Below are 72089 nucleotides of genomic sequence, written 5' to 3'. Positions count from 1 at the left end.
CTTTCCCACTCAAAGAGTCCCCTTTAACATTTTTTGCTGGGCTAGTTTAGTGGTCACAAGCTCCTTTAGTTTTTGTCTTGGAAACTCTTTCTTTCTTTTTCTATTCTGAATGACAGCCTTGCTGGATAGTTTCCTTGGCAGCATATTTTTCCCATTCACATTAAATATATCCTACCAGTTTCTTCTGGCCTGTCAAGTTTCTGTGGAGAGATCTGCTGCTAACCTTATTTTTCTTCCCTTATGGGTTAGGGATTTCCCTTATTACCTTCAATGTTCTTTCCTTATCTCTGTCTTTTGCAAATCTTACCATGATATATTTTGTTGTTGGCCTGCTTTTGATGATTCTTATGTGACTTGGATGTCTGTGTCCTTCCCCAGATTAGGGAAGTTTTTAGCTATAATTTGTTCAAATAAACCTTCTGCTCCTTTTTCCCTCTCTTCTTCTGGGACTCATATGACATTAATGTTATTATGCTTTACGGAGTTGTCAAGTTCCCTAAGTCAAAATTTGTGATCCAATATTTTTCTTTCCCTCTTCTTTTTTGCTTCATTATTTTCCATAATTCTGTCATCTGTATCACTTATTTATTCCTCTATTTCTTTCATCCTTGTTACCAATACATCCAGTTCATTTTGCATCTCGGTTATAGAATTTTTTATTTTGGACTGACTAGTTTTCTGCTCTCTTTCCTCTATGATAAGGGACTCACTGGGTCTTCTGTACTTTTTTCCGGCCCAGCTTGTAGCCTTAGGGTTGTTGTTTTAAATTCTGGTTTAGACACATTTTTCATATCTGTTTTGATTAAGTCCCTGGCAGTGACTGCTTCTTTTTCTTTCTTTTCATATGAATTCCTCTATCTTGCCATTTTGTCTAGGTGTCTGTTTTCTTCTCTGTGTTAGGAAAGTCTGTTATGTTTTCTGCTCCTGAGAGTAATGACTTTATGAAGATGAGGTCATATCCTGTCCAGAACCTGGTGCTTCAGGAAGTGTTTCTGGTGTATGCTGTGTGCACTCTGCTGCTGTGTTTTGGCTGCTCTTTTCCTCAGGTCGGTCCTCTGCAGTTTCTCCTTTCTTAGAGTGGGGAGTGTTTAAACCTTGGCCACTGTATGGCCTGTCTTAACTATGTGTGTTTGGTCTGCTTGTTAAAAGAGGCTACATCCTGTTTCCCCAGAGCTGAAGCTTTCCAGCAGTCTATGGTCAATGTGTATGGTGTGTGTCAGGGGTTTGTCATGGTCTTCTGGGAGAGCAGTCTGCTGCTGTTCTGAGTTTCAGGCACTCTTCTCCTAGTTAAAAAACGACACAGAATGAAACAAAACCTGTGGAGTGTAGGGGAGTTTGTCTTGGTGTAAGTGGCCCAAGCCTCCAGTGTGGGTGCTGTGTTGCTCACCAAAGTCTGTGCATCAGCTGGCTCTCTTGTTCCTTTAGGGGATTTTGTGCCTGCCATTGTTTAGGAAGCCCTCACAGAAGAGCTAACAATCTCCCCTTCTTTGTTCCAGGCATCCCTCAGACCCTGCCTTCACCCTGTCTGTGTCTGAACTGTCTGCCCACCCAGCAGTGCAGTGTTCTTGTGTTTTATCTCAGACATACTGGCTGGGTTACAAAACTCCAAATTATAGGGACCCAGTGCAGCATGGATCTGCATGAATCCTCTTTGGGAGAGTATCATCATGCTCTGGGTAGTGCCAGTTTGTCCCAGAAGGGCAGTTACATGAATGTGCAAGGACTTGGATTTTATGGTAAAACACAACAAATACTGGTGTGCAGGTTAGGTGCCTTCAGTAGGTGCCTCTGTTCCTATGCTAATGAATGGGGCAGCTCAATGGTGCTCTTCAGCTCTTATATCCCCAGAGGAACAGTGCTGCCTCTCCCAAATGCACTTCAGGAAGGGGAACTGTCTCTCCTAGTGCAACTCAAGGGATCCTCAGACCACACTGTTTGCTTCTGGGTCTCTGCCCTCCTTCACCACAGAAACAACTCTATGCCTACCAGGCTCCACTCTGGCAAAGGCGCGGACATTTATAACTTCAGAATTTGAGCTCCACTGCTTGTAAAATCTTGTGATTATCAGTCCCGTCATTTTCTTGTCAATGATTTTGGGGAAATATTTTTTTTTGTAAAATGCCCTGTGTCCTGCTTTCTCTCTCTCTCTTCTCTCCCAGATCAGGGATCCTTCTTGTCCCCAATACCAGTGATTCTTTTCCACCCAAATCACATCTTCACACCTCCTACTTTCTGTGATGTGGCCTCTCTTCTCCCTGTAGTTGTACAGTTTGTTCTCTCAGTCCTCAGATCGATTTCCTGGGTGTTCAGAATGATTTTATATTTATTTAGCTGTGTGAGAGTGATGAGGCAAGCATAGGTTCCACCTACTATTCTGCCATCTTAATTCTTCTTCCTAAAGAATTAGTTTTTATCGATAAATAAGAACATGAAATAAGAACATTAACTTACATGAATTTTTAATTTTTACTTAGTAAATGTTTTAATTACAATGGTGAATAATGGAAAGCAGGTTGGAAGTTTGGATTACACATAGATATATCAGGGTTTGAACCCAGTTTCTTCTATTTTCTAGCTCTGATGGATTTGAGCTACTCACAAAATCTGAGTTTCAGTTTCATTCCTATAAAATGGGGATAATCATTCTTATCTTCTCTCACTGGCTTGTTGTGAGGGCCATATGTGCAAAATATTCTTTCAATTTTAAAGTTTTATAGAGGGCAAAGATTTATATTTGCTAGAGATGAGATCTTTTTCTTCTCATTTCTAAAACACTGTCCTGGCACTACACAAAATGTAGAAATTTGACACACAGCAAATACAAAACAAACAGATAAAAAGAAAAAAAAAGCTCAAACAAAAAATATCATACATATTGAGCAAACTTTGTGGTGAAATGAATTCACACAGCAACAAACCATGGGAAATTCCCAGTCCTATACTGTTGGGTTTCCAAAGCCCAGCTAGCATCTTATTGTAAAACCTTTATTCAGAAATCTTCAATACATAGCTTTTTCATAACTTCCCATTGTTACTTATAATTGCTGATATTTGTGTGGTGTTGGTTGTTATTTCTCCTCTCTCATTTGTGATTTTATTGATTTGGGTCCTTTCTCTCTTCTTTTTGATAATCCGGCTAGAGGTTTATCAGTTTTATTCATTTTTGTCAAAGAACCAACTCCTGGTTTCTTTGATCTGTTCCACTGTCTTTTTAGTTTCCATATCACTTAGTTTCTGTATCACTTATTTCTGCCCTAATCTTGATTATTTCCTTCCTTTGGCTGTCTTTAGACTTCATTTGCTGTCCTTTTGTAGCTCCTTAAGGTATAAGGTTAGGTTGTTTATTTGAGATTTTTCTTGCTTCTTGAGGTAGGCCTCTATTGCTATATACTTCCCTTTGGGGACTGCTTTTGCTGCATCCCAAAGTTTTGGATCATTGTGTTTTCATTTTCATTTGTTTCCATGTACGTTTTTATATCTTCTTTTATTCCCTGTTTGACCCATTCATTGTTTAGTAGCATGTTGTTTAACATCCATGTATTTCTGGCCTGTCCCAATTTTTTTCTTGTGGTTGACTTCCAGTTCCATATTGTTGTGGTCAGAAAAGGTGAATGGTATGACTTCAATCCTGTTGTATTTATCAAGGCCTGCTTAACAGTGACCTAATATGTGATCTATTCTGGAGAATATTCCAGGTGTGCTTGAAAAGAATGTGTATTCTGCTGTTTTAGGATGAATGTCCTGAATATATCTGCTAAGTCCATCTGGTTGAGTGTGTCATTCAAAGCCGTTGTTTCCTTGTCGATATTCTGTTAAGATGATCTGTCCATTGATGTAAGTGGGGTGTTAAAGTCCCCTAGTATCATTGTGTTGTTATCATTTAGTTCCTTTATGTTTGTTTTTAACTTATATAATATTGGGGGTGCTGGGTGGCTCAGTGGGTTAAAGCCTCTGCCTTTGGCTCGGGTCATGATCCCCAGGGTCCTGGGATTGAGCCCCGCATCGGGCTCTCTGCTCAGTGGGGAGCCTGCTTTCTCCTCTCTCTCTGCCTGCCTTTCCACCTACTTGTGATCTCTGTCTGTCAAATAAATAAAATCTTTAAAAAAATATTAATTTATATAATATGGTATTGTGATCTCCCCTTTAAATATTTAACATTTACTTAATACTTAACTTACATATGTAGGAGATTCTCTAACATATAAGTGTGCTAAATAGTATTTTGAAGGACTTGTATGTGAAAACAGATTTAAAAATTTTCTCTGAAATTGCTGATAATGACTTCACATCCCAATTTTCTCACTTCTTGTATGTAAAAACATTTTGTTATGGACAAAAAATAATTTTTTAAAATTTGTTCTCTTTTTGTGTGAAGACACTTACCAAACTAAAAGTTAAAGAAAAATAAATTGATGCATATTCATCACTGTAGTAACAAGTAATATAGATTATAAAGATAATGGCAGTTTTTGAAAGTATCAAAAATTAGATCTGATAATCATTCCAAAGGTATGAAAAATATATCTACTGGCAAGGATGTGGAGCAACAGCATTCTAATACACTGCTGGTAGGAATCCCAAGTGGCACAGCCACTTCAGAAGATTAATTGAGAGATTTCTTACAAAACTAAACATATTCTGCCATATCATCCAGGAATACACTTTTTTTAAAATTTTTTTATTTCTTTTCAGCATAACAGTATTCATTGTTTTTGCACCACACCCAGTGCTCCATGCAATCCGTGCCCTCCCTAATACCCACCACCTGGTTCCCCCAACCTCCCAACCCCCCGCCCCTTCAAAACCCTCAGGTTGTTTTTCAGAGTCCATAGTCTCTCATGGTTCACCTCCCCTTCCAATTTCCCTCAACTCCCTTCTCCTCTCCATCTCCCCTTGTCCTCCATGTTATTTGTTATGCTCCACAAATAAGTGAAACCATATGATAATTGACTCTCTGCTTGACTTATTTCACTCAGCATAATCTCTTCCAGTCCTGTCCATGTTGCTACAAAAGTTGGGTATTCATCCTTTCTGATGGAGGCATAATACTCCATAGTGTATATGGACCACATCTTCCTTATCTTCGGTATTTACTCAAAATTTTTAAAAAGTTATATTGAGGGCACCTGGGTGACTCAGTGGGTTAAGCCTCTGCCTTCGGCTCTTGTCATGATCCCAGGGCCCTGGGATCGAGTCCTGCATCAGGCTCTCTGCCTCACGGGGAGCCTGCTTCTCCCCCCATCTCTCTCTGCCTGCCTCTCTGCCTGCTTGTGATCTCTGTCTGTCGGATGAATAAATAAAATCTTAAAAAAAAGAGTTATATTGGGGAGGAGTCAAGATGGTGGAGAAGTAGCAGGCTGAGAAGACATCGGGTAGCAGGAGATCAGCTAGATAACTTATCTAACCATTGTGAACACCTACAAATCCAAAGGGAAATCGAAGAGAAGAAGAGCAACAATTCTAGAAACAGAAAGTCGATCACTTTCTGAAAGGTAGGACCTGCGGAGAAGTGAATCCAAAGCGACGTGAAGATAGACCCCAGGGGGAGGGGCCGGGTCCCGGCAAGCAGCGGAGCAACAGAGCACTAAATCAGGACTTTTAAATGTCTGCTCCACTGGGAGACATCGCTCCAGAGGCTAAACTGGGGGGAAACCCAGGCGGGGTCAGCATAACATCAGGTCCTGCAAGGTCACAGAAGGACTGGGGGTGTCTGAGTGCCGCAGAGCTCGCAGGTATTAGAGTGGGGAAGCAGGCTACAGCGACAAAGCCGAGGAGTGAGCTCTCAGTCCCGGGTTACCTTGTGCTGGTCGCAGGCTGGGTGGGCTCGGAGCGTGGCCAGAGGCCACGGAGACGGAAGCGACCGGGCGCTTTTCTCCAGGTTCCAGCAATTGACTGCTTTCCTCAAGGCACGACCACAGGCCAGGGAGGCGGGGCGGTTGGGCGCTTTGCTCTGAGGGCGCACTGAGGAACAGAATCCCAAGCTCTCGGCTCCTCCGGGCCGAGAGATTGGGAGGCCGCCATCTTCATTCCCGTCCTCTGGAACTCTACGGAAAGTGCTCAGGGAACAAAAGCTCCCGAAAGCAAACCCGAGCGGATTAAATAGCCCGGCCCCTGGCAAGGGTGGTACAGTTCCACCTGCGGCAAAGACACTTGAGAGTCACTACAACAGGCCCCTCCCCCAGAAGATCAACAGAAACCCAGCCAAGACCAACTTCACTCACCAAGAACAGCAGAATTCCACAGCAGGAGAAAGCAAATCTTATCTGGACAAAATGACAAGGCAGAAATACTCACCTCAAAAAATAGAACAAGAGGCCGGGCCAAAGGCTAGAGACCTAATCAATACGGACATTGGTAACATGACAAATCTAGAGTTCAGAATGACAATTCTCAAGGTTCTAGCCGGGCTCGAAAAAGGCATAGAAGATATAAGAGAAACCCTCTCCGGAGAAATAAAAGCCCTTTCTGGAGAAATAAAAGAACTAAAATCTAACCAAGTTGAAATAAAAAAAGCTATTAATGAGGTGCAATCAAAAATGGAAGCTCTCACTGCTAGGATAAATGAGGCAGACGAAAGAATTAGTGACATAGAAGACCAACTGACAGAGAATAAAGAAGCTGAGCAAAAGAGAGACAAACAAATACTGGACCACGAGGAGAGAATTCGAGAGATAAGCGACACCATAAGATGACACAACATTAGAATAATTGGGATTCCAGAAGAAGAAGAAAGAAAGAGGGAAGCAGAAGGTATATTGGAGACAATTATTGGAGAGAATTTCCCTAATATGGCAAAGGGAACAAACATCAAAATCCAGGAGATGCTAAGAACGCCACTCAAAATCAATAAAAATAGGTCCACAACTCGTCACCTGATAGTAAAATTTACAAGTCTTAGTGACAAAGAGAAAATCCTGAAAGCAGCCCGGGAAGAGAAGTCTGTAACATACAAGGGTAAAAACATTAGATTGGCAGCAGACCTATCCACAGAGACCTGGCAGGCCAGAAAGAACTGGCATGATATATTCAGAGCACTAAACAAGAAAAACATGCAGCCAAGAATACTATATCCGGCTAGGCTATCATTGAAAATAGAAGGAGAGATAAAGAGCTTCCAGGACAAACAAAAGCTGAAAGAATTTTCAAACACCAAACCAGCTCTACAGGAAATATTGAAAGGGGTCCTCTAAGCAAAGAGAGACCCTAAAAGTAGTACATCAGAAAGAAACAGAGACAATATACAGTAACAGTCACCTTATAGGCAATACAATGGCAATAAATTCATATCTCTCAAGAGTTACCCTGAATGTTAATGGGCTAAATGCCCCAATCAAAAGACACAGGGTATCAGAATGGATAAAAAAACAAAACCCATCAATATGCTGCCTACAAGAAACTCATTTTAGACCCGAAGACACCTCCAGATTTAAAGTGAGGGGGTGGGAAACAATGTACCATGCTAATGGACATCAGAAGAAAGCTGGGGTGGCAATCCTTATATCAGATCAATTAGGTTTTAAGCCAAAGACTATAATAAGAGATGAGGAAGGACACTATATCATACTCAAAGGGTCTGTCCAACAAGAAGACCTAACAATCTGAAATATCTATGCCCCTAACATGGGAGCAGCCAACTATATAAACCAATTAATAACAAAATCAAAGAAATACATCGACAGTAATACAATAATAGCAGGGGACTTTAACACTCGCCTCACTGAAATGGACAGATCACCTAAGCAAAAGATCAACAAGGAAATAAAGGCCTTAAATGACACACTGGACCAGATGGACATCACAGATATATTCAGAACATTCCATCCCAAAGCAACAGAATACACATTCTTCTCTAGTGCACATGGAACATTCTCCAGAATAGACCACATCCTGGGTCATAAATCAGGTCTCAATCGGTACCAAAAGATTGAGATCATTCCCTGCATATTTTCAGACCACAATGCTCTGAAGCTAGAACTCAATCACAAGAGGAAATTTGGAAAGAACGCAAATGCATGGAGACTAAACAGCATCCTTCTAAAAAATGAATGGGTCAACCAGGAAATTAAAGAAGAATTGAAAAAATTCATGGAAACAAATGATAATGAAAACACAACGGTTCAAAATCTGTGGGACACAACAAAGGTAGTCCTGAGAGGAAAATATATAGCGGTGCAAGCCTTTCTCAAGAAACAAGAAAGGTCTCAAATACACAACCTAACCCTACACCTAAGGAAGCTGGAGAGAGAACAACAAAGAAAGCCTAAACCCAGCAGTAGAAGAGAAATCATAAAGATCAGAGCAGAAATCAATGAAATAGAAACTAAAAAAACAATAGAACAAATCAACAAAACTAGGAGCTGGTTCTTTGAAAGAATTAATAAGATTGACAAGCCCCTGGCCAGACTTATCACTACAGGGTATTTACCCCAAAGATACAGATGTAGTGAAAAGAAGGGCCATCTGTACCCCAATGTTTATAGCAGCAATGTCCACAATAGCCAAACTGTAGAAAGAGCCTAGATGTCCATCAACAGATGAATGGATAAAGAAGATGTGGTATATATACACAATGGAATACTATGCAGCCATCAAAAGACATGAAATCTTGCCATTTGAGACAACGCGGATCGAACTAGAGGGTATCATGCTTAGCGAAATAAGTCAATCAGAGAAAGACAACTACCATATGATCTCTTTGATATGAGGAAGTGGAGATGCAAGGCGGGGGTTTGGGGAGAGGTAGGAAAAGAAAAAATGAAAAGATGGGATTGGGAGGGAGACAAACCATAAAAGCCTCAATCTCAAGAAACAGACTGAGGGTTGCGGGGGGGAGGGGGGACGGGAGAGGGTGGTGGGGGGAAATGGACATTGGGGAGGGTATGTGCTATGATGAGTGCTGTGAAATGTGTAAACCTAGTGATTCACAGACCTGTACCCCTGGGGATAAAAATACATTATATGTTTATTAAAATAAAAAAAGTAAAAAAAAAAGAACCTCCAAACAAACAAAAGTCCAGGACCAGACGGCTTCCCAGGGAAATTCTACCAAACATTTAAAGAAGAATTAATTCCTATTCTCCTGAAACTGTTCCAAAAAATAGAAATTGAAGGATAACTTCCAAACTCATTTTATGAGGCCAGCATCGCCTTGATCCCAAAACCAGACAAGGATCCCACCAAAAAAGAGAATTACAGACCAATATCCTTGATGAACACAAATACAAAAATTCTCACCAAAATACTGGCCAATAGGATCCAACAGTACATTAAAATGATTATTCACCACGACCAAGTGGGATTTATTCCAGGGCTGCAAGGTTGGTTCAACATCCGCAAATCCATCAATGTGATACAATACATTAATAAAAGAAAGAGTAAGAACCATATGATACTCTCAATAGATGCTAAAAATGCATTTGACAAAGTGCAGCATCCCTTCGTGATCCAAACTCTTCAAAGTGTAGGGATAGAAGGCACATACCTCAATATTATCAAAGCCATCTATGAAAAACCCACCGCAAATATCATTCTCAATGGAGAAAAACTGAAAGCTTTTCCACTAAGGTCAGGAACACGGCAAGGATGTCCGTTATCAACACTGCTGTTCAACATTGTACTAGAAGTCCTAGCCTCAGCAATCAGACAACAAAAAGAAATTAAAGGCATTCAAATTGGCAAAGAAGAAGTCAAACTCTCACTCTTTGCAGATGATATGATAGTATATGTGGAAAACCCACAAGGCTCCACTCCAAAACTGCTAGAACTTGTACAGGAATTCAGTAAAGTGTCAGGATATAAAGTCAATGCACAGAAATCAGTCGCATTTCTTTACATTAACAACAAGACAGAAGAAAGAGAAATTGAGGAGTCCGCCCCATTTACAATTTCACCTATAACCATAAGATACCTAGGAATAAATCTAACCAAAGAGGCAAAGAATCTATATTCAGAAAACTATAAAGTACTCATGAAAGAAATTGAGGAAGACACAAAGAAATGGAAAAATATTCCATGCTCATGGATTGGAAGAACAAATATTGTGAAGATGTCTATTCTACCTAAAGCAATCTACACATTTAATGCAATCCCTATCAAAATCCCATCCACTTTTTTTAAAGAAATAGAACACATAATCCTAAAATTTATATGGAACCAGAAAAGACCTCGAATAGTGAAAGGAATATTGAAAAAGAAAGCCAAAGTCGGTGGCATCACAATTCCTGACTTCAAGCTCTATTACAAAGCTGTCATCATCAAGACAGTATGGTACTGGCACAAAAACAGACATATAGATCAATGGAACAGAATAGAGAGCCCAGAAATAGACCCTCAACTCTATGGTCAACTAATCTTCAACAAAGTAGGAAAGAATGTCCAGTGGAAAAAAGACAGCCTCTTCAACAAGTGGTGCTGGGAAAATTGGACAGCCACATGCAGAAAAATGAAATTGGACTATTTCCTTACACCACACACGAAAATAGACTCAAAATGGATGAAGGACCTCAATGTGAGAAAGGAATCTATCAAAGTCCTTGAGGAGAATGCAGGCAACAACCTCTTTGACCTCAACCGCAGCAACTTCTTCCTAGGAACATCACCAAAGACAACAGAAGCAAAGGCAAAAATGAACTATTGGGATTTCATCAAGATCATAAGCTTTTGCACAGCAAAGGAAACAGTTAACAAAACCAAAAGACAACTGACAGAATGGGAGAAGATATTTGCAAATGACATATCAGATAAAGGGCTAGTATCCAAAATCTATAAAGAGCTTAGCAAACTCAACACCCAAAGAACAAATAATCCAGTCAAGAAATGGGCAGAGGACATGAACAGACATTTCTGCAAAGAAGACATCCAGATGGCCAACAGACACATGAAAAAATGCTCCACATCACTCGGCATCAGGGAAATACAAATCAAAACCACAATGAGATACCACCTCACACCAGTCAGAATGGCTAAAATTAACAAGTCAAGAAATGACAGATGCTGGCGAGGATGCGGAGAGAGGGGAACCCTCCTACACTGCTGGTGGGAATGCAAGCTGGTGCAACCATTCTGGAAAACAGTGTGGAGGTTCCTCAAAAAACTGAAAATAGAGCTACCCTATGACCCAGCAATTGCACTACTGGGTATATATCCTAAAGATACAAACGTGGTGCTCCGAAGGGGCACGTGCACCCGAATGTTTATAGCAGCAATGTCCATAATAGCCAAACTGTGGAAAGCCTAGATGTCCATCAACAGATGAATGGATAAAGAAGAAGTGGTATATATACACAATGGAATACTATGCAGCCATCAAAAGACATGAAATCTTGCCATTTGCGATGACATGGATGGAACTAGAGGGTATCATGCTTAGCGAAATAAGTCAATCGGAGAAAGACAACTATCATATGATCTCTTTGATATGAGAAAGTGGAGATGCAATGTGGGGGGGTTGGGGGAGGTAGGAAAAGAAAAACTGAAAAGATGGGATTGGGAGGGAGACAAACCATAAAAGACTCAATCTCAAGAAACAGACTGAGGGTTGCTGGGGCGAGGGGGGACAGGAGAAGGTTGTGGGGATATGGACATTGGGGAGGGTATGTGCTATGATGAGTGCTGTGAAATGTGTAAACCTGGCGATTCACAGACCTGTACCCCTGGGGATAAAGATACATTATACATTTATTAAAATTTAAAAATAAAGGTATATTGACACAAAATACTGCACAAGGATGTTATAGTAGCTTTGCACATAACTGTCCAAACATGGAAGAAACCAACATGTATTTGGTAGGTGAATGGATAAACTAAGGTACAATGAGGCAATGGAATATTATTGTGTGCTATCAAGAGCTATCAAGAGATGAAAGCTATCAAGAGATGGAAAGACATGGAAGAGATAAATACACATTACTATGATTCCAACAAAATGATGTTCTGGAAGAGGCAAAACTTTGGAAACTATCAAAAGATCAGTGGTTGCCAGTGCTTGGGGTGGGGTGCAGGTGAACAGGAAGAGCACAGAACATTCTAAGAGTAGTGAGAATACTCTGTATGATATTATATGCATAGGTGGCCCACCTCGATTCGTGCCACAGGTTGTTCATTTCCCTATAAAATTTTGGTATTCAATTTCCACTCTGGGAATGACTGGAGCTGATAAGAAAATTATCACCCTATGTGTTCTCAATTTTTAATTTCTAGTAACATAATATATGTTTTAAAAACTTTGTGATGGGGCGCCTGGGTGGCTCAGTGGGTTAAAGCCTCTGCCTTCAGCTCAGGTCATGATCCCAGGGTCCTGGGGTGGAGCCCCACATCGGGCTCTCTGCTCAGCAGGGAGCCTGTTGCCTCCTATCTCTCTGCCTGCTTCTCTGCCTACTTGTGATCTCTGTCTGTCAAAGAAATAAATAAAATCTTTAAAAAAAACTTTGTGACAATTTTACATTTGTATCATATTTAGCTAAACAAAATCTTGGTGAAAAAGACATTTGTTTATTTTTAAAGGTTTTTGAGCAATGAATTAAAGTAAAATACATTTCAAGATTACTTTGTCTTAATTTAATTGTAAAGTCACAGGAAGCTGCAAATGGTCCCATGTACCTTCCACCCAGTTTCCTCTAATGGTTACATCCTACATAACTCTTATACAAAATTAAAACCAGGAAATTGACATTAGTACAATGTGTGTGTTCTGTCCCATTTTGTTATATGTGTAGATTTGTCCAACTATCGCCACAATTAAGGTACAAAACTGTTGAATCACCACAGTGATCTCCCTCTTTTTGTCCCTTTATAGACACACCCACCACTCTTCCCTCCACTATTCCTAACCCCTGACAACCATTGATCTGTTTTCCATCTCTGTAATTTTATCATTTCTAGAATGTTATATGTGAATCTTGTGGTATGTGTCCTTTTGAGGTTGTCCTTTTCATGTAGCATAACACCTTTGAGATCCATCCAACTTATTATGTATCCATATTTCATTTTTTAAATAAATTTTATTTTATTTTATTTTATTCAGTGTTCCAAAATTCATTGTTTATGCACCACACCCAGTGCTCCATGCAATATGTGCCCTCCGTAATACCTACCACCAGGCTCGCCCAATCCCCCACTCCCCTCCAAAACGTCTCTCAGAATCCACAGTCTCTTATGGTTTGTCCACTCCTCCAGTTTCCCCCAACTCACTTCTCCTTTCCTTCTCCCAGTGTCTTCCGTGTTATTTCTTATGCTCCACAAGTGAAACCATATGATGATTGATTCTCTCTGCTTGACTTATTTTACTCAGCATAATCTCTTCCTGTCTTATCCATGTTGATACAAAAGTTGGATATTCATCCTTTCTGATGGAGGCATAATACTCCATTGTATATATGGACCATATCTTCTTTATCCATTCGTCCATTGAAGGGCATCTTGGTTCTTTCCACAGTTTGGTGACTGTGGCCATTGCTGCTATGAATATAGTTCATTTATTTTTACAGCTGAGTAGTATTCCATGGTAAGGATAGATTGCAGTTTGTTAACCATTCACCTTTTGTAGACATTTTCATTGTTTCTAGTTTTGGGTCATTACAAATAAGCTGATATAAACAATCATATACAGGTTTTTGTGTGGATATAAATTTTCATTCCAGTGGGATAAATGCTCAAGAGTGAAATTGCTGGGTTATATGATATAGGTATATTCTAAACTTTAATATTTATTTTCTTTAGGTTTATCCAGTTATTTCTTTATGTGATACTCTTATGTATTTCTTCATCTTATCACCCAAGGATGAGCTGTGCATGGCAAATAATTTTAACATGTGCCCATGAAAAATAATAAAATACAAAGCAAAAAGAGGTTGGCCACAAGGATTTACAAACAGAAGTCCACATTGTTTTTCTCAGATTTAAGATCATTCATAATTATTTCTTCTAATTCAGAAAAGCTGGACTCCAGTCTTATCTCTACCCCTAGTTCTGTGGTTGATATCTTTCATCTAGCTGATATACCATAATGCTATATATTTATTTTACCATATCCATGAGCTTGGAAAACACCCCTGAAATTGTAATGTCACCCTCCTCTCTGGATTATACCCTATTTCTACTCCAGTCTAGTTTCTAAATCTTAGTTCAGTCTTTCATAAATGATTCTCTCCTTTCCTTCCAGATTAGGCATTACATCATTACTTTGGCTTCTAGAGTTAAGCTCACCCTCAAAACTTTGTCTTGACCCACTCTTAAAGTTCTATTCCTGATTCAGGCTAACTCAGAAAGGTAACCTAAGTTAGTCTCTCAAAGATAGTTCCAGGGCTATGAGTCAGGACCCATAAAGTTAAGACAGGGTGAGATCCTGCATCACCTCAAGCGATTTAGTTAGTACCTGTGGACTTCAATTTCCTCATCTATACATGATCTCCTCAGTTAATATTAACCTATTATTTTGCATTATAAATTACCAGAAGACTCAGACTTTTGTGATTATTTCTACTTACACTTCTCATTCCATTCTTAGGTCAGTACTAGTTCTTTTATTTTCTGAACAACAACAAAAAAAGTAACTCTGTCTTTGTACCAAGAAGAATTGATTTAACAGATTTTCTGGATTTTTCCCATGCATTTTCCTTATCCATTCTCTCCTATAGTAATCCTGGTCAGTCCCCCAATGTCTAACCTTTCTCAAAAATCATCTCATCAAGCTTCTTCATGCAATGCCATACAAGCATTAATCATTATGCTTGTTTAAGCTTAGTGCAGCGAGAGTAACTTTCTGAGGTTTAAATTTTTAATCAATTCTGTTTTTTCTGCACCAGCATTACATGTCCATCTCATGACATGCAGCTACATATGCATTCCAGACTTGCATTGTCTTCTTTAGGAAACCAATACAGGAAAAATCCTATCTGAGTGAAAAAACAGGATTTGTGAAAGGGGCTATTCCTGTTGCATAATGCTCAATAAAAAATTGTTTTAGAGCAATAATTATCTAGAATTCAAGAGAAGCTAAACTTGGTGTTCTTGTTTTTTTTTTTTTTTTCAGTGTCTCTCAGAGAGTCATAGTCAGACAGTGGCTGTGCCTAGAGTCATCTTGAAAGCTTCTTCATTCTCATGTTTAGTGTCTGGTTTGGCATGACTGGAACAGTCAGGATTCTTCAGCTATCTTTATTGCTCTGTGATTTCTCCTAATCTGTGTAGCATGGAGATTTCAGGGTAGCTGAAATTCTTACATATTGGTATATTGGTTCAGTGTTTCCAAGACATAGAGGGAAGAAGGGATGGAGAGAGAGAGACAGAGAGAGAGAGACAGAGAAGAGATCCTTTATGAGTCATGTATTACCATTTTTCCCAAATTCTATTGATCAATGAAGTTATAATAGTCAGCCTATGTTCATGGGGAGAAAAACACATTCCACCTCCTGATGGAAGAGTATCAACTTCAAATTTTAAGAAGAATATGTAGGATAAGATATTTATCATTACAGCCATCTTTGAAAACAAATTTGCCAATATGGTAGCATTTGAATTAGGTATTATAGGATAATGGAGAAGTAATTTCCTAAAGTTATTTCTGGACTTATGTCATCTTTCATCCCGAGAAAAGGAGGGCAATATCTGGGAGAATCTCTCATATGATATTAATGATGGGTAAAATGACAGAGCAAGTTTGTTTTTGTTAACATGTTGAATATACAATGTTTAACTAGATTTTCTTTTAAATAAATCCCATACTTGAAATTCTCAGGTTGTGAGGACAGTGTACTTGGTAAAAATCTCAGTTGCAAGTAAAGAATTTACTGTACACATTATAAAAATTCTTTATACCAATTTGTTCATGAGCATACAGAACTACTTTGAAGATCAAATAAGATTCCATAGCAGAATGTTTAGTGCTATAATTTAGCCCATCGACGTAAATCAATAAATTTTAGCTAATTATCACCATTATCCCTCTATTGAAATTTGTCTTACATAAGTGAAATGACCTTTCTCAGACTCTAGGAGCTTTCTGTTTATAAATTTATAACATTAGAGTTATGAACTAAACTAAGAATTCCACAAACATGACAAGAAGTTAAGCAAAGAATTCACATACTGGTGTAAACTCTTTAAAAAAATAGTAGTCTGTAATGACAAAATACCTTTGTATCATCCTTACCTAGCTTTTTCAAGAAGTAGAAATTTCCATTTTTATTTCCTGGCTTTATATTACCTGTTTATCTGATTTTGTTTTCTCTGGAAAATAAGTTCATGGAATATAGAGAGTTAGATCAGAATAAAGTTGTCAGATTTTGTTCAGAGGTGGATTAATATGTTTGAGGCTATAAGCACTAAAATGATATCATTTGCCAACTCCTCTCAACTCCTTTCTGCCAACATGCCACTATGAGGTTTTAAGAAATTAAACCATAAAATAAATTTGCAAATATCCAAAAATGTCTAACCTTTCAATTTATGACTAAACCGGAACTTTAAAGTATGTCAAATACCTGATAATATCCTATTGTTTTATTATTTTGAGGGTACCTCTGCTTTGCCAGTGCCCTCATTCCTTGCTTAGTCAGCCCATTGATTATCCAGGAAAAATCTACTTCATTTGTGCACAATACATATTCAATTTCACTTATAAGTCATTTATACTATTAGTGTTTCAAGCATAGTTTGTTAAATTTGCGCCATAAGCAAAGTTGTCCAATTTCATAAAGACCATAGTAAATAGAATTTACTTCTTGTGTTAGAGATTTAAAATAAGTAAATACATGCACGCACACACACACACACACACATACATGCATACATGCATGCATATATTTATTACTTATTACTTTTATTACTTCTTTCTTTTATTTTTTTTGTAATAGTAACAATGTATGCAGAGGATAGTAAAGAGGTATGTGAGGTTTTTAAAAATTTTATTTTTATTTCACAAAAGAGTAAAGTAAATAAATGGCCGGAAGGCAGGAATGCTGAACTCTGAAGTCAAGTAGGCTAAAGGGAAAGCAATCTGTAATAAATAGTGAACAGACTTCTCTATTTGATTTCCCCTTTTCTACTTTAAGAATCAAGAAAAATGAAATGCCTAAAAGAACAAGTCTTATGTCTACCCTATAGCTAAAATTTAACTGGAGTACCCATAGCATTAATGCAGCACTCAGATCCAAAACAAACTGAGCTACATAAGTCACTCTGGGGCCAGAATAGCAGAAACAGATGTCAAAAATAAGGCTTATATGGAGGTTCCTCAAAAAATTAAAAGTAGATCTACCATACAATCTAGAGATTCCATTTCTGTAGATATACCCAAAGGAAATGAAAACAGGATTTTGATGAGGTATCTGCCCTCCCATGTTGATTACAACATTATTCACAATAACGAAAATATGGAAACTCAAAATGCTCATCAAGGGATGAATGGATAAAAAAAATGTAGTACATATACATAATGGAATATTATTCAGCCACGAGAAAGGAGGATATCCATCCATTTGCAATAACATGGATGGACCTTGAGCACATTATGCTAGGTGAGATAAGTCAGAGAAAGGCAAATACTGTATGGTATCACTTATAGGTGGAATCTAAAAAAGTTATTAAGCCTATAAAAAACAAAGGCCAAATGGTGGTTACTAGGGGATGAGGGTGTATAAGAATGAGGATTTTTAAGGATGTAAACTTGTAACAAGAAGTAAATAAGCCATAGGAATCTATTGCACAGTATAATGAATATAGAAAACAGTGTTCTGCTATGTCAACAATCATAATATATGTGTATCAAAATAACACACAGTGCACATTTAGCTTCACAATGTTACACATCAAATTTATTCAATTTAAAAAAAATCAGGCTGATGAACAAAAGTACCTTAGATTTAATAATGAAAAAGAAGCATATTCAGAGATCAGGATAAAGTGATTACCAGAAACCAAAAATCAGCTTCCAGGTAATTCTGAAGTATCTTCTCCATGCAGGACTTTATGCTTTGTAATAAGTAACCAATAATTTCTAGAATGCCTTTCATGAGGATTAAAAAAAAAAGTAAGAATGAATCATATTTTTTGCACTTACATGCAAATGAAAATTCCACACTGATTTTTCTCACTCTGATTTTAGTTGTGTATGATCTACTCTTTGTGTGTTATCCTTTTGTCCCAGTCACACTTGCAGTTAGCTGCTAGATTCACTTAGAATGATGTTCAAAAATGATTTTTGTGGTTTTGTTTAAAGATTGAAAGAAGTATATGGACACTTCCAGGAAAAAAATGGATGCAAAGAGATTATCACTTTCAAACAAGCTTAAAAAATAATTATAAGCCTCTATACTTGGCTAAATTTGATAGAATGATACATAGCACACAGAAAATACATATATTATAAATACATATTGTACACAGAATTGGAATAAATATGTTGCATTATCAATTAAAGATATGGTACAAAAAGAGTAGTTAATGTACTTTTAAATAAAAAGTACTCAGACTATTTTGTGTGCTTGTTTTCTGTAGTACTTAATGACAAGTACTGAGTTAACTCCGTTCATAAATCAAGTTAAATATACAAAGAAAAAAACAACAACAACATGGAAGATAAAAATGAATGGGTCCCCTATCATGGCCATCATTTGGATCTTTTTGTCTTAGCTGGCTTTTCACACGTGACAACTAGATGTTTGATCCTTCAGGAATGACTCCAAGTTCTAATCATATGGAGATTAATTATTTAAATCTGTGCCTTAAATGGTATGAAATCTAAACAACCTTGGTCAATATATAGTAAAGAACTGTTTGAAAGTAGTTACGGTGATGGCAAACTGCAAAGTTAACTCAGTTCTCTCATACACTATGGAGGCTCACTCTTTTTTCCTTAGCTTTATTAAAACATAATTGCCATATAACACTGTGTAAGTTTGAGGTGTACAACATAGTGATTTGATATATATATATGTATTGCAATATGATTACCACAATAAGTAAACACATTCATCACCTTACATAGTTACAATTTTGCATGTGTGATGAGACCTTTCAACATCTACTCTCTTAGCAACCTTTAATATACAATACAGTATTGCTAACATTATGCTAAGTCAGACAGAAAAGAAAATATTGTATGATCTCTCTTATATGCAGAATCTAAAAAATAAACTTAACTCAGAGACGGAGAACAAATCAGTGGTTGCCAGAATCAGGGAGTGAGTGAGTGAGGGGAAATGAATGAACATGGCTAAAAGGAGGTTCACTGTTTTGGAATGAGGTTTAAGCATTAATTTCATTATTGCTTCTTATATAGTATGTAGATTCTGGGGCAATATGGAGATTATCATGGAAAAACCAGCTGAGACGTTAAGTATAGAAATTTTCAGTTTGATTTTACTTATTGTGCCTCAGCTACGTGGAAGGCTGAACTCCTATGAAGCATTGTCTGGTCATCTTCATAGTGATTCTCAAACTTGGCTATGCATCAGAATCACCTGGAGAGCTTCTTAAAACACAGATTCCTGGGCCTCACCCTAAGACATTCTTATTCAGCAGATGTGTCACTAAATTGTTGAAAAGAGTAACCATCAAAATTATCAGCCCTCCATTTTCTCCATTTTAACCTTTTGTATTTTTTTATTATAAGGAAAAAAAAGTATGAGCTCTACATTCTCATACCAATTCCTCCAATCCTGTAGTACCTTACTGCCTATTCTCCTTAAAACACTGCATGAGCAACAAACCAATGATAGATGAGATAAGACCATGCATTTCTCACCAGGCCCATTGGCTGATTTTTATTCAATGTCTCTCATTAACTGTAAGACTTGGTTGCAGTAGCTGATGATAAAGATTCACTATACATATTTTTCTTTTTCTTTTCTTCACGGAGTGTATTTTGGATCCATGATTCATTTTTATACTTTTATATTAATTACAGACTTGTGCCATGTAAATCAAAGTGGAAAAAAAGAATAATATTCAATTGACATGCAGGGAAAGGCTAAATTGACACTCAAATAAAGCTGTATACAAAATAAAGTATCTATTATAAAAGGTAATGAGTAAATTACTCATTGTTCTTTCTTTCTTGTTTATCAGTTTGTGTTTGAATTCCAACAACTTCTGGCCATGGTTGATTTTGCCTTTAGGTGGTTGACACTTCCATCTGCTCAAATATAGTGGCCACAGTTAGTTAACTCAAACAATATTTTAACATGTCACTGCCTCAAGTAACTCTTTTGTTTATCTTCTCAAATCCAAACTCATCTAACATAATATTTCCCCAGACACTGGTCAAACTAACCAGCAAAATACTGCTGAGTAAAGATATGACCTAGTCTAAGGATCAATGCTCATCTTAATCCAAACTCTTTCAAAAAGAATGTGGATCATGGGGTGAAAATAGGATAGGAAACATGGGTTGTAGTTCATGTTGGCAAGAGAGAAACTTGCAAGAAATAGGAATGAATATTTTTTTCAAGTAAATTTTTAATTCTTTTTTGAAAGATGAGAACAAACCACAGTCCCAAAAGCAATAGAGAAAACTTCCTTCCCAAAGTAAGGACAGTAATAATGATTATAGTGTGTCTCCTTAGCACTATAATAAACATTATCACCTATTTTGAAGCTCAGGATTTTTCTTTAATCAAGAAAAGTTAGTTCTGTTTAAAATCTGTCTTACTATATAATTATAGAATCATGTAATTGGAAATAATACTATTTAATATTCAGTCTGTGGATCCTTGATAGAAGACCATCCAAGTTCTGCTTTAATACAAGTAACCAGGTGATTACTGCTTTATTATCTCCAAAAAACCTATTTCATTTTTGAACAGCTTTAACTGTTTGATTGTCATTATGGAAAATTTATTTTATATGTTTCTGACAACTGACCAATTTAATTATCTATAATATTTTAAAGAGTCTACAGAGGTTGTTCTGCAGATTTAAAATGATATATTGCTTAACTGGCTTTTCCCAATGGTCAAATATATTTTTATAAAAGTATATAAAATTTATGTAAGTATGTTTGATAATGACATCATGTTCAGAGGCATCAGTGATTGGGAGGTCTTTGGGAGAAGGGTTTTTGATTTCTCAAAGTAAAGTCCTTTGGGTACCTTTAAAATGTGATTCTGGAAAGCAAAGCAAAATTATTTTGCAATCTGTTGGATAAAGTAATTAGTTTAGCATCTTAACCCATGCAACAGCATTTACCTATTCCTGAGAGTGCTACGTAAAACAAATTTGTTCAAAGAGGTGGTCATTTCACAAATGAAATTCCAACTGTTCTGTGCAGCTATATTGCCCTGGCAGAGTCACAAAATAAATACAAAATTATTTTGATGAAATTATTGCTAATTTTATGTGTAGTTATAGTTTTAACACAGTTGAACTCATTAAGGCATTTATTTATTTCATGAACAAGACTATACACACACACACATTCAGAATATTTTTTTTTTAAACCCTGGTTTGGAGATTTTGTCTATTTGGGTAGTGTAAATACTCCCACACCCCCACAGAATATTATATATATATATATATATATATATATATATATATACACACACACGCACACACACACACACACATATATGCATGTATATATATTATATACTCATAGACATAATAGGTAAATACATACATTCAGAATCATTTAAAATATAGTATTATAGTCAACTCTTTATTTTCCATGTTTATCTTTGAAGGATTTCTTGTATTGTTCAAACAGCATATAGATTTATAAGTAAATTCATGTAAATGAACATTTTTTATTGGTACAAATAAATAAAAATAATATTAGAGAACAACTATGAAGAAATATTAATAAAATATATTAATTTCACTTAATTACATTGTTTTAAAAATTGATTTTCCATCCTTTATGGATAAGTCATAATGCCTTCTCAGACACTCTACAATCAATAAATTTAAATAAAAAGGAAAAAGAACAAACAAAATAGATTTTTAAACAAATATTTTTATATAATAATTTGTAAGTCACCACAAATATCTACTTTTCCCTTCTATACTATTTATATGCATAACAAGTAAATTGTACTTTAGATCAGTTGAGATTTTCCCAGGTATATCCATTCAAGAGTCATTTATTTCTAAAGTTTCTCTTAATATGTAAATCAATAGAGGTGAAATATGGGTTTATTGACACTTTTCATAAAAAAGAGGCTTATTTACATTTTTAGATGTGATTGCTTACATAAATGTAAATTTGCTTTCAATATCAGTTATTAGCTGTTTTAAGTAATACACACACACACATATATATATATATATATATATATATATATATATATATATATTCTTACTAATTACCATCATCTTAAAACACTAAGGGAATAAGTAAAATGTTTAGACCTGGCTTACAGAGGTTAAGTTTATCCATCACATTGTTAATGCATCATAGATTCAATATAGTTTGTAGGTATGTAAAAAATTTACTTAAGCAAAATATTTAAAAATATTTTCCCCTCACCAAAAGAATAAAATTTTATTACAATATGGGCTTTGATTAGCTTGATGGATTGCTTAGTATAAGACTTGCTTGTTTCCCAACAGAAAAGCACAATGAGTTTATCTCAGCTTACCAAGAAAAATGAATCTCTGGAGAATTGGCATTAAATCCTGTGGTTTGGCTTGTCTTAGCTTTGATGGATGTCCTATTGCCTATGTTCCCGTAAGTAGAGGAATTAAAATTAAATGGCTATACTGGATGTTTTAAGGTTATCGTGACATTAAATGCTCACTACTGGCATTAAAAAAGGATTAAATTACATTTTAAAATAGAATGATGCATATTGACAAAGAATGAAATAATTAAACTAAGGAAATCTGTTGTAACACATCACTTCTGATATTCCTTAAGATAACTTAAGGTATATTTAAAGTAAAGCAAAGAGGAAAGTATCTGTAAAACTTGACTATTGAATGATTAATGTATTATTTCCTATGTTTAATGAAGGTATCTTAAATAACTGCTTTAAAAAAAACACTTCTTGAATACTTAGGAAATAAAAAGTTTTCTGGGGAAATTACAATTCTAATGTGGACTAATTTCTGTACATTCTTACTTCCAACATTTTTAAAAATATCTGTAAAGGAGACACAGGCCCACCTATTTTAGAAGAATTTTGGTAAATAAATTAGTCTGTAATGATAATTAGTGTTGTCATTTGGATGAATATATTGAAATGAAAAAACAATTTTTTGTTAAAAAATTTGCTTTCTTGTTATTTGTTATGCTTCACAAAAAAGTGAAACCATATGATAATTGACTCTGTCTGCTTGATTTATTTCACTCAGCATAATCTCTTCCAGTCCTGGCCATGTTGATACAAAAGTTGGGTATTCATCCTTTCTGATGGAGGCATAATACTCCATAGTGCATACGGACCACATCTTCTATATCCATTCGTCCATTGAAGGGCATCTTGTTTCTTTCCATAGTTTGGCGACCGTGGCCATTGCTGCTGTAAACATTGGGGTACAGATGGCCCTTCTTTTCACTACATCTGTATATTTGGGTTAAATGCCCAGTAGTGCAATTACAGGGCCATAGGGAAGCTCTATTTTTAATTTCTTGAGGAATCTCCACGCTGTTCTCCAAAGTGGCTGCACCAACTTGCATTCCCACCAACAGTGTAAGAGGGTTCCCCTTTCTCCACATCCTCTCCAACACATGTTGTTTCCTGTCTTGCTAATTTTGGCCATTCTAACTGGTGTAAGGTGGTATCTCAATGTGGCTTTAATTTGAATCTCCCTGATGGCTAGTGATGATGAACATTTTTTCATGTGTCTGATAGTCATTCGTATGTCTTCACTGGAGAAGTGTCTGTTCATATCTTCTGCCCGTTTTTTGATATGATTATCTGTTTTGTGTTTGTTGAGTTTGAGAAGTTCTTTATAGATCCTGGATATCGACTTTTTTTCTGTACTGGAGAACTTAGGGAGATGGAGAGGAGAAGGGAGTTGAGGGAAATTGGAAGGGGAGGTGAACCATGAGAGACTATGGACTCTGAAAAACAATCTGAGGGTTTTGAAGGGGCAAGGGGTGGGAGGTTGGGGGAGCCAGATGGTGGGTATTAAGGAGGGCACATATTGCATGGAGCACTGGGTGTGGTGCAAAAACAATGAATTCTGTTAAATTAAAAAAATTTTTTTGCTTTCTTTAGAATCATAATGTGTGTGTGTGTGTGTGTGTGTGTGTGTGACAGGCTTATGAACTTCAAAGGCTTGAAGGAATACAGAATAAGTTTATTTTATTGTTTTAGTGATTTGTACTAGAATAAAGCATGCTTTATATTTTTTCAATAATTATCACTACTCTGATTATTTGCAATATTCTTAAATATCTGTTTTTTCTTGTTAGAATTAGTTATTAGTTCAGATTTACTTAAAAATAAAATGAATAGAGACAATTCAGCTTGGAGCAAACTATCAAACATAATATTTTTTTGTATATCTAAAATAATCTGAGTTAATATAAAATGAAATATTTCCCATATAGAAAATAAAATATTTCATGGAAATAAAATACTTCTCCTATAAAAAGAAATGATCCTATATGCTCCAGTACTTTGTATTTAGTAATTACTAAGCAGATAATTTTTTTAAAAAATAAGAAATGCATTATAATTCTATTTTAGTAAATTTAATAGGAGCCAATGAGTTTATTTTTAAGCTGTAGGATAAGTGTAAGAAACTATACTAATCATTCATACCCAAACAATAGACTTTACTAACTAAAACTGCAGCATCTGTCTCTAAAAAAATTGAGCAGAATCATGTGAGAGAAAATGAATTATCCAAGAAATGGGTTGGTCCTAATTGAAGAGTGGGGGAAAATCACAAGAAACACACATCACCATTATATTTTGCACTGGTAGTGATAAGATCTACTTAAAGTGATAAGATCTCATTTTAAACTGGTCTATATAGTACTCTAAGAATGTAGACTTCACTCAAGAGCTAAGATTATTAACAAGTCTCAGTTAGATGCTCTCATTTTCTTTATTTTCAACAAGAGAAGCTTTCAGTTTATTGCCTTTAAAAGTTGATGAGACCAAAGGAAAAATCACTAAAATAAACTTGAAAAACAAGGAACTAGGGTGCCTAGCTGGCTCAGTTGGTAGAACATGCAATCTTTATCTTGTGTGTAGAGATTACTTAAAAATAAAATCTTTTTTTAAAAAAAAGCAAGGAATAGGGCGCCTGGGTGGCTCAGTGGGTTAAGCCGCTGCCTTCGGCTCAGGTCATGATCTCAGAGTCCTGGGATCAAGTCCCGCATCAGGCTCTCTGCTCGGCAGGGAGCCTGCTTCCCCCTCTCTCTCTCTGCCTCTGCCTGCCTCTGTCTACTGGGATCTCTCTCTGTCAAATAAATAATAAATAAAATCTTTAAAAAAAAAAAAAAAAGCAAGGAATAGGGCACTTGGGTGGCTCAGTGGGTTAAGCCTCTGCCTTCAACTCAGGTCATGATCCCAGGGTCCTGGGATTGAGCCCCACATTGGGCTCTCTGCTCAGCAGGGAGCCTGCTTCCCCCTCTCTCTCTACCTGCCTCTGCCTACTTGTGATCTCTCTATCAAATTAATAAAATCTTTAAAAAAATAGCAAGGAATAAATGGCAAATGGAAACACAAGTACACACGAGTATAATTTTGCTCTACAATTTTCTATGGCAATATGTGTTGTATATTTTTATTTTTAAGACCAAGTTAGTCTAGAACCCACTGTTGCCATATACAAGTCCTGGAGGGCTTGAACAGTATGTAAATAATAAAAGAAAAGTTAAAAACATGTTGGAAGAACTGTCTCTCATGTTCAAGCTACTGTGGTCCCCCCTCTGGATGATTTGTCCCAGCCTTTATTAGCTATCTACTTAATGGCAAGAAGGCCATTAATGATAGGTAGCTCCACTATTCCCTTGTCATAGTTGACCATGCGAATCACTTTTTTGAATCCACCTATATTTAGTATCCAAATTGAAGTTATCTACCCATTGTTGTAGAGACCCGGCCTCATCCTAGGTTGTTGTGTGTAAGCTGGGCATAGACTCCTTTCTCCACAGTCCTCTTTCTGTGTATATCATGGAAGCTGCATACAAGCTTGAGTCCTTCAGCTTCTTAAAATTAAAACCTTAGTGTCCTCCTCCATCACTGGGCTGAACAGATTAATATTCTCATAATAATTCTAAAATCTAAACCCTATTCACTGGCATCATAAAGAGTGGCAGTAGGTACCTTTAAGTAAAGTTCAAATTTCTAAAGATTTTCTTTCCCCTTTTCAGTGTGTAGGTAAAAAGTAGATTTACTTTGTTTTCCCCTGGTGAATCCATAGTAACTGATAATGAACTGAGACAGAAGTACTTGTCTCATTCTCCCTGCATATAGAGTCGTTTCTCATTATTCATGGTAGTTTTGTTCTATACGTTCTCTACAAATGCTGAATTAGTGAATACTGAACAATTGTCTCCATTCAAGATACAGAGTTTGGTTCCTGCAAGCCTCTGCTCACAGCATTTTCATCACCCAATCAATAATTATGTTTTATGTGTGTTTATATAAGATATCTTTTCTACAATCTATTCATGATTCATTAGCATTGAACTCACAATAAACATAACTCATGTTTGAACAAACCTTATGTAACATACTTATTTTATACATAAGGCACACCACAGCTTTCTTGTACTTAGGAACACTAGACAATACTTTAGCATTATGCTTGGAGGCCATTTTAAACAACAACAACAACCAAAAAAAAAAGCACAAAATAAGGAAAGGTGGCACTGAATAGACTGTAGTAAGGACATTGTTTATAGTATGAGAGCTAAAATGAGGCAGAGTATTGCCTTGTTCAGTTATAGCTAGGAAGATGCAGAGAGACTGATTAAAATTTTTCACTGCTCTGCACATGTCCACAAATGCCCATGAGATCTGTAAGTATTGATTTTGAGGCTACACTTCAATTTTAGTGAATGGACAAATTTGCAAATGTGAATCCATGAATAATAAGGATTGACTGAAAATATGTATGTATTAATACACTTTACATATAATATGCAAGAATTATATATGTGTACTTTATCAGAACTATGTGAATTGTTTTGACCTTATAACCGGACTAAGTGAGAATTATTAAGCCAAGTGCAATAACTGATTATATACATTAAAATAATATTTGGCAACTACACTTATTTGCTTTTGATCACCAAAGAGTATTACTGAGTCTCTAAGAAGATGTATACAGCTGAATAACATAGAGAAATTGAAGAGGACTTGAGTATAGATGGGGAATATAATTTTATAGATCATAGTAGAAAAGTAACTTAAACTCAAAATTGACTGAAATATTATTTAGTAAAAGGAATGATACCTGTGGGAAAGTCAAGGCACATGAGCACAGACAAAAGTATAGAAAAGTATGAGAATATTGCTATTATTGATGACAAAGGTGCTAGCTGAACTTCGGCTCACATGGAAGGTAAAAAAAATTAACCTGAAGATCTATCAAATATAAATTCAAAATTAGTAAGTAGCTCATGTTACATTATGACATAATCCAAAATTATTTATTCATTCACTTACACATTTATTTATTTCAGTGATATAAAATGCCACAACTTCTAAGAGCTGTTGATTATATTTGAGAATCAATGCTGTGGAAAGAAGTTTTCCAAATTTAATGTGAAAACACAGATAAAGGAGAAAATCTTTTCTAGAATATTTTTTAAAAAGTTTTAAGGTAGGTAATGAGTTATACATTTGTTTCATAATTTAGTATCACTGTGCTTGTACTCTGCCAGAATTCAGGATTCTGTTCCATAGCAGAATTAGATAAGCAGATTCACAATTAGACATTTTTCTATGGAATAAGACAGGTAGCCCAGTGCAAATCTCGGCAGTCAAAATTCATTCTTTCTGAAAAGGATGGGGACTTCATAAGAGGAACAGTGGAATCTTTCCTGACAGATGCATGGAGTAGAGTGATACTGTACTCTGACTCTGATGTGTCAACCTTCAGAACTTTGGTAGAAAGGCCATAGACTTTGCATGGTCTACTGAAACCCCCAAAAGAGTATGGCATGCTTTCTGTATGCTAAGGCAACCAAGATAATAGGTAATTTCAAAACCTGCACTTGGAACAAGTACTAAAGCAGACTGAGTTCTGAAAGTCATCAGAAACAGGTAATCAGGATCTATCCAAAGCAAAATTATCTGATTTTAAAACAAAGCAAAATCACGTCCTAATTGAGATTCAGCTGAATCAGGAAATTTGAGAATATTTGAACTTACAAATACCATATAAACAATTTCTCTGATAAGAAAGAAAAGAATCATTTTGGGGGAAAAGTTCCAATAGATAATTCCTATGTCAATCTTTACTCCTGCATGTGGTGCAGGGGAGTGAGCAGTAATATGCAGGCTTTCGGTATGTGTAAGACATTTGGATGTCAGGTCTTTGCACTTCAGAGAGGAACTGAATTGTATTTAATCATTCCCCTTTTCTCTGAAGTTTTCTATATCCACTGATCTGTATAATGAAAATAGACCATTATAATGTTAAATACTAGCCAATCTACAATCTTGGTAAGTTAACGTTTCCAAAATTAACTTTCTAGGCTTCTAATCCTATATCTGAGCAAAAGCAGAAAAACAGTGCATATGTAAAGTCGTAGCATAGTGAGTGCCTGTGGAGTGTCTATACCTAAACATCTTTGTACCATTTGAGGTGAATATTATTGAGATTTAAAAAAAATAATACTCTCTTCATGGAAGTGAGAGAAACATGACACTTCTATAAATTTTGCCAGAGTAATAAATTAAGCACTTCTATACAAAACCAAATGTTTCAACACTGTATTAGAGTGATCATGACCTCCTAATAAATATCCAGTCCATTCTGAGAACATCTTATCTTAAACAATTAAACATATATTCCTCAAACTTCAGAGTTTTTTTTTACTATGATGTCAAAGCATCTTCATGTAAAATTTTCTTGCCAGCCTGCTGTACCTTTTACATACTTGAGATAGCTGTCCTTCAGCAGGCACTAAAGTATTTCATTTGTAATTTATAAATCCCCTTATGGACTGTGAAGAAGAAAGTACTTCCTAATGGTATAAATGTGAGACTGGGATTCCAAAGAGGGGGAATATATGTGAAGTTATTTAATCTCAAACTACTCTATTAATTTATTTTTTTATAGGATTAGTCGTAACACTAAAAATGAAGACCATGTGAGAGTGAATTTCAGTATCATTTCAAAAATGCAACTTTTTGTGTTAAATATATGCTATTCAAATTTAGTTAATTTAAAATCTTGTAATAGAGGGTCAACTTAGAAACATTAGAACTTCTGTCAATATCTTCTAGCATTGGAGAAGTGTTTATAGTGCATTTGTGTAGTTTTATTGCATTTGGTCTCATTGTTTCAAATAAGAAAAATAAAGACATTCTTGATTATTTAAATTTATAGAAAATGCAAATTATTTACTATTATTACCTTAAATTCAGCATTTAGGAAATAACATTTGACTCTTAATGTATTTTAAGAGATGTTGAAATCTTTGAAAATATTCCATAATATTTTGAGGGCAAAAGCCAGTTTTTGATTGAAAGCAATGAACACGACAAAAGTGCTCTATGAAAATATAGTTTTGGGCACCTGGGTAGCTTGGTGGGGTAAGCCTCTGCCTTCAGCTCAGGTTATGATCCCAGGGTCCTGGGATCGAGTCCCACATTGGGCTCTCTGCTCAGCAGGGAGCCTGCCTCCCCCCCGCCGTCTGTCTCTCTGCCTACTTGTGATCTCTCTCTCTCTGTCAAATAAATAAATAAAATCTTAAAAAAAATAAAAATATAGTTTTGACCTTGGATTTGGTGATGAATTTTTAGATACACCACCAAAAGCTAGATCCATGAAAGGAAAAGATTTAAAAGTTGGGGACTTCATTAAAATTGAAAACTTCCATTCTGCAAAAGACACAGTTAAGAAAACAAAAAGACAGCTCCAAACTAGGAGAAAATGTTTGCAAATCACATATCTAAAAAAGTACTTTTATCCAGAATATACAATGAATGAACACTTAAAACTAAATAAGAAAATAAATTACCCAATTAAAAAACGAGCAAAAGATCTGAACAGACACCTCACAAAAAAAGACACACAGATGGAATATAAGCATATGAAAAGATGCTCAACATCATATGTCCTTAAGGACTTGCCAATTAAAACAACAACAAGCTACCTCAACACACTTAATTAGAATGGCTAAAGTATAAAACACTTACAATACCAAAGCAGGCAAAGATGGAGAGCAACAGAAACTCTTTTGTTGCTGGTGGGAATGCAAAATGTTACAGATACTTTGGAAGGAAGTTTGAGAATTTCTTACAAAACTAAATATATTCTTACCATATGATCCAGCAATTACACTCCATGCTCTTTACTCAAATGGAGTGAAAACTTGTGTCTACACAAAAACCTTCACAAAAGTATTTATAGCAGTTTTATTTATCTTTGCCAACACTTGAAAGCAACAGAGATCTCTTTCAATTGGTGAATGGATTTTTAAAAAAAACCTTATGATATATCTATACAATGGCATATTATTCAGTGATAAAAAGAAATGAGCTATTAAGCCATGAAAAGAGAAAAGAGGGACCTTAACTGCATGTGACTAAGTGAAAGAAGCCACTCTGAAAAGGCTACATAATGTGCGATTCCAACTATATGACATGTTGGAAAAGCCAAAACTATGGAGATAAGTAAAAATATCTCTGGTTTCCATGGGACAAGGGAAGGAGGGAGGGGTAAATAGGTGGAACACTGGATTTTTAGAGAAATGAATATATTGTATATGGTGTAGTAACAATGGACACCTGTCACTGCACAAAGAGTGAACCCTAATGTAAACTACGGAATTTAGTTAACAGAAATATATGAATATTTGTTCATTAATTTTAAAAAATGTGTGACAACATTATAATAAGTAAATAACAGGGTAAATTATGTTGAGAGGAGGTGGCAGTAAGTGGAAACTATACTTTATGCTTAATTTTTCTGTAAACCTAAAAATTCTCAATTTGTATATAAATTATCTATATGTAAATATACATAAATCCGTTGATTTTATTTTTGTATAGATGTAAATTGTTTTGAGATTATTTAATTGCTATTATTCTAATCCTCTTTATAAATGGACACTGAAGAAAATATTGTGGACACTGAATTATCTTTTTTTCAGCTATGTTCGGTTATTAAAATTTCTAATTCATTTTCGTTTTTCTCCTCATTCAGTTTTAACTTCTCTGTCTTCATGTTCAGGATGAAACATATCATTTGGTTCCTTCTCTGTAATGAAGTTTTTCCTTTTTCTTTCTTTCTTTATACACACACACACACACACACACATGCAGAGAGAAAAAGAGAGAGAGAAACAGAGAAAATGAAAAATAAACATTACCTATAGGCCAGTCACTGTGCTTGGCACTGATAATAATGAGAAAAATTACACCACTGTCACTCCTTTGAAGAAAGATGTGATGTCTCTGAGAGAGGTAAGTAAATTCATACAGATAACTTTCTTCACTTATTAATTAATGCATCAGAATTTGACTACTGGGTGTTTATGATATGATAGAAACTGCTCTGATCTCTAAAGGTTGGATATAAAAAACAAATATAAAAAATAAATAAGACCATGTCAGGGCTAAGTGCCATAAAGAACATTAAACTAAGTGATAAGTCTTCAAATTGGCCATCATTGAGCAATTGATACTGGGCAATACTTTTGACTATAAACAATTATAAAACTGGCCAAAATATATGAGGCAATTATTTTCTAACTTTGGTACAACTGTGAGATTTACAATCTTTATGGATTTCTCATGTGGGGCAATTTTCAGACTGTGGTGAGGAAAGGTGGAACCTAACCTGAACACAGTGTCACATTCAACTTTGACAAGATAGATCAGAGTTCATGACTGGGAAGCTAATATTTATGTGTTAAATACTAGAAGAGAGAAGCACAGAGAACAAGTTCCAGAAATTTATATATAAATCCATTCTAGTCTTTGAGAAAAACCTGAGTTAGACATCCAAAGTGGAGACTCCATGAGGCCTAGCCATGACAAATTGTTAGGAAGTCATGAAATTACTGGAAATACATTGCTATTCACTAAATCACACACTGCTAGAAGGCCCAGAAGTTCTGTCATGCTGGATTATAGGGAATGTAATGACACTGGCCATATTCGTTGACTGCTCTAGAAAAGCCAGGCCTTAGGAGTTGGATTACTAAAGCCCTAGAGAAACAGTTACACTAGACATCCTGTAGTAAAGTTTAAAAGGAATCATTCAATGCTTCAAACTGATCTACTGGTAAGTTAATTGATTGTAAGAATAAATATTGGTAATCTCTTATAGAAGAAACCAAAATCTGGGAAACAAACAGAGGGTTATAGAAGGGAGGGGATGGGGGATGGGGTAACCAGGTGATGGGTATTAAGGATGGCATGTGTGGTGATGAGCCCTGGGTGTTACACACAACTAATGAATCACTGAAGACTACATCAAAAACTAATGATGTACTATATGTTGGCTAACTGAACATAAAAAAAAAGAGAGAGAGACCAAAATCCAGACTGTCAAAATACAAAATATAAAATACACAGAACAGGGGGCCTGGATGGCTTGGCCAGTTAAGTGACCAATTCTTGATCTTACTTCAGGTTGTGATCTCAGGGTCATCTCAGGGTCATGAGTTCAAGCTCCACATTGGCGGGGGGGGGTGGTTGCTACTTAAAAAATAAAATAAAATATACAGGATAATATAAAATTAATAGGTATACAAAGAAGTGACCCATTCCAAAATAATAGCCAAAATGAAGCTTGAGAGGAGGCAGGAGTTCAGTTATCACACTGGACCTTAAAATAACTATTATAAATATGTACACAGATTTTTTAAAAAGTCAGTTTTTTATTTGAATTCCAGTGTGGTTAACATACAGTATTTTATTAGTTTAAGGTGTACGAAACAATGAATCAACAGTTCCATATATTACTCAGTGCTCATCATCTATTTCAACCATTCCCCCAACCAACCTCCCCTCTATCAACCATCTGTTTGTTCTCTAGAGTTAAGAGTATGTTTTTTGGTTTCTTTCTCTTCTTTTTTTCCCTTTGTTTATTTGTTTTGTTTCTTAAATTCCACATATGAGTGAAAACATATGGTATTTATTTTTCTAACTGGCATATTTTTCTTAGCATTATACTCACTAGGTCCATCCATGTTTTTGCAAATGGTAATATTTCATTCATTTTTATGGCTGAACAATATTCATATGCTATATATATATATATATATATATATATATATATATATGAATGACATCTCCTTTAACCATTCATCTATCAGTGGACACTTGGTCTGCTTTCATAACTTAGGTACTTAGGTATTGTAAATAATGCTGCAATAAAATAATGATGCAAAAAAATTAAAACGTAAGGGTGCATATATCCCTTTGAATTGGTGTTTTCATATATTTTAAGTATATACCCAGTAGAGCAATTACTGGATCAGAAGGTAGTTCTATCTTTAATTTTTTGAGGAACCTCCATACTGTCTTCCATAATGGTTGTACTCTATTGCATTCCAACCAATAGTGCGTGAGGGTAACTCTGTCTCTACATCCTCACCAACCCATGTTGTTTCCTGAGTTTTTGATTTTAACCATTCTGATAGGTGAGTCATGATATCTCATTGTGGTTTTGATTTGCATTTCTCTTTTGATAAGTGATGTTGAGCATCTTTTCATGTGTCTGTTGGCCATCTGGATGTCTTCTTTGGGAAAATGTCTGTTTATGTCCCCTGTCCATTTTTAAATTGGATTATTTATTTTTATGGTGTTGAGTTTTATAAGTTCTTTATATATTTTGGATACTAACCCTTTATAAGATATGTCCTTTGCAAATATCTCATCCCATTCAGTAGGTTGTCCTTTAGTATGTTGATGGTTTCCTTTGCTGTGCAGAAGTTTTTATTTTTGATGTAGTCCCAATAGTTTATTTTTGCTTTTGTTTCCCTTGCCTAAGGAGACATACCTAGAAAGATGTTTTCACGGCCAATGTCAGAGAAATTACTGTATTTTCTCTCTTACAGGATTTTTATGTCTTCAAATCTCACATTTAGGTCCTTAATCTATTTTGACATTATTTTTGTGTATGGTGTACGAAAGTGGTCCAATTTCATTGTTTTGCATGTAGCTGTCCAGTTTTCCCAAAACCGTTTGTTGAGGAGATTATCTTTTTCCTACAGTGTATTTTTGCCTCCTTTATTGAAAATTAATTGACCATATGATTGTGAGTTTATTTCTGGACTTCCTATTCTATTGATCTATGTGTCTGTTTTTGTGCCAGCACCATACTGTTTTGATTACTATACCTTTGTAATATAACTTGAAGTCTGGAATTGTGATACCTCCAGTTTTGTTCTTCTTTTTCAAGATTTCTTTGTCTAATCAAGATCTCTTGTGGTTCTGTATAAATTTTAGGTTTATTTGTTCTAGTTCTGTGAACAATGCTGTTGGTATTTTCATAGGGATTGTGTTAAATGTGTAGATTGCTTTAGCTAGTATAAACATTTTAACAATGTTTGTTCTTCGAATCCACCAGCATGGAATGTCTTTCCATTTCTTTGTGTCATCTTTAATTTCTTTCATAAGTGTTTTTTAGTTTTCACAGTACAGGTCTTTCATTTCTTTGGTTAAATTTATTCCTAGATTTTATTATTTTTGGTGCAATTGCAAATAGGATTTTTACCTTAATTTCTTTTTCTGTTCCTTCATTCTTAGCATTTTGAAATGCAATGGGTGCTACAATCCAGCAATTTCACTACTAGGTATTTACCCAAAAGATAAAAATACTGATTCAAAGGGATACATGCACTCGAATGTTTATAGCAGTATTATCAACACTAGCTGAATTATGGACAGAGCCCAAATGCCCATTGACTGATTAATAGATAAAGAAGATGCAGTACACACACACACAAACACACACACACACTGAAATATGACTCAACAATAAAAAAGAATGAAATCTTCCCATTTGTAATGATGTGGATCGAGCTAGAAAGTATTATGTCAAGTGAAATAAGTCAGTAAGAGAAATACAAATACCATATGATTTCACTCATATCTAGAATTTAAGAAACAAAACAAATGAACATAGGGGGGAGAAAAAGAGAGGCAAACCAAGAAACAGACTCCTGACTACAGAGAACAAACTGATCATTATTGGAGGGGAGGTTGATGGGGGAGTGGAATGGGTTAAAACAGGTGATGGGTATTGAGGAGGCACTTGTGATGAGCACCAGGTGTTGTATGTAAGTGATTTTTTTTTCACTAAATTCTACACCTGAAACTAATGTCAACTAGCTGGAATTGAAATAAAAACTTGGGAAAAGAAAAAAAAAACTTAAATTCCAAAAACAGGGTAAAGTGCAATGGATTTGTGTACCATGATTTTATTTCCTATGACGTTATGGAGTTCATATCAGTTGCAGTAGTTTTTTGGTGGGGTCTTTAGAGTTTTCTATATATAGTATTATGTCATCTGCAAATAGTGAAAGTTTTATTTCTTCCTTACCTATTGGAATGTCTTTTATTACTTTTTGTTGTCTGATTGCTGTGACTAGGACTTCTAGTACAGTGTGGAGTAAAATTGGAGAGAATGGATATTCTTGGCCTTGTTCCTGATCTTAAGGGAAAATCACTCCATTTTTTCCCCCACAGATGTTAGCTATGGATTTTTCATGTAAAGCCTTTATTATGCTGAGGTATGTTCCCTCTAAATATGCTTCATTGGGGGTTTTTATCATGAATTGATATTGTATTTTGCTAAATGCTTTTTTCTGAATCTATTGAAATAATCATATAGTTTTTATCCTTTCTTTTGTTGATGTGATGTATCATGTTGATTGCTGGATATTGAACCACTCTGACATCTCCGGAATAAATCCCACTTGATCATGGTGAATTTTTTTAATATATTGTTGGATTCAGTTTGCTAACATTTTGTTGAAGATTTTTGCATCTATATTCATCAGAGATATTGGCCTCCAGTTCTCTCTCTCTCTCTTCTATGTGTGTGTGTGTGTGTGTGTGTGGTGTCTTTATCTGGGTTTGGGGTCAGAGAAATGCTGAATAGAATGAATTTAAAATCTTTCCTTCCTCTTTTCTATTTTTTGGAATAAGTTGAGTAGAATAGGCATTAACTTTTCTTCAAATGTTTGTTAGAACTCACTTGTGTAGCCTCTGGTACTGGACTTCTGTTTGTTGGGAGCTTTTTGATTACTGACTCAATTTCATTACTGGTAATCGGTCTGTTCAAATTTCTTATTTCTCCCTAACTCAGTTTTGGGGAAATTATATGTTTCTAGGAATTTATCCATTTCTCCTAGGTTGTCCAGTTTCTGCCATATGATTTCTCATGATATTCCCTTAGAATCCTTTCTATTTCTATGGTGGTGGTTGTAATTTCTCTTATTTAATTTATGATTTTGTTATTTGAGTCCTCTCTTTTTTTTGATGAGTCTTGCTAGAGGTTTATCAATTTTGTGGATTTCAAAGAACCAGCTCCAGGTTTCATTGACCTGTTCCATTGTTTTTTGTTTTTGTTTGGTTTTGTTTTTTAGTTTCCATATCACTGTTTTCTGCTCTAATTTTTATTATTCCTCTCCTGTTGGCTTTAGGTTTTGTTTGTTTTTGTTGTTTTCTAGCTCCATTAGGTGTAAGGTTAGGCTATCTATATGATATTTTTCTTGCTTCTTGAATTAGACCTGTATTGTTATCTACTTCCCTCTTAGAACTACTTTTGTTCTATCCCAAAGACTTTGGACCATTGTAATTTTCACTTCTCTCCATGTAATTTTTGATTTTTTTGTTTGATTTCTTGGTTGACCCATTTGTTGTTTAGTAGCATGTTATTTAGCCTTCATGTACTTATGCTCTGTCCTTTTTTTTTTTTTTTTTTCTTGTGGCTGATTTCTAGTTTCATAGTGTTGTGGTCAGAAAAGATGTAAGGTGTGATTTTGATCTTTTTGAATTTGTTGAGAATTGTTTCGTGGCCTTTCAGTGATCTATTCTGGAGAATATTATGTGTGCACCTAATAAGAATGTGTATCTGCTGTTTTAGGATGGAATGATCAGAACAATTCCGATAAATCCATCTGTTCCACTGTATCATTCAAAGCAACTCTTTTCTTGTTGATTTTTTGTTTGGATGATGTCCATTGATTTAAGTGTGGTATTTAAGTCCCCTACTATTTTTTTATTACTATCAGTTAGTTCCTTTATGTTTATTACTTCCTGCTTTATGTATTTGAGTGTTCCCATATTGGATACATAATTATTTGCAATTGGTGTTTCTTCTTGTTATATTGTCCCCTTTATTATTATATAGTGTCTTTCTTAGTCTCCTGGTACAGTCAATATTTTAAAGTCTATTTAGTCCAATATAAGTATTGCTATCTTGGCTTTCTTTTTATAGCCATTTGCATGATAAATGTTTCTCCATCCCCTCACATTCAATCTGCATGTATCTTTAGGTCTAAATGAGTCTCTTGTAGGCAGCATAAAGATTGGTCTTGTTTTTTGTGCATTTGTCACCCTGTGTCTTTTGATTGGCGTGTTTAGAAGCTTTGCATTCAAAGTAATTATTAATAGCTATGTATTTATTACCATTTTGTACTTGTTTTATATTTTTGTAGTTATCCTGTGATCCTTTCTTTTGTGGCTCTCTCTTTCATGTATTGTTGGCTTTCTTTAGTGATATACTTGGATTCCTTTCTCTTTCTTTTTTGCATACCTATTACTGCTTTTTGATTTGTGGTTACCATTAGGTTTCTATATAACATCTTCTGCAAATTACAGTCTATATTAAATTGATGGTCGCTTAAGTTTCAATCCATTCTTTACTCCTCTCCCCCCCATGTTTTAGATATGTGGTGTCATACTTTGCATCCTTTTATTTTGTGAGTCCCTTGACTAATTTTCACAAATACAGTTATTTGTACTGCATTTGTGCTTTCTACTTTTCTTACTCTTACTTATGGTCTTTCCTTTTCCCTCAAAGTGTCCTCTTTAACATTTCCTGCAAGGCTGGTTTAGTGGTCACGAATGCCTTTAGTTTTTGTTTGGGAAACTCTATCTCTTCTATTCTGAATGATAGGCTTGCTGGATAGAGTATTGGCTGCAGGTTTTTTCCTTTCAGCACTTTGAATACATCATGTCACATTCTTCTGGACTTCAAAGTCTCTGCTAAAAACTCAGCTGGTGGCCTTTTGATATTTCTCTTATATGTAACTCTTTTTTATCTCTTACTGTTCATAAAATTCTCTTTTTATTACTACTTTTTGCCAGTTTAATTGGTGTGTACCTACTTGGGTTGATTTTGTTGGAGGCTGTCTGTGTCTCCTAGATATGGGTTTCAGTTTCCTTCCCTAGATTAAGGAAGTTTTTAGCTATTATTTCTTTAGAAAAATTTTCTGCCCCCATTCTCCCTCTTTTCTCCTTCTGGGACTTCTATAATGTAAAAGTTATTACACTTGATCGAGTCACTGAGCTCCATAAGTCTATCCCCATGTTGCACATTTTTTTTTCTCTTACCTGCTCAGTTTGAGTACTTCCTATTACTCTGTCTTCCAGTTTGCTAATTCATCCTTTTTCTTCTTCTAGTCTACTATTTTTTCCATCTAGTGTATTTTTATTTACATTTATTGTGTTCTTCATCTCTGATTATTATTTTTTTTAATTTCTTGTTAAGGGTCTCATTGATGTCCTCCACTCTTTTCTCAAGTCCATGAGTATCTTTATGTTCACTACTTTATTTTTTTTTTTAATTTTTTATTTATTTTCAGCGTAACAGTATTCATTGTTTTTTCACCACACCCAGTGCTCCATGCAATCTGTGCCCTCCCTAATACCCACCACCTGGTTCCCCCACCCTCCCACCCCGCCCCTTCAAAACCCTCAGGTTGTTTTTCAGAGTCCATAGTCTCTCATGGTTCACCTCCCCTTCCAATTTCCCTCAACTCCCTTCTCCTCTCCATCTACCCTTGTCCTCTATATTATTTGTCATGCTCCACCAATAAGTGAAACCATATGATACTTGACTTTCTCTGCTTGACTTATTTCACTCAACATAATCTCTTCCAGTCCTGTCCATGTTGCTACAAAAGTTGGGTATTCGTCCTTTCTGATGGAGGCATAATACTCCATAGTGTATATGGACCACATCTTCCTTATCCATTCATCCGTTGAAGGGCATCTTGGTTCTTTCCACAGTTTGGCGACCGTGGCCATTGCTGCTATAAACATTGGGGTACAGATGGCCCTTCTTTTCACTACATCTGTATCTTTGGGGTAAATACCCAGCAGTGCAATTGCAGGGTCATAGGGAAGATCTATTTTTAATTTCCTGAGGAATCTCCACACTGTTCTCCAAAGTGGCTGCACCAGTTTGCATTCCCACCAGCAGTGTAAGAGGGTTCCCCTTTCTCCACATCCTCTCCAACACACGTTGTTTCCTGTCTTGCTAATTTTGGCCATTCTAACTGGTGTAAGGTGGTATCTCAATGTGGTTTTGATTTGAATCTCCCTGATGGCTAGTGATGATGAACATTTTTTCATGTGTCTGGTAGCCATTTGTATGTCTTCATTGGAGAAGTGTCTGTTCATATCTTCTGCCCATTTTTTGATATGATTATCTGTTTTGTGTATGTTGAGTTTGAGGAGTTCTTTATAGATCCTGGATATCAACCTTTTATCTGTACTGTCATTTGCAAATATCTTCTCCCATTCCGTGGGTTGCCTCTTTGTTTTGATGACTGTTTCTTTTGCTGTGCAGAAGCTTTTTATCTTGATGAAGTCTCAGAAGTTCATCTTTGCCTTTATTTCCTTCGCCTTTGGAGACATATCTTGAAAGAAGTTGCTATGGCTGATATCAAAGAGGTTACTCCCTATGTTCTCCTCGAGGATTCTGATGGATGTTCACTACTTTAAATTCTCTATCAGGCATATTACTTACCTCTGTTTTGCTTATGTATCTTGATGTAGTTTTGTCCTGTTCTTTTGGGACATATTACTCGGTCTCCTCACTTTTTCTAAATCTTTGTGTCTGTTTCACTGTTTTAGGAAAGTCACTTATATCCCCTGCTCTTGAATGTATGCCTTGTGAAAAAGAGGTCCTGTAGTGCCCTGCAGTGAAGTATTCCCTCTTCACCAGAACCTGGTGCTTCAGGGTTGACTCCTATGTGGGCTGCATGTGCTCTGCTATTGTGTCCTGGCCACTTTTCCTTCAGTCCAGTCATCTGCAGTGTCTATCTTTGACCATTGTGGGCAGTTTTTGGTCAGTATTCCAAGGAAGATATACAAATGGCCAATAAGTAAATGGAAAGATGCTTAACATTAATCATCAGAGAAATTAAAATCAAAACCACAATAAAATAGAACTTCTAATCCTCTAGGATGGCCAAAATAAAAAAGGTAGATAATAAGTGTTTAAAAGGGTGTGGGAAAATTGGAAATTTTATATATTGCAGATGGAAATATAAAATGGTGCAGCCACTTTGGAAAACAGTTTGGCAGTTCCTCAGAAAGATAAATATAGAGTCATCGTATAAACCAGAAATATACTCTTAGGTATATATCCAAGAAAAATGAAAAGGTATTGTCATAAAAATGTGTATGTGAACATTCATAGCAGCATAATTCATAATAGTCAAAATGTGGAAATAACCCAAATTGCCATCGACTGATAATAGATATACAAAATGGTGCATATCTCTGCCACAAAATATTGTTCATCTATGAAAGGACTGAAGTACTGACATATGTTACAAGCAGAATGAACCTTGAAAACATATGCTAAATCAAAGGAACAAGTCATAAAATATCATAAAATGTATTATTTTTTATATAAAATATCTGTAATATATAAATCTATAGAGGCAGAAAGTAGATTGGTGGTTACCTACATCTGACAAGGGGAGTGTCACAGAAATGGAGAGTGACTGCTAATGGGGAACTGGTTTCTTTTAGAGGATGAAATGATCTAAACTGATTGTGGTAATTGTTAATCTATGTGAATATACTAAAAACTATCAAACTGTACACTTTAAATAAGTGAAATAGATGTACATGACAAATCCAAATTAAAAATAAGGAAAATATACTTTAATTTCTCTTGGTATAAAAAGAAAAAGATACTATACACCCTCTCTTAGAACACTTATAGAAAAGAAAAAAATGTAATTGTGAATCTTCTCTCTTCCATATTTTTTTTCTCAAAACCTGGCAGCCATCTCTTTGAAATGTAATAATTACAAAAGATAGTACCCATATCTTCTATTTCCTGTGGGAGGATAAGAATCTAACTTTAGCTGGAGCCAGTCTCCAAGTTGCAAATATACCTCATATCATAAAGATATGAGTAATTTATTTTCCTTTTTAAAAGCAATTAACAAACACAGGTGGGTACCCTAATTATAAGGTGAATTTAGGATAAATAATGTGTGACAAATGATGATGTCACATTCTTTTACTTGGGGGAATAATAATCATTTATCATGAGAAAATGATGCAACTGGATGTATCTGCTTGGGCATGTAATGGGATTAAATTTCTCTCTGTCTTTGCAATCACTTTAGCAGATTGCCTGTAATGTGCAGCACATTCTAGTTTAACGCTTATCCAGTAATAAAACAGTTTTCTCTCTCTTCTACTTTTGTGGAGAAGCCTTTTGGGTTGGCAGATTTTGTATTTAATTATATTTCCCTAGCATACGGTATGTGAGTTATACCTTAATAAAGCTGTTATTTTAAAAATGAAGATTACAATACATCATTTTACTCTTTTTCATTTATAATATCATTGTCGAATATTTCCCCTACATATAATGAGAACCACAATTGACTGTTATAATTTTTGCTTCACTCACAAACATAATTTGGAAAACTCAAGAGGAAAAGGAAGGTCTATTTTATTACATTCAATCATATTTTTCTCTTTCTCTTCTTGCTTCCTGATGTTCCAAGATTTCTTTCACCATATTGCTACTCGGGCCCTAGATTAGTTGGTTTAGGCTACCATAAAAAATACTATGGACTGGGTGGCTTAAGCAACAGAAATTTATTTTCTCACAGTTCTGAAGGCTTGAGTGTGAGATTAGGTACCAGTGTGTTCAGTTTCTTATGAGGTCTTTCTTCCTGGCTTGCATGAAGCCACCATCCTGCTACATCTTCACTTGGCAAAGAGAGATGGATAGAGATCTTCCTTTTTTATAAAACTACAGTCCTATTAGGACTGTATTAGGACCCCATCTTTATGACCTCATTTTATCTTAATCTCCATAAAGCCCCCATCACTGGATCAAGTCATATTGGGGGTTAAACCTTCAAAATAGATATTTGGGGGAGACAACATTTCAATCCAGAGAGACCCTAAGGTTCCTAGCCAGTCTGCTTTCTTTTCAACTGTCAGTGTTTTCTTATGTTGTTTTATATATAATGTCTAGGGATTTTAGCTGTATTTAATGGGAAGAAAAGGGAACAATGTATCTACTGAATCTTTCCAGAAGCAGGAGACTACCCAGGAATAGTTTTGATTTCTACACTTCACTCAAACAAGCAAAATGTCAACATCAGGAGACCAATGAAGAGTATATAAATCATGTGATATCTATAGCAATCATGCACACACAAAAGCTATACAAATATATGCACATTAAAAAAAATAGGTGAGTTAGGGGCACCTGGGTGCTCAGTCCATTAAGCTCAGTCTTAGATTAAGTGCTGCATCAGGCTCTGTGCTCAACATGAAGTGTCCTTGAAATTCTCTCACTCTCCCCCTCCCTCTAGCCCTCCTTCCACTTGTGTGCATGTTTTCTCTCTAAAATAATAAATAAATAAAATCTTAAAAGAACCATGGAAGATTCAAAATAAAATTCTAAATAAAAATTCAGGAAGGCAAAAGAGAGAAAACAAATGAAATAAAAATTAAAATGACAGTTTAAGCCCTATATATTAATAATTGTATTAAATATAAGTAGTCTAATATGCCCTTAAAAGACAGAAACTGGCAAGGTGAATTTACATAATAATATAAAGGTCAACACACTAAGACAGCAATTCTGGATGTATATGCACCAAACAACAGAACTGCAAAATATATGAGTCAAAACAACAACAGAACAAAAAGCACAAACTGACAAATCTGAAGTTATAGTTAGGGATTTCAACAACCCTGTGTCAACAACAGAGAGATTAACTAGACATAAAATCAGCAATGATGTAGAAGAACATAACACCATCAACTAAAAAGAGATCATTGACATTTATAGAATATCCCACCCTGCAACAACAAATTGCACATTCTTTACAAGCATCCATGATACATATACCAAAATAGAAGATATATTGGAACTTTACACAAACTTCAATAAAATTAAACTAATAGAAATAATACGGAGTTTGTTTTCTGGCCACAATGGAGTCAAACAAGATACAAATAACAGAAAGGTAAGAAAAATTCGAAATACTTAAACAATAAACAGCACACTTCTAAACAATCTAAAGAAAGTCTTAAGTGAAATAAAAAAATACACTGAACTGAATGAAAAGTACAATACTACATACCAAAATTCTTTAGACATGGTTAATGCTGCACTGAGAAGAACATTTATAACACTAAATATTTATATTGGAGAATAGAGAACGTAAAATCAGTAATCTAAACTCCCAGCTAAGGAAGTGTTAAACTCAAACCAAGCAGAAGAAAAGTACCAACAGAAATTAATGAAATGAAATAAAAAGCTAATTTTTTAACAGACCAACAAATTTATAAAACTTCAGCTAGATTGACAAAGAAACAAAGAAAGACATAATTTACCAATGTCAGGAATGAAATGGGGGATATCTTTACACACCCTGAAGACATCAAGAAGATAGTGAGATATAAACAAATCTACGGGCATAAATTTGACAACATAAATGAATGAATCATTTATTCAAAAGGTACAAATTACAAAAGTTACTCAATATGAAGTAGATAATTGGAATAAATGTGTAACTATTAAGACAATTGGATTATTAACTTAAAATCATAAAAATGACATCTTCAAGACAAGATGGTTTTACTGGAGAATTCTACAAACATCTAAAAAATTGTCATCATTGAGGACATTGTGCTTAGTGAGATAACTCATAAGGAGAAATACAAATACTGTCTGTTATCACTTATATGTGGAATCTAAAAACCAAACTCATAAAAATAGCAAATGGAAGTTATGGCGGGAAAGGAAGGGACTTAGGGAGATGCTATGTAAAGGTACAAACTTTCAAGTAGCAGATGAATAAATTCTGGAGATCTAATGCACAGTATAGTGGTTATTGTTAATAATACTGTGTTACACATTTCAAAGCTGCTAAGAGACTAGATCATACCTTCTCACCACATAAAAGAAATGATAATTATGTGACATGATTGAAGTGGTGCTAACACTATTACAGTAACAATATTGCAAATGTAAATGGACCAAACCAACACGTTGTACATTTTATACTTACACAATGTTATATGTTAATTATGTTTCAAGGTTTAAATTTTTAAAAAGTTATCACCAATTCTACACAATCATTTCCACAAAGTACAAGAGGAAAGAGTAATTCCCAACACATTTTATGAAGCTATTTTTAACCTGATATAAAAAGCAGATGTACAGTATATAAAAAAGAAATCTATGTGCCAATAAATCCCTCACAAATATCAATACAAAAAGACCCTAAAAACATTATCAAATATAATCAGAAATGTAAAAAAAAAAGATGCAACATGACTGACATGGTTTTATTTCAGATATGTCTAAGACTGGGTTCAATATTTGAAAATCAATTAATGTAATCTTCCATAATAGGAAAAAGAGGAATAATTTCATGATAGTATCAATTAATGCAGAAAATGTATTTGACAACTTTAAATACTATTCATAAATTCTCTTAAAAATATAAATATAGGATACATCCTTCAACTTGATAAAGAACATCTACAAAAATGCTATAGCTAATATTATAGTAGTGGAAGAGTTAATATGTATTCTCAAACTATTCCCAAAAAAAAGAAGAGGAAGGAAAACTTCCAAATTCATTCTATGGGTCCAGCATGACCCTGAGCCCAAAGCCAGATAAAGACACCACAAAATAGAGAACTATAGGCCAGTACCTTTGATAAAAATAGATGCAAAATCCTGAGCAAATTATTAGCTAACCTTATCCAACAATGTATTAAAAAAATCATTCACCACAATCAAGTGGGATTTACTCCAGGAATGCAAGAGTATTGCAATATTCACAAATCTATCAATGTGATACATCACATCAATATGTGAAAGGATAAAAACCATATGATCCTTTTAGTAGATGCAGAAAAATATTTGACAAAGTACAACACCCATTCATAATAAAAACCCTCAAAAAAAGAGGATTAGAGGGAACATACTTCAACATAATAAAGGCCATTTAGGAAAAAGCCACAGCTAAATTCTTCCTTACTGGGGAAACATTGAGAGCTTTCCCTCTAAGGTTAGGAATTAATACAAGGATGTCCACTCCAACTATTTTTATTCAGTATAGTACTGGAAGTCTAGACACAGCAATCAGACAAAAAAGAAAAAAAAAGAAATAAAAGGCATTTGAATCAGTAAGGAAGAAGTAAAATTTTCACTATTTGCGGGTGACATGACTCTGTGTATAGAAAACCCTGAAGACTCCACCAAAAAAGAACTGATAAGTGACTTGAGTAATATCACAAGATACAAAATCTACATACAGAAATCTGTTGCAGTTCTATACACCAATAATGAAGCACCAGAAAGAAAAATAAAGGAATATATCCCATTTAAAAGTGCACCAAAAATAAGATACTGAGGAATATGCCTAAACAAAAAGGCAAAAGACCTGCACTCTGAAAACTATAAAACTGATGAAAAAAACTGAAGGCAACATAAAGAAATGGAAGAACATTCCATATTCATGGATTGTAAGAACAAATATTATTAAAATGTCTATAGTACCCAAAGTAGTCTACACATTTAATGCAATACCTATCAAAGTATTGCCAGCATTTATCTGGAATTGGAATGAACAGTCCTAAAATTTGTATGAAGCTGCAGAAGACCCGAATTGCCAAAGCAATCTTGTAAAAGAAAAGCAAAGCTAAAAGCATCACAATTCTGGACTTCAAGGTATTTTAAAAAGCTGTAGTAATCAAAACAGTATGGTACTGACACAAAAATAGATACGTAGATGAATAGAACAGAAAAGAAAATCTAGAAATAAACATACAGCTATATAGTCAATTAATCTTTGACAAAGCACAAAGAACATATAATGGGAAAAAGTCTTTTCAAGAAATGATGTTGGCAAAACTGGACAGCAACATGCACAAGAACAAAACTGAACCAGTTTCCTACACCATACACAAAAATAAATTCGAAGTGGAAAAAACCTAAATGTGAGACCTGAATCCATCAAAATCCTAGAGAATACAGGCAGTAATCTCTTTGACATTAGCCTTGGCAACTTCTTTCTAGGTATGTCTCCTGAGGCAAGGGAAACAAAAGCAAAAATAAACCACTGGGACTACATCAAAATAAAAGTCTTCTGCACAGCAAAAGAAACACTCAACACAACTGAAAGTTCCAACACAACTGGAATGGGAAAAGCTATTTGCAAATAACATTTCTGATAATGAGTCAGCATCCAAAATACATAAAGAATTATACAATTCAACACCCAAAAAAACAAATAATACAATTTAAAAATGCACAGAAGCCATAAGTACACATTTCTCCAAAGAAGACATACAGATCACCAACAGACACATGAAAACATGCTCGTCATCACTGACCATTGGGGAAATACAGATCAAAACTACATTGAGATATAACCTCACACCAGTCAGAATGGCTAAACTCAAGAACACAGGACACAACATATGTTGGTGAGAACGTGGAGAATAAGTAACACTCATGCACTGTTGGTGGGAATGCAAAATGGTATAGCCAGTGTGGAAAACAGTTTGGAGTTTCTTCAAAAAGTTAGAAAAAGAACTACCTTACAATCCAGCAATCACACTATTTACCCAAAGAATAGAAGAACACTAATTCAAAGGGTTACATGCATTTGTATGTTTATAGCAGCATTATTTACAATAGGCAAGATATGGAAGCAGCTCAAGAGTCCATCAATTGATGAATGGATAAAAAAGATGTCATATATTTATACAGTGGAATATCATTCAGACATAAAAAATAATGAAACTTATGCAATGACATGGATGAAGCTAGATATTATAATAAGAAGCAAAGTAAGTCAGTCAGAGAAAGACAAAAACCATATGATTTTATTCATATGTAGAATTTAAGAAACATAACAAAGAGGTAAAGGGGAAAAAATAAGAGAGAGAAAGAGAGACAAATCAAGAAACAGTCTCTTAATTATAGAGAACAATCGATGGTTACTAGAGGACACGTGTCTTGGGGAATGAGTTAAATATGTGACAATTATTATTGTGAAATTGATAACAGGCTAAGTTAACAAATATACTGGTATATACACACAAATGAATTAAGGAATAAGTAAGTAAATAAAATAGTGGAAATGGACAGTCTTACTAACTAAATATAGCTCTTTAATTATAAGTATGGGAAGCATAGAAAATTACAAAAGCATTAATGAACGCTGAAACTTGAAGGTAAAATAATGATGGGCAAGAGGATATTTATGTAGTCTCAAAGTAGCTCCACTTAATTTCTTATTAATTTTAAGAAGGGAAATATTAAACTTATAGGGGAAAACCTCAGCAGACATCACCTTAACCAAATGTTTAAAGCTACCATTATTGATTTGGGGACAAACCACCCTCATGTATCTCTTAAGTGACGCACTGAAAAGGACAAAAGATCACATTTGTGGTATTCCTGCAAGAAGTGCACAACCAAACCCAATCATGAGGAAACATTTGACAAACCCTGAGTATATTCTACAAAATAACTACACTCTTCAAAATGTCAAGGTCAAGAAACACACAGAAATGATGAAGACACATTCCACATTAAAACAAAGTAAAGAAGTATGGTAATAAATGCAGATCCTGAATTGAACTTGGACAGAGAAAAATAAATAGCTCTGAAGGACAATATTGGGGAAGTTCACAAAATTTGAATATGGGCTCTGGGATAGATAATATTAGTAGTGTGCTATTAAGTGGGAATTCCAGGATAGAAGCCCTAAATTTTAGTGTTCATCCATTTCCATGGACTAAATACTCTCACCATGACCAATTTCAACCTACCAACACTTTAATGAAGTGCATACAAAATTCCTAAATCAGCCAGTTCCATCAAACCATTAAAATAGTATTTAAGGATTTAATTTTTTAAATTTTATTTTAATTCCAGTAGAGTTAACTTACAGTATTAAATGAGTTTCAGATGTATAATATAATGATTTCACAATTCTATACATCACTCTGTGCTCATCATGATGAGGGTACTTTTAATCCCCTTCACCTATCATAACTATACCATCAGTGCCTAAGAGAAAACCTTTTTTTTTCCTTAGGAAAATCTATTAAAGTACTTATAATTACAAGGAAATGTTTCAAAATTAACTTCAAGTTGTGCAGAAAAAATAAGTTGTCTTTATGTGTATTTTACACATAACAAGAAAGCAAATGAAAATGTAAATGATTTATGAATCTGGGTATAGAATACCTAGGGGTTCCTCTATTATTCTTGCAATTTTTGTAGGTTTGAATATATTATTGTGTATTATATAGAAATTAAATAAATTATATATTATATAATTGATTAAATATATATTTTAAAGTACTTGATAGAATAGAAACTGTTGATGGGGTGCTACTTTATAAAATGTGGTCAAAGAAGGACTTTCTGATATAGTGGCATTTTAGTCAAAGTGTGAATGATGAGGAATCCAGTCATATCAAAATCTATGTTATGTATAAATTACATCTCAGTAAGTCTGGGAAAAAATAAATTAAAAAGGGAAAAAAGCTAGTTCAAGATTTTAGATTGTGAAAGCAAGTGATAAAAAGGCATTGGGACTGAACAAAATAAAGAAGAATGGAAGAAGCAGGGGTTTGAGATTTGGGAAGGACATATCTCTATCATAGCTCAGGTAAAAATTAATATAGATGATATAATATGTTTTCATGAATTTTAAATTATTTTTAATTTCATATATAGATTTTAAAGACATTGATAACATGGATATAGGACAAAGATGTTTATCCTTTATCACCTACCTCAGTACCATGCTAGAAAAATATACTTAAAAAGTGATGAACACTGTGTGTTATACACAGATAATGAATAGTTAAACACTACATCAAAGACTAATGATGGAGTATATTTTGGCTTACTGAACAAAATAATTTTAAAAAAAGACTCTCCTTCTGCCTCTCCCCCCCAAACAAATAAATAAAATCTTTTTTTAAAGAGTTGTTTGCCCATTGTTTGGTATTTCTTATTTTACTTTAAACTAGGTCACCTGTCCATGAAAGTGCTACATCTTTCAGAATATAGATCAAATAATTCAAATTTCAGTTAAGCTACTACTATTTTTCATCCTTTCTTCTGGTTAGTAAAAGCAGTTGATGTCTTCTAGGTGAACATGACATGTGAGTAAATTTACTTGCATTACTACATCATCTGATACTAGTTTATAGCTGAACAATCATTAGGTCAGAATAACAATAGTATTATGTACCATCATGAGAAGTTTGCTCTTTATTTATAGTGAGAGGAAAGAGAGCACACTTTGAAATATCATCTTTGAATTCCATAAGCATTTTGCTTGAACTTTACTGTGCTACATTTAATTATTTGTTAAAAAATTAAGTTTGTAATTATTGGTAGGTGTTTTTTATCTTTTAAATATTCATTACAGTTACTTCATCAGGAAAGATTAAGTACTTGAACTAATAAGAAGTATAGTCTAATATTTCAATGAGTTTGCTTTAAGAGTTAATAGGCCAGTAAGCATGAGATCTCATTTCAAGGTCATAGTCTTAGTGAAATGGACCAGTATAGAACAGGTTTCTGCTAGTCATGAAAGAAGCAGTATGGGAAAAAAAAAATCTGTAATAAGACTGGACACTGGTCACTGACTACAGCAGCAGAAGTGGGCATCTCATTTTTCCCATGATATTTTGAAACATGACTGCTCTCCATACTGTCTTTCTAAATTAAGTTTTTAAATAAGAATTCAGTTATAGTTAAGGTATGTTCTAAGAGAATTTAAAAATGCCACATACAACTGTAACTATTCTATTCTATAGGCTTTGCAAAGGATGCCTTGAGACCAATTCGAAATATGCGGAGGAATGGGTAATTTTTGACACTTCATTTTTTTTTCACTCACTACACCTTTAAAAATGTCTCTTTCTTTTGAGCACTATATTAAGATTAAGTTGATATCAAAGAGGTTACTGCCTATGTTCTCTTCTAGGATTCTGATGGATTCCTGTCTCACGTTGAGATCTTTTATCCATTTCGAGTTTATCTTTGTGTATGGTGTAAGAGAATGGTCGAGTTTCATTCTTCTACATATAGCTGTCCAGTTTTCCCAGCACCATTTATTGAAGAGACTTCCTTTTTTCCACTGTATATTTTTTCCTGCTTTGTCGAAGATTATTTGACCATAGAGTTGAGGGTCCATATCTGGGCTCTCTACTCTGTTCCAGTGGTCTATGTGTCTGTTTTTATGCCAGTACCATGCTGTCTTGGTGATCACAGCTTTGTAGTAAAGCTTGAAATCAGGTAACGTGATGCCGCCAGTTTTATTTTTGTTTTTCAACATTTCCTTAGCTATTCGGGGTCTCTTCTGATTTCATACAAATTTTAGGATTGTTTGCTCTAGCTCTTTGAAAAATACCAGTGGAATTTTGATCGGAATGGCATTAAAAGTATAGATTGCTCTAGGCAATATAGACATTTTAACAATGTTTATTCTTCCGATCCAAGAGCATGGAATGGTCTTCCATCTTTTTGTGTCTTCTTCAATTTCTTTCATGAGTGTTCTGTAGTTCCTCAAGTACAGATCCTTTTTCTCTTTGGTTAGGTTTATTCCCAGGTATCTTATGGTTCTTGGTGCTATAGTAAATGGAATTGATTCTCTAATTTCCCTTTCTGTATTTTCATTGTTAGTGTATAGAAAGCCACTGATTTCTGTACATTGACTTTGTATCCTGCCACGTTACTGAATTGCTGTATGAGTTCTAGAAGTTTGGGGGTGGAGACTTTCGGGTTTTCCACATAAAGAATCCTAGAGGAGAACATAGGCAGTAACCTCTTTGGTATCAGCCACAGCAATTTCTTTCAAGATATGTCTCCAAAAGCAAAGGAAACAAAAGCGAAAATGAACTTTTGGGACATCATCAAGATCAAAAGCTTCTGCACAGCAAAGGAAACAGTCAACAAAACAAAGAGGCAACCCACGGAATGGGAGAAGATATTTGCAAATGACAGTACAGACAAAAGGTTGATATCCAGGATCTATAAAGAACTCCTCACACTCAACACACACAAAACAGATAATCATATTAAAAAATGGGCAGAAGATATGAACAGACACTTCTCCAACGAAGACATACAAATGGCTATCAGACACATGAAAAAATGTTCATCATCATTAGCCATCAGGGAGATTCAAATTAAAGCCACATTGAGATACCACCTTACACCAGTTAGAATGGCCAAAATTAGCAAGACAGGAAACAACGTGTGTTGGAGAGGATGTGGAGAAAGGGGAACCGTCTTACACTCTTGGTGGGAATGCAAACTGGTGTAGCCACTTTAGAGAACAGTGTGGAGATTCCTCAAGAAGTTAAAAATAGAGCTTCCCTATGACCCTGCAATTGCACTACTGGGCATTTACCCCAAAGATACAGATGTAGTGAAAAGAAGGGCCATCTGACCTCAATGTTTATAGCAACAATGGTCACGGTCGCCAAACTGTGGAAAGAACCAAGATGCCCTTCAACGGACGAATGGATAAGGAAGATGTGGTCCATATACACTATGGAGTATTATGCCTCCATCAGAAAGGATGAATACCCAACTTTTGTATCAACATGGCCGGGACTGGAAGAGATTATGCTGAGTGAAATAAGTCAAGCAGAGAGAGTCAATTATCATATGGTTTCACTTATTTGTGGAGCATAACAAATCACATGGAGGACAAGGGGAGATGGAGAGAAGGGAGTTGAGGGAAATTGGAAGGGGAGGTGAACCATGAGAGACTCTGGACTCTGAGAAACAACCTGAGGGTTTTGAAGGGGCGGGGGGATGGGTGGTTGGGGGAACCAGGTGGTGGGTATTAGGGAGGGCATGGATTGCATGGAGCACTGGGTGTGGTGAAAAAACAATGAATACTATTTCGCTGAAAAGAAATAAAAAATTAAAAAAAAGATTAAGTTTATATCTCTATTGGGGTGAGGTGGAGGGGTAAATCTTACCCCTTAATCTATGAGCATATCCGCTGATCATTTGCAGCATACGTTGTAAAACTTTTTTACATGTCAGCTAATGGGCAGAGACCATATAATTGATTTTACTTGTAGACCTTGTTTTTCATTCCATCAGTTTGTCACTACATAGTTAAGTTATTGATTTTCAATTCACAATTATAATTTTGCAAATCATGATTTATTATAATCCTAGGTAAGCAAAGTAAACGTATTTTCCTATTGTCTAAAGATTTCCTATTGACTAAAATTTCATAAGGTATTACAGTTCTTTTTTTAAAGATTTTACTTGTTTATTTGACAATGAGAGAGCGAGAGCACAAGCAGGGGGAGTAGGCAGAGAAGCAGGCTCCCCACTGAGCAGGGAGCCTGTTATGGGGCTCAATGTGGGGCTGCATCCAAGGACCCTGGGATTGTGACTTGAGCAGAAGGCAGCCACTTAACTACTGGGCCACCTGGGTGCCCCAAGATATTGTAGTTCTTAACTGCAGTTAAAAATTTACCCTAGGGACGCCTGGGTAGCTCAGTAGGTTAAAGCTTCTGCCTTCAGCTCAGGTCATGATCTCAGGGTCCTGGGATCGAACCCTGCATCAGGCTCTCTGCTCCCCTCCTCTCTCTCTGCCTGCATCTCTGCCTAGTTGTGATTTCTCTCTGTCAAATAAAGTATTTAAAAAAAAATTTACCCTAAATCTTCTGCTATCTAATCTTGTGTGCTTTTCAATAGTTTTAAAATCAAAATTTTCCTTAAGTCATTAATACTTCTGGAGTTTATTCTTGTTCAGAGTGGAAAGTAAATCCCTATTATTCCCTAACAAGTACAGTCATTTATTTTACCATAATCATTTGAAGTACCCAGAATTCTTCTAATGATTTTTATGTGACTTTTGTCATATTTAGAGTTTCCATATCGCTGTTGGATCTGCTTCCAGGCATTTTATTCTGTTCTTTTGATTGGATGTTACAATCCCTGTGCTAATGGCATATGGTTTTAATTACTATAACATTATGATAATTCTTACTTATAGTAGGATAGTCTCATTCATTTATTCTTCTTCGACAAATTGTGGCTACTCTTGGACATTTATGCAGTTTAGAATCCATTAGTCAAGTTCCATAAACTTCTTGTGAAAAAAAATTTTTTTAAAGATTTTTATTTATTTGACAGATCACAAGTAGGCAGAGAGGCAGGCAGAGAGAGAGAGGAGGAGGCAGGCTCCCTGCTGAGCAGAGAGCCCGATGCAAGGCTCGATCCCAGGACACTGGGATCATGACCTGAGGCGAAGGCAGAGGCTTTAACCCACTGAGACACCCAGGTGCCCCTCTTGTGAAATTTTTAAGTGAAATTACATTAAATGTAGAGGTTAAGTTAGAAAGAGTTGACCTTACATCAGTGTCACAATAAATATGACATAACATTTTCAATGAATACGCACCTATATTTTCTAAGCAAGCTGTCCATAATATATAATAGACTGATTTCTTGTTTCTACTTCAGTAATGGTAATTATGGTCAAGAAGTCAATAAACAAATGTATATGAATTATTTCAATGTTGCTTTTTTTTTTTTAAGTAGACACAACAGCTACAACTTGGCTTACTTAAAAAATACACATCTTCCTTTCTCAAAGAGAATCAATTGCTCCACTGTTGATTATTGGAAGTTAGTTCCCCAGTCCTTCTGATACTTACTAATAATTATTATTAAAATGGGACATAATTTCATCTGAATATCTGGATTTTATCTTTCCCAAATTAAAATATTTTCTTTGGAACTGAGATATTTGACTTCAGAATAATGCTTATTTTATATACAGTTGTATGGATGGATAGATAGATGATAGATGATAGATAGATAGATATGCATGTATATATATATATATGTATATACACACACTGGCTGTTAAACATTTAAGAGCACTTATTACTTATTACTTAGGAATATAAATTATTGAAAAAATCATATCTCATGTATATCCTTTGACATTAAAGTGATTGTTTCTTATAATCTGGATGATCTTATCTATAGATTTATCATATAGATTTTATCATAACATCACCAACCTAAGAATTCTGTAGATAATTCTATTTCCAAACATTCACAATAATGCAAACCATCCTTCAAATATATTGTGCTGTTTTCTAAAAGGGATGCTCATAATTGTTTTTGAATGATTGTTTTCTTCGATGTTTAGATTACTAAGTTATATTTATCTTCTTAAATCAATAAAATAGGATATGAAGCATTATTCCAATTATACAAATGAAAAATCAGGGGCTTAAAGATTAAATAGCCCAAAGCAAAAACAGTTAATAATTAAGTGGGAGAGGCTAGAAAACTCAGCTATGTCTGACACTAATGTCAATCTTATTAAATACTTTTGTATGCCATTCTAAAAATAATCCTAATACATATATAGTAAGATGCTGATTATTCACTTACTGGTTGGAGAGACTATTTGAAGTTTAAATTGACATTTTAGTTGCTTGTATAACTGCATGTTCACTGACACTGAAAGACCTTGACAAAATTTGATGCTCTTAGAACTAAACATCACTATCCATGCATTTCTTAAACCAATGTTCACATGTGTGGAAGAAGAAAAAGGCCCCAGAAGACAAGTAAAAACTTATAAGACCAGAAATATCTAAAACTAATGGCCTCAGTGTGAGTTATATACTTGAGTGTCTTTGAGTTAAGTATGCTTCAGAGCATTTTGATTATTATGTTTTTCTATAGAGAAGGAAGACTTAAAAAATATATCTTATTAGTTATGGAATGTACTGTCCGTAGGTAGATTTAAAGGTCAAAGTTCTCACACAAGAAGAACCCATCAACCTAATTCTAGAGTGAAGTAAGGATGCAATAATTTCAATTATTCCTGAAAAACTGTAAGTAATTACCAAAACTAATTATATTGGTCTGGCCTGAGGTTAATGGCTCGCAAAGAGTGACACTTGGCTCTCTACAAAAGACAAAAAATTATCGATGTTTGCTTGAACTCATTGTGAATAGATTTTATGAAAATCAGATTTAAGTTAATATGCACAAAGTTCTGAGTAAGCAGTTCAATGGATAATACATGAAATTTTAGGATCAGACTATCAGATGTGTTATGGATTAGTAGGAAGCAAAATCACACTCACATAGAGCAAAAGGTTAACTTTCCAATCTAATTTTCTCAAAGTACAAATTCTTATCAGATGTAAAGTGGCAGCTTAGGGCAGAAGCAGATGCAGCAATTTTCAGCATAATTTATCTTGGTCCCAGGGTCTCTAACAAGAGGAGTGCAGAGGCTGGTGACATGGATTGTGCAAGGTAAGATCAGTTATTGCTATCAAACTGCCCCCTTTGACTCAAGTCTTGAATCACCAAATAGGAATAACTTTCACCAATAACTGAAATACATTTGTTTAAAATTTTTTTATTAACTTTGGTTCTTGAATCAAATTCAGTATAAGAAAAGGAACATACTTTCCTAAAGGAAAAAAAAAAAAGTGAACTTTCCCTGAGCAATATTCCTAACCCCAGCTTTCTGGTGTTCAAAAGAATCCCATTACCCATTACCCATTACCCATTACCTCCAGCTGATTTAATGGTCCTTTATCTGGAGATTGAAAGATAATTCGATGACACATGGAGCTGTTAGCCAAACAAAACAGAAAAAATAAATATTTTTTATTTCAAAAAGGCCTTGGTACCTGCTATTTTTAACTTATATCTGTTTACTTGGAATTTTTGCCATGTTTAAAGTGAATGCTACATAGCCTAACAGTTTGAGTGCTAGTTCTCTCTTATCCACTAATTTTGATGGACCACAGAGTTTCTGTGATGAAAAGTTGAAGAAATACAAGCACCGTGGGGGAAGACTGGCTGATTTTAACTATAATGAATACCTTAAAGAAAGATCATTATAAATTCAGTTTTTAAATTCCTTGCTTGTGGTACCATTATCATTAGTCCCCAAAAGTTCTTAATCCAAAGACTTCAGATTAAGGTCACCTGGGTGGCTCAGTTGGGTTAAGCCTCCGACTCTTGGCTTTGGTTCAGTTCATGATCTCAGGATTGTCAGGTGGAGCCCTGCCTCATGCTCTGTGCTGGGCTCAGAGTTTGCCTGAGATTCTTGCCCTCTCCCTCTCTCTCTGCCCCTTCCCCCACTCATGTGCATGTGTGTTCTCACTCTCTCAAATAAATAAATTAAAAAAAAAGATTTCAGATTAGCACAGGCAAAAATCATTTACAAAGTCTGCTTTGTTATTGTTATTGAGCTACAATATAGATTGATTTCACAGCTTCACCAAGTTTTTTATGGGAAAGATATGGAGATAAAAATAAGATCCTGAAAAATAAGGTGGTGCTACTTGGGAGGATTTGGAGCCCTCTGAGTAACTCATACTTTGTTTAGCCCCCCTTGCTGATAGAAGCATCCTCCTTATCCCATGTGAGTTGAAGAAATTAAATTAATCAAAATCTTAGAGACAGAAATTAGAAGAGGTTTTGTTTGTAGCAGGGGGAAGGGGGAAGATAGCAGCTTTTCAGTGGATATAGTGACTCACTTTTGCAAGTTGAAAAAGTTTTAGAGATCTGTTGCAAACATTGTGCATATAGTTAACAATACTGTACTGTACATTTAAAATGGTTAGAATGATAAATATTTATGTTTCTTACCATAGCAAAAAATTTTAAAAAGTACCCTTTAGCTATCACTTTTCTATTGACCCACCCTCACTCCAAGCCTTAAGTAACCACTAGTGTATTTTTTTTTTTTTTTGTCTAAAAAGTTTTGAGTATTCCAGACATTTCATATAAAATGAATCATACGATATCTGGTCTATTGTGATGGGCTTCTTTCAATTAACATACTATCTTGAAGGCTCATCTATGGTGTAGCGTGTTTCAGTACTTCATTCCTTTTAATGGCTGAGTAATAGTTCATTGCATGCATATATGGCATTTTGCTTAACAGTTCATCAGTTTATTGATATCTGTACCTCCAGTATAATGTTGAATGGAAGTGGCAACAGTAAACATAATTTTCTTGTTCTTGTTCTTAGTGGGAAAGCTTTCAGTGTTGCATCATCAACTGTGATGCTAGCTGTGGGCGTTTCATAGGTGCCCTTTAAAAGGGTGAGGAAGTTTCCTTCTATTCCTGATTTGTTGGATAATTTTTGTTTGTTTGTTTGTTTGTTTGTTTGAATCATGAAAGGGGTTTGGAATTTGTCAAATGCTTTTACTGCAACAATTAAGATAATCATGGAGTGCCTGACTGGCTCAATAAGAAGAGCATCCAACTCTTGATCTCAGGGTCATGAGTTTAAGCCCCATGATAGGTGTAGAGATTATTTAAATAAATAAACTTACAAAAAAAAAAAGAAAATCACGTATTTGGCAAATTTTTGTCTGTTTGTTTTGTGTGTGTGTGTGTGTGTGTGTGTGTGTGTGTGTATGTGTGTGTGTTTTGTTTATTTAATGATTTTATTTATTTGAGAGAGAAGCAAGAGAGAGTGAGCGAGCACAAGCATGGGGAGAGTTAGAGACAGAAGGAGATGGGAGAAGCAGAATCCCTGTTGAGTAAGGAGCCTGACACGGTCCTCTATCCCTGGACCTTGGGATCATGAGCTGAGCTGAAGGCAGACCCTTAACTGACTGAGCCACCCAGGTGCCCTTGTTTATTTTTTTTAATTCTATTATTAAAGTGTATTATTTCAATTAGTTTTTTAAACTTTAATTGATTTTGTATGTTGAGTCATCACTGGATTCTAGGATAAGTCCCACTTGGTCATAGTATATAATTCTCCCTATATGATTCTATATTTGGTTTGCTGGTATTTTGTTGAAGATATTTGCCTCCAAATTGATAAGATATGTTGGTCTATAATTTTATTTTCGGGTGAAATTTTGTCTTATTTTGTGTCAGGGTTATATTGACCTCATGTAATAAGTTGGAAACTTGTATTTTTTTAAAAAGTTTGTGAGGAATTGATCTTAATTCTCCTTTATTTTTTTTTGCAACTCATTAATTTTTTATTTTATTTTTTTAACATATATGTATTATTAGCCCCAGGGGTACAGGTCTGTGAATCATCAGGCTTACACACTTCCCAGCACTCACCATAGCACATACTCTCCCCAATGTCCATAACCAAACCACCCTCTCCCTACCCCCCTTCCCCCACCAACCCTCAGTTTGTTTTGGGAGATTAAGAGTCTCTTATGGTTTGTCTCCCTCCCTATCCATTCTTGTTTCATTTTTTCCTTCCCTGCACCCCAAACCCCCCACTTTGCCTCTCAAATTCCTCATATCAGGGAGATCATATGAAACTTGTCTTTCTCTGATTGACTTATTTTGCTCAGCATAATACGCTCTAGTTCCATCCACATCATTGCAAATGGCAAGATTTCATTTATTTTGATGGCTGCATAGTATTCCATTATATATATATATATATATATATATATATATATATATATATATATCACTTCTTCTTTATCCATTCACCTTTTTATGGACATCTAGGCTCTTTCCATAGATTCACTATTGTGGACATTGCTGCTATAAATGTTTGGGTGCACGTGCCCCTTCGGATAACTACATTTATATCCTTAGGGTAAATACCCAGTAGTGTGATTGCTGGGTCCTAGGGTAGCTCTATTTTCAACTTCTTGAGGTACCTCCATACTGCTTTCCAGAGTGGCTGCACCAGCTTGCATTCCCACCAACAGTGTAGGAGGGTACCCCTTTCTCCACATCCTCGCCAACATCTGTCATTTCACGACTTGTTCATTTTAGCCATTCTGACTGGTATGAGGAGGTATCTCATTGTGGTTTTGATTTGTATTTCCCCAATGCTGAGTGATGTGGAGCACTTTTTCATGTGTCTGTTGGCCATCTGGATGTCTTCTTTGCAGAAATGTTTGTTCATCTCCTCTGCCTATTTCTATATTGGGTTATTTGTTCTTTGGGTGTTGAGTTTGATAAGTTCTTAAAGATTTTGGATACTAGCCCTTTATCTGATATGGCATTTGCAAATATCTCTTCCCCTCTGTCAGTTGTCTTTTGGTTTTCTTGACTGTTTCCTTTGCTGTGCCAAAGCTTTTGATCTTGACGAAGTCCCAATAGTTCATTTTTGCGCTTGCTTCCCTTGCCTTGGGCAATGTTTCTAGGAAGAAGTTGCTGCTTCCTAGAACAGTCGAAGAGGTTGCTGCCTGTGTTCTCCTCAAGGATCTGGATGGATTCCTGTTGCACATTGAGGTCTTTCATCCATTTTGAGTCTACTTTTGTGTGTGGTATAAGAAAATGGTCCAGTTATATTCTTCAGCATGTGGCTGTCCAAATTTCCCAACATCATTTGTTGAAGAGGCTATCTTTTTTCCATTGGATGTTCTTTCCTCCTTTGTTGAATATGAGTTGACCATAGAGTTAAGGGTCCATTTCTGGGCTCTCTATTCTATTCCATGGACCTATGTGTCTGCTTTTGTGCCAGTACCATATGGTCTGATGATGAAAGATTTGTAATAGAGCTTGAAATCTGGAATTGTGATGCCACCAAATTTGGTTTTCTTTTTCAACATTCCACTAGGTATTCAGTGCCTTCTCTGGTTCCATATGAATTTTAGGATTATTTGTTCAATTTCCTTGAAAAAAAAATGATGGTATTTTGATAGGGATTGCATTAAATGTGTAGATTGCTTTAGGTAGTATAGACATTTTCACAATATTTGTTCTTCCAAACCATGAGCATGGAATACTTTTCCATTTATTTGTGTCTTCGTCAATTGCTTTCATGAGTACTTTATAGTTTTCTGAGCACAGATTCTTTGCCTCTTTGGTTAGGCTTAATTCTATGTATCTTATGGTTTTGGGTGCAATTGTAAATGGGATGGACTCCTTAATTTCTCTTTCTTCTGTCTTGCTATTGCTGTATAGAAATGCAACTGATTTCTGTGCACGGATTTTAAATCCTGACACTTTACTGAATTCCTGTATGAGTTCTAGCAGTTTTGAGTGGAGTCTTTTGGGTTTCCCACATAAAGTATCATATCATCTGCAAAGAGTGAGAGTTTGACTTCTTCTTTGCCTATTTGGATGCCTTTTATTTCTTTTTGTTGTCTGATTGCTGAGGCTAGGGCTTCTGGTACTATGTTGAATGGCAGTGGTGATAATGGACATCCCTGCCATGTTCCTGACCTCAGGGGAAAAGCTCTCAATTTTTTCCCCCTTGAGAATGATACTCGCTGTGGGTTTTTCATAGATGGCTTTGAGGATATTGAGGTATGGACCCTCTATGCCTACAGTGTGAAGAGTTTTGATCCAGAAAGGATGCTGTACTTTGTCAAATATTTTTTTTCAGCGTCTATTGAGAGTATCATATGGTTCTTGTTCTTTCTTTGATTAATGTATTGTATCACATTGATTGATTTGCAGATATTGAACCAAACTTGCAGCCTAGGGATAAATCCCACTTGGTTATGGTGAATAATCCTTTTAAGGTACTGTTGGATCCTATTGGCTAGTATTTTGGTGAGAATTTTCGAATCTGTTTTCATCAAGGATATTGGTCTGTAATTCTTTTTTTTATTATTATTATTGTAATTCTCCTTTTTGATGGGGTCTTTGTGTCATTTTGGGATTAAGGTAATGTTGACCTCATATAATGAGTTTGGACGTTTTCCTTCCATTTCTATTTTTTTGAACAGTTTCAGGAGAATAGATATTAGTTCTTTAAATGTTTGGTAGAATTCCCCTGGGAAGCCATCTGGCCCTGAGCTCTTGTTTGTTGGGAGATTTTTGATGACTGCTTCAATCACCTTACTAGTTATGGGTCTGTTCAGGTTTTCTATTTCTTCCTGGTTCAGTTTCAGTAGCTTATAGGTCTCTAGGAATGCATCCATTTCTTCCAAATTGTTGAATTTGTTGGCGTATAGCTGCTCATAATATGTTCTTATGATTATTTGTATTTCCTTGGTGTTTGTTGTGATCTCTCCTCTTTCATTCATGATTTTAATTATTTGGATACTTTCTCTTTTCTTTTTAATAAGTCTGGCCAAGGGTTTATCAATCTTATTATTTCTTTCAAAGAGCCAGCACCTAGTTTCTTTGATTTGTTCTACTTTTCTTTTGGTTTCTATTTCATTGATTTCTGCACTGATCTTTATGATTTCTCTTCTCCTGCTGGGTTTAGGCTTTCTTTGTTGTTCTTTCTCCAACTCCTTTAGATGTAGGGTTGGGTTGTGTATTTGAGACCTTTCTTGTTTCTTGAGAAAGGCTTGCATCACTATATGCTTTCCTCTCAGGACTGAATTTGCTATGTACCATAGATATTGAACAGTTGTGCTTTCATTTCCATTTGTTTCCATGAAGTTTTTTAAATTCTTCTTTAATTTTCTGGTTGACTCACTCATTCTTTAGTAGGATGCTCTTTAGCTTCCATGTATTTGAGTTCTTTCCAACTTTCCTCTTGTGACTGAGTTCTAGCTTCAGAGCATTGTGCTCTGAAAATATGCAGGGAATGGTCCCAATCTTTTGATACTGGTTGAGACCTGATTTGTGACCCAGGATGTGATCTATTCTACAGGATGTTCCATGTGCACTAGAGAAAAATATGTATTCTGCTGCTTTGGGATGGAGTGTTCTGAATATATCTGTGATGTCCATCTGGTCCAGTGTGTCATTTAAGGCCTTTATTTCCTTGTTGATCTTTTGCTCAGATGATCTGTCCATTTCAGTGAGGGGGATGGTAAAGTCCCCTACTCTTATTGTATCATTGTCTATGTGTTTCTTTGATTTTGTTATTAATTGGTTTATATACTTGGCTGCTCCCATGTTAGGGGCATAGTTATTTAAAATTGTTAGATCTTCTTGTTGGACAGAGCCTCTAAGTATGATGTAGTGTCCTTCCTCATCTCTTATTATTGTCTTTGGCTTAAAATCTAGTTTATCTGATATAAGGGTTACCACCCCAGCTTTCTTTTGATGTCCCTTAGCATGGTAAATTGTTTTCCACCCCCTCACTTTAAATCTGGAGGTGTCTTTGGGTCTAAAATGAGTTTCTTGTAGACAGCATATCAATGGGCCTTTTTAAAAAATCCATTCTGATACCTGTGTCTTTTGATTGGGGCATTTAGCCCATTTACATTCAGGGTAACTATTGAAAGATATGAATTTAGTGCCATTGTATTGCCTGTCAGGTGATTGTTACTGTATATTGTCTCTGTTCCTTTCTGGTCTACTACTTTGAGGCTCTCTCTTTGCTTAGAAAACCCCCCTTTCAATATTTCTTGTAGGGCTGGTTTGGTGTTTACAAACTCTTTTAATATTTGTTTGTCCTGGAAGCTTTTTAATCTCTCCTTCTATTTTCAATGATAGCCTATCTGGATAGAGTATTCTTGGCTGAGTGTTTTTCTCATTTAGTGCTCTGAATATATCATGCCAGTTCTTTCTGGCCTGCCAGGTCTCTGTGGATAAATATGTTGCCAATCTAATATTTTTACCACTGTACATTACAGACTTCTTGTCCTGTGCTGCTTTCAGGATTTTCTCTTTGTCAGTAAGACTTGTAAGTTTTACTATTAGATGATGGGATGTGTACCTATTTTTATTTATTATGAGGGGGGTTCTCTGTGCCTCCTGGATTTTGATGCTTGTTCCCTTTGTGATATTAGGGAAATTCTCTTATGTAATTTGCTCCAATATACCTTCTGCCCCCCTCTCCCTTTCTTTTTCTTCTGGGATCCCAATTATTCTAATATTGTTTTGTCTTATGGTATTGCTTATCTCTCAAATTCTCCCCTCATGGTCCAATAGTTGTTTGTCTCTCTTTTACTCAGCTTATTTATTCCCCTTCATTTGGTCTTCTATATAACTAATTCTCTCTTCTGCCTTATTTATCCTAGCAGTAAGAGCCTCCATTTTTCATTATACCTCATTAATAGCTTTTTTGATTTCAGCTTGGCTAGATTTTAGTTCTTTTATTTCTCCAGAAAGGGCTTTTTTTTCCTAGCTATGGTTTCTTTAATATCTTATATTCCTTTTTTGAGCCCAGATGGCACCTTGATAGTCATCATTCTGAACTGTAGTTCTGACATATTACTAGTCCATATTGATTAGGTCCCTATCTGTCAGTACTGTCTCTTGTTCTTTTTTTTGTGTGTGGTGAGTTTTTCTGCCTTGTTATTTTATCCAGATAAGAATATATGAATGAGAGAATAAAATACTAAAAGGTTTCAAAGACCCCAGGAAAATGTATGCTAACCAAATCAGAAGAGAGAGATCCAAAACTGGGTGAGAAGAAAGAAGAAAGAGGGGAAAAAATGTATAGATATAGATATAGTTATAGATATAGATATTGTTATATAGATACAGCTATAGGTAGATATAGTTATAGGTATAGATATAAATATAGATATAGATAAGTATAGATATAGATATAGATATAGATATAGATATAGATATAATTAGACTGGTGAACAGAACAGAGCCACCCACTTGATTTTGGATATATTCTGGTCTTGTAGAAGGAACTACCTCCCAAAATTTTAAAGAAAGGAAAACATATATATTCAAAAACAAAGGTAAACATGATGAAGGGATGGAATATGGGTATAAGTTGAAAATTTAAAAAGTTTCTAGAAAAGGAATTGATAAGATAAGTTGGTTGGAAAAAGAAAAGAAAAGAGAGAATGTGATTGGGCTGAAGACTAGAACAAACCCATGTGCTAGATTCAGGGTATACTTTGATCTATTAGAAGAAATTGTATCCCAAATTATCAAAGAAAAAGAACCTATATGTATCCAAAAAATTATGCTTAAATACAATGAAGGGATAAAATATAACAATGAAAATTTAAAAAGATTTTTTTAAAGGCAATGTTAAGATAAAATACTTAAACGTTAAAAAAGGAAAGAGGAAAAGTTAAAAAATAGAATAAGCAATAAAATTAAAATAAATTTAACTTTTCTAGACTAAAGGATCATGGGGAGAAAGCCATGAATTCTATGCGTTGCTTTCCCCTAGCTCTGGAGCTCCACAGTTCTCCTTGATCAGTGAACTTGGCCTTCGCTAGATTTTTTTTTAATTAATTTATTTATTTTAATAAACATATAATGTATTTTTATCCCCAGGGGTACAGGTTTGTGAACCGCCAGGTTTACACATTTCATAGCACTCATTATAGCCCATACCCTCCCCAATGTCCATATCCCCACCACCCTCTCCCGTCCCCCCTCCCCCGAGCAACCCTCAGTCTGTTTTATGAGATTGAGTCTTCTATGGTTTGTCTCCCTCCAGATCCCATCTTCTTTCATTTTTTCTTTTCCTACCTCCCCCCAACTCCCCCACATTGCATCTCCACTTCCTCAGATCAAAGAGGTCATATGATAGTTGTCTTTCTCCGATTGACTTATTTCGCTAAGCATAATACCCTCTAGTTCCATCCACGTCCTCACAAATGGCAAGATTTCATGTCTTTTGATGGCTGCATAGTATTCCATTGTGTATATATACCACTTCTTCTTTATTCATTCATCTGTTGATGGACATCTAGGTTCTTTCCATAGTTTGGCTATTATGGACACTGCTGCTATAAACATTCGGGTGCACGTGCCCCTTTGGAGCACCACGTTTGTATCTTTAGGATATATACCCAGTAGTGCAATCGCTGGGTCATAGGGTAGCTCTATTTTCAGTTTTTTGAGGAACCTCCACACCGTTTTCCAGAGTGGTTGCACCAGCTTGCATTCCCACCAACAGTGTAGGAGGGTTCCCCTCTCTCCACAACCTCGCGAGCATCTGTCATTTCTTGACTTGTTAATTTTAGCCATTCTGACTGGTGTGAGGTGGTATCTCATTGTGGTTTTGATTTGTATTTCCCTGATGCTGAGTGATGTGGAGCATTTTTTCATGTGTCTGTTGGCCATCTGGGTGTCTTCTTTGCAGAAATGTCTGTTCATGTCCTCTGCCCATTTCTTGATTGGATTATTTGTTCTCTGGGTGTTGAGTTTGCTAAGCTCTTTATAGATTTTGGATACTAGCCCTTTATCTGATATGTCATTTGCAAATATCTTCTCCCATTCTGTCCGTTGTCTTTTGGTTTTCTTAACTGTTTCGTTTGCTGTGCAAAAGCTTATGATCTTGATGAAATCCCAATAGTTAATTTTTGCCCTTGCTTCTGTTGCCTTTGGCGATGTTCCTAGGAAGAAGTTGCTGCGGTTGAGGTCAAAGAGGTTGCTGCCTGCATTCTCCTCAAGGACTTTGATAGATTCCTTTCTCACATTGAGGTCCTTCATCCATTTTGAGTCTATTTCCATGTGTGGTGTAAGGAAATAGTACAATTTCATTTTTCTGCATGTGGCTGTCCAATTTTCCCAGCACCACTTGTTGAAGAGGCTGTCTTTTTTCCATTGGACATTCCTTCCAAATTTGTTCACCATGGAGTTGAGGGTCTATTTCTGGGCTCTCTATTCTGTTCCATTGATCTATGTGTCTGTTTTTGTGCCAGTACCATACTGTCTTGATGATGACAGCTTTGTAATAGAGCTTGAAGTCTGGAATTATGATGCCACCGACTTTGGCTTTCTTTTTCAATATTCCTTTGGCTATTCGAGGTCTTTTCTGGTTCCATATAAATTTTAGGATTATTTGTTCTATTTCTTTGAAAAAAATGGATGGGATTTTAATAGGGATTGCATTAAATGCGTAGATTGCTTTAGGTAGAATAGACATTTTCACAATATTTGTTCTTCCAATCCATGAGCATGGAACGTTTTTCCATTTCTTTGTGTCTTCTTCAATTTCTTTCATGAGTACTTTATAGTTTTCTGAGTATACATTCTTTGCCTCTTTGGTTAGATTTATTCCTAGGTATCTTATGGTTTTGGGTGCAATTATAAATGGGACTGACTCCTCAATTTCTCTTTCTTCTGTCTTGTTGTTAGTATAAAGAAATGCAACTGATTTCTGTGCATTGACTTTATATCCTGACACTTTACTGAATTCCTGTACAAGTTCTAGCAGTTTTGGAGTGGAGCCTTGTGGGTTTTCCACATATATTATCATATCATCTGCAAAGAGTGATAGTTTGACTTATTCTTTGCCAATTTGGATGCCTTTAATTTCTTTTTGTTGTCTGATTGCTGAGGCTAGGACTTCTAGTACTATGTTGAACAGCATTGGTGATAACGGACATCCCTGCCATGTTCCTGACCTTAGCGGAAAAGCTTTCAGTTTTTCTCCATTGAGAATGATATTTGCGGTGGGTTTTTCATAGATGGCTTTGATAATATTGAGGTATGTGCCCTCTATCCCTACACTTTGAAGAGTTTTAATCAGGAAGGGATGCTGCACTTTGTCAAATGCTTATTCAGCATCTATTGTGAGTATCATATGGTTCTTATTCTTTCTTTTATTAATGTATTGTATCACATTGATGGATTTGCGGATGTTGAACCAACCTTGCACCCCTAGAATAAATCCCACTTGGTCGTGGTGAATAATCCTTTTAATGTACTGTTGGATCCTATTGGCCAGTATTTTGGTGAGAATTTTCGCATCTGTGTTTATCAAGGATATTGGTCTGTAATTCTCTTTTTTGATGGGATCCTTGTCTGGTTTTGGGATCACGGTGATGCTGGCCTCATGAAATGAGTTTGGAAGTTTTCCTTCCATTTCTATTTTTTGGAACAGTTTCAGGAGAATAGGAATTAATTCTTCTTTAAATGTTTGGTAGAATTCCCCTGGGAAGCCGTCTGGTCCTAGACTTTTATTTGTTTGCATATTTTTGATGAATGCTTCAATCTCCTTACTGGTTATGGGTCTATTCAGGCTTTCTATTTCTTCTTGGTTCAGTTGTGGTAGTTTATAGTTCTCTAGAAATGTATCCATTTCTTCTAGATTGTCGAATTTGTTGGTGTGGAGTTGCCCATATTATGTTCTTATAATTGTTTGTAATTCTTTGGTGTTGGTTGTAATCTCTCCTCTTTCATTCATGATTTTATTTATTTGCATCCTTTCTCTTTTCTTTTTGATAAGTCTGGCCAGGGCTTTGTCAATCTTATTAATTCTTTCAAAGAACCAGCTCCTAGTTTCATTGATTTGTTCTATTGTTTTTTTAGTTTCTATTTCATTAATTTCTGCTCTGATTTTATGATTTCTCTTCTCCTGCTGGAGTTAGGCTTTCTTTCTTGTTCTTTCTCCACCTCCTTTAGGTGTAGAGTTAGGTTGTTTATTTGAGACCTTTCTTGTTTCTTGAGAAAGGCTTGTACTGCTATATATTTTCCTCTCAGGACTGCCTTGTTGTGTCCCACAGATTTTGAACCATTGTGTTTTCATGTTCATTTGTTTCCATGAATTTTTTTCAATTCTTCTTTAATTTCCTGGTTGACCCATTCATTTTTTAGAAGGATGCTGTTTAGTCTCCATGTATTTGGGTTCTTTCCAAATTTCCTCTTGTGATTGAGTTCTAGCTTCAGAGCATTGTGGTCTGAAAATATGCAGGGAATGATCTCAATCTTTTGATACTGGTTAAGACCTGATTTATTACCCAGGATGTGGTCTATTCTGGAGAATGTTCCATGTGCACTGGAGAAGAATGTATATTCTGTTGCTTTGGGTTGGAATGTTCTGAATATATCTGTGATGTACATCTGGTCCAGCGTGTCATTTAAGGACTTTATTTCCTTGTTGATCTTTTGCTTAGATGATCTGTCCATTTCAGTGAGGGGAGTGTTAAAGTCCCCTGCTATTTTTGTATTACTGTCAATGAATTTCTTTGATTTTGTTATTAATTGGTGTATATAGTTGGCTGCTCCCATTTAGGGGCATAGATATTTAAGATTGTTAGGTCTTCTTGTTTGAAAGATCCTTTGAGTATCATATAGTATCCTTTCTCATCTCTTATTATAGTCTTTGGCTTAAAATCTAATTTATCTGATATAAGGATTGCCACCCCAGCTTTCTTCTGATCTCCATTAGCATGGTACATTGTTTTCCACCCACTCACTTTAAATCTGGAGGTGTCTTTGGGTCTAAAATGAGATTCTTGTAGGCAACATATTGATATTTTTTTAATCCATTCTGATACCCTGTGTGTTTTTATTGGGGCATTTAGCCCATTAATATTCAGGGTAGCTCTTGAGAGATGTGAATTTATTGTCTTTGTATTGCCTATAATGTGACTGTTACTGTATATTGTCTCTATTTCTTTCTGATCTACTACTTTTAGGATCTCTCTTTGCTTAGAGGACTCCTTTCAATATTTCCTGTAGAGCTGGTTTGGTGTTTGAAAATTCTTTCAGCTTTTGTTTGTCCTGGAAGCTCTTTATCTCTCCTTGTATTTTCAATGATAGCCTAGCTGGATATAGTATTCTTGGCTGCACGTTTTTCTTGTTTAGTGCTCTGAATATATCATGCCAGTTCTTTCTGGCCTGCCAGGTCTCTGTGGATAGGTCCACTGCCAATCTAATGTTTTTACCCTTGTATGTTACAGACTTCTTTTCCCAGGCTGCTTTCAGGATTTTCTCTTTGTCGCTAAGACTTGTAAATTTTACTATCAGGTGACGAGGTGTGGACCTATTTTTATTGATTTTAGAGGGGCATTATTAGCATCTCCTGGATTTTGATGTTTCTTCCCTTTGCCATATTAGGGAAATTCTCTCCAATAATTGTCTCCAATATACCTTCTGCTCCTCTCTCTCTTTCTTCTTCTTCTGGAATCCCAATTATTCTAATGCTGTGTTGTCTTATGGTGTCGCTTATCTCTCGAATTCTCTCCTTGTGGTCCAATAAAGACTGTGGTCCAGTCTTTATTGTCTGTCAATTGGTCTTCTATGTCACTAATTCTTTCATCTGCCTCATTTATCTTAGCAGTGAGAGCTTCCATTTTTTATTGCACCTCATTAATAGCTTTTTTGTTTTCAACTTGGTTAGATTTTAGTTCTTTTATTTCTCCAGAAAGGGCTTTTATCTCTCCAGAGAGGGTTTCTCTAATATCTTCTATGCCTTTTTCGAGCCCATCTAGAACCTTGAGAATCATCATTCTGAACTGTAGATCTGTCATATTACCAATGTCCGTATTGATTAGGTCCCCAGCCTTCGTTACTGCCTTTTGTTTTTGTTTTTTTTCTTTTTTTTTTTTTTGTGGTGAGTTTTTCTGCCTTGTCATTTTGTCCAGATAAGATTTGCTTTCTCCTCCTCTAGAATTCTGCTGTTCTTGGTGAGTGAAGTTGGTCTTGGCTGGGTTTCTTGTTGAATATTCTGGGGGAGGGGCCTGTTATAGTGATTCTCAAGTGTCTTTGCCGCAGGTGGAATTGCACCGCCCTTGCCAGGGCCTGGGCTAAGTAATCTGCTCGGGTTTGCTTTCAGGAGCTTTTGTTCCCTGAGCACTTTCCGTAGAGTTCCAGAGGACGGGAATGAAGATGGCGGCCTCCAAATCTCCGGCTTGGAGGAGCCGAGAGCTTGGGGTCCTGCTCCTCAGTGCACCCTCATAGAAAAGCGTCCAACTGCCTCTGCCTCCCTGACCTCCATTCGCACCTGGAGTAAAGCAGTCAATTGCTGGCACTTGGAGAAAAGCGCCCGTTCGCTTCTGTCTCCGTGGCCTCCAGCCGCACTCCGAGCCCACCCAGCCTGCGACCGGCACAAGGTAACCCTGGGCTGAGAGCTCACACCTCGGCTCTGTCTCTGTAGCCAGCTTCTCCGCTCTAATACCTGCGAGCTCTGTGGCACTTAGACACCCCCGGTCCTTCTGTGACCCCGCGGGACCTGGAGTTACGCTGACCCCACGTGGGTTTCCCTCCGGTTTCACCTCTGAAGAGATGTCCCTCCATGGAGCAGACTTTTAAATGTCCCGATTTTGTGCTCTGTTGCTCCATTGCTTGCTAGGAGCCGGCCCCTCCCCCCGCGGTCTGTCTTCCTGTCGCTTTGGTTTCACTTCTCCACAGGTCCTACCTTTCAGAAAGTGATTGATTTTCAGTTTCTAGAATTGTTGCTCTTCTTCTCTTCGATTTCCCATTGGATTTGTAGGTGTTTGCAATGGTTTGATATGCTATCTAGCTGATCTCCTGCTACCCGATGTCGTCTCAGCCTGCTACTTCTCTGCCATCTTGACTCCTCCATTCTGGCTGGATGTTCTTACTGATCCTCTGCTGGAGTGGCCTGTTGCAGTGAGTCTCAAATGTCTTTGCCAGTGGCAGAATTGCACTTCCCTTGGCATGGACCAGGCTAAGTAATATGCTCAGGTTTGCTCTCGGTAGCTTCTGTTCCCTGAATGCTTTCCTTAGAGCTCTGGAGGACAGGAATGAAAATGGTGGCCTCACAATCTCGGGCCCAGAGTAGCTTAGAGCTCAGGTCACCGCTCCTTGGTGCACCCACATATAAAAGCTGTCAATCCCTGCCACATCCCTGGTCTCCAGCCACCCTCTGGGCTGCACTCTGAACTCACCCAGACTGTGCCGGGCATTTCTATCTCTGGTGCCCAGCCTCGTTTGGAGTCTCCAAACCCAGTAGATTCCTAGCGTGCTAATGAACCACTACTTCTGGTGGTGGAAGGAGCAGAGTCTCTCCAGATCTGCCACTTTTGGGGTCCCTGCTTGAAGAGCAATGGCCAACCTGTGCCTTGGATCATGGTTTAAGGTAACCCCAATCTGAGAGCTTACTCCTCATCTCCATCTCTGCTGCTGGCTTCCCTGATCCAATACCTTGGAGCTCTGCCACACTCAGACACCCCTGTTCTTTCTGTGACCCCACGGGATCTGAGCAATGTCCCTCAGTGGAGCGATGTCCTTTATTAGAGCAGATTTCTTAAAGTTCTGATTTTGTTTTCTTCTTCTCCACTGCTTGCTGGGAGCCAGCCCCTCCCCCCTCAGTCTATCTTCCCGTGGCTTCAGATTCATTTCTCTGTACGTCCTACCTTCTAGAAAGTGTTTGGTTGTCCCTAAAATTGCTACTCTTCTTCTCTTCGATTTCCTGTTGAGTTTGTAGGTGTTCAGAATGGTTTGATAACTATCTAGCTGAACTCCTGGGACCTGATGTCATTTCAGTCTGCTACTCCTCTGCCATCTTCTCTTTTCTATTGTCTTAGGCAGACTTTTAGGTGATAAATTTGAGATATTTCTTCCTTTTTAATGTAGTCATTTATAGTTATTAATTTCCATCTAAGCATTAATTTAGCTGTATCCCATAAATTTTGGTATGTTGTCGATTTATTTTCATTCATCTAAAAGTATTTTATAATATCTCTTTTAATATTTATTTATTTATTATTTATTTATTTAAAGTAAGCTTTATACCAAATGTGAGTCTTGAACTGATGACTCTGAGATCAAGAGTTGTATGCTCTGCCAACTGAGCTAGCCTGCACTCCTGTTTTGATTCTTTCTCAACCCATTTTTTAGGAATGGGATTCTCAGTATCCTCATATTTTTGAGTTTCTCAAATCTGTTATTGATATCTATTTTCATTGTATTGTGCTTATATAACATGCTTGGTATGATTTCAATCCTTTTACATTTATTA

The sequence above is a fragment of the Martes martes genome (assembly GCF_963455335.1).
Source record: "Martes martes genome assembly, chromosome: X".
NCBI lineage: Eukaryota > Metazoa > Chordata > Mammalia > Carnivora > Mustelidae > Martes > Martes martes.
Note: the sequence above shows the minus strand (reverse complement) of the source record.